At 42.4% G+C, this 72,089-nt stretch overlaps 1 protein-coding gene and 1 non-coding gene across 2 annotated transcripts; one reads left to right on the forward strand and one right to left on the reverse strand.

The window, feature by feature from the left end:
* Positions 1 to 10,888: 10,888 nt before the first annotated feature.
* Positions 10,889 to 27,945, reverse strand: LOC120024236 (grainyhead-like protein 1 homolog). Its single transcript, XM_038968430.1, has 15 exons — positions 27,893 to 27,945; positions 27,326 to 27,512; positions 25,407 to 25,480; positions 24,895 to 25,261; positions 23,813 to 23,895; positions 22,679 to 22,835; positions 22,140 to 22,251; positions 21,944 to 22,038; positions 20,845 to 21,082; positions 19,644 to 19,768; positions 17,430 to 17,458; positions 17,137 to 17,222; positions 11,863 to 11,948; positions 11,421 to 11,485; positions 10,889 to 11,200 (listed from the first exon to the last, which is right to left on the reverse strand). The coding sequence occupies exons 1-15, from the start codon at positions 27,943 to 27,945 to the stop codon at positions 11,086 to 11,088; spliced, it is 1,872 nt and encodes a 623-aa protein (XP_038824358.1). The 3' UTR covers positions 10,889 to 11,085.
* An 11,786-nt stretch (positions 27,946 to 39,731) lies between these two features.
* trnav-uac lies at positions 39,732 to 39,808 on the forward strand. Its single transcript has one exon. It is a non-coding gene; the product is annotated as a tRNA-Val (tRNA).
* The last annotated feature ends 32,281 nt before the right edge of the window (positions 39,809 to 72,089 follow it).

The raw sequence follows: 72,089 nt of genomic DNA on the forward strand, positions 1-72,089 counted from the left end.
TAATAGGGGCCTCAAGGAAAGAAATTGTCCAGTGTGTTAGAAATGCCAGGGCCGATTTCTGGTTCCAGTCCGCCCCTGCTTGCCAACGCTTGCTAGACTCTGCCTGACGTTTGATAGGATGGTTATTATGGTGAGAGAGAAAAACAGAATGGAAGGAGGCCAAAAAGAAAGCAAAAGTTAATTTGACCCAGGCTGAAAAGACTTGGCTTATTCACCAAACTTCTAGGCAAGGGTGTATATAATATATACTGAACAAAAATATAAATGCAGCATGTAAAGTGTTGGTCACTTGTTTCATGCACTGAAATAAAAGATCCCAGAAATGTTCCATATGCACAAAAAGCTTATTTCTCAAAAATATTGTGCATACATTTTTTTATATCCTTGTGAGCATTTCTCCTTTGCCAATATAATCCATCCACCTGACAGGTGTGGCATAAAAAGAAGCAGATTAAACAGCATGATTATTACACAGGTGCACCTTGTGCTGGGGACAATAAAAGGTCACTCTAAAATTTGCAGTTTTGTCACACAACACAATGCAACAAATGTTTCAAGTTTTGAGAGAGCGTGCAATTGGCATACTGACTGAAGGAATGTCCACCAGAGCTGTTGCCAGAGAATTAAATGTTCATTTCTCTACCATAAGCCACCTCCAACCTTGTTTTAGAGAATTTGGCGGTATGTCAAACCGGCTTCATAACCGCAGACCACGTGTATGGCGGCGTGTTCATGAGCAGTTTGCTGATGTCAACCTTGTGAACAGAGTGCCCCATGATGGTGGTGGGGTTATGGTATAGGCATGCATAATCTACAAACAATGAACACAATTGCATTTTATCAATGGAAATTTGAATGCACAGAGATACCGTGACGAGATCCTGAGGCCCATTGTGCCATTCATCCGCCTCCATCACCTCATGTTTCAGCATAATAATGCACGGCCCCATGTTTCAGCATGATAATGCATGGCCCCATGTTGCAAAGATCTGTACACAATTACTGGAAGATGAAAATGTCCCAGTTCTTCCAGGGCCTGCATACTCACCAGACATGTCACCCGTTGAGCATGTTTGGGATGCTCTGGATTGACTTGTACAACAGCGTGTTCCAGTTCCCACCATTATACAGAAACTTGGCACAGCCATTGAAGATGAGTGGGACAACATTCCACAGGCTCAAATCAACAGCCCAATTAACTCTATGAGAAGGAGATGCTGCTCTGCATGAGGCAAATGGTGGTCACACCAGATATTGACTGGTTTTCTGATCCATGCCCCTACCTTTTTTTAAGTGACATGTGACCAACAGATGCATATCTGTATTCCAAGTCATGTGAAATCCATAGATTAGGGCCTAATTTATTTCAATTGACTGATTTCTTTATATGAACTAATTGTTGCATGTTCCGTTTATATTTATTTTTCAGTATTCAGACCCCTTGACTTTTTCCACATTTTGTTACGTTACAGCCTTATTCTAAAATTGATTAAATACATTTTCCCTCATCAATCTACACACAATACCCCATAACGACAAAGCGAAACCAGGGTTTTAGACATTTTTGCAAATGTATTAGAAATAAAAAACAGATACCTTATTTACATAAGTATTCAGACCCTTTTCTATGAGACTCAAAATTGAGCTCAGGTGCATCCTCTTTCCATTGATCATCCTTGAGATGTTTCTACAACGTCTGTGGAGATGGGAGAACCTTCCAGAAGGACAACCATCTCTGCAGCACTCCACCAATCAGGCCTTTATGGTAGAGTGGCTAGACGGAAGCCACTCTTCAGTAAAAGGCACATGACAGCCCGCTTGGAGTTTGCCAAAAGGCACCCAAAGACTCCCAGACCATGAAAAACAAGATTCTCTGGTCTGATGAAACCAAGATTGATCTCTTTGGCCTGAATGCCAAGCATCACGTCTGGAGAAAACCTGACACCATCCCTACTAGAGGTCGACCGATTAATAGGTATGACCGATTAATTAGGGCCGATTTCAAGTTTTCATAACAATCGGAAATCGCTAATTTTGGGCGCCGATTTTGCCTATTATTATTATATATATTTTTTGTACACCTATATTTAACTAGGCAAGTCAGTTAAGAACACATTCTTATTTTCAATGACGGCCTAGGAACGGTGGGTTAACTGCCTTGTTCAGGGGCAGAACGACAGATTTTTACCTTGTCAGCTCAGGGATTCAATCTTGCAACCTTACGGTTAACTAGTCCAATGCTCTAACCACCTGCCTCACGAGGAGCCCGCCTGTTACGGGAATGCAGTAAGAAGCCAAGGTAAGTTGCTAGCTACTATTAAATTTATCTTATAAAAAAACAATCAATCAATCAATCATAATCACTAGTTATGGTTGATGATATTACTAGTTTATCTAGCGTGTCCTGCGTTGCATATAATCGATGCAGTGCGCATTCGCGAAAAAGGACTGTCGTTGCTCCAACGTGTACCTAACCATAAACATCAATGCCTTTCTTAAAATCAATACACAGAAGTATGTATTTTTAAACCTGCATATTTAGCTAAAAGAAATCCAGGTTAGCAGGCAATATTAACCAGGTGAAATTGTGTCACTTCTCTTGCGTTCATTGCACGCAGAGTCAGGGTATATGCAACAGTTTGGGCCGCCTGGCTCATTGCGAACTAATTTGCCAGAATTTTACGTAATTATGACATAACATTGAAGGTTGTGCAATGTAACAGGAATATTTAGACTGATGGATGCCATCCCTTAGATAAAATACGGAACGGTTCCGTATTTCACTGAAAGAATAAATGTTTTGTTTTCGAGATAGTTTCCGGATTCGACCATATTAATGACCTAAGGCTCGTATTTCTGTGTGTTATTATGTTATAATTAAGTCTATGATTTGATATTTGATAGAGCAGTCTGACTGAGCGATGGTAGGCAGCAGCAGGCTCGTACGTATTCATTCAAACAGAACTTTTGTGCGTTTTGCCAGCAGCTCTTCGCAATGCTTCAAGCATTGAGCTGTTTATGACTTCAAGCCTATCAACTCCCGAGATTAGGCTGGTGTAACCGATGTGAAATGGCTAGCTAGTTAGCGGGGTGCGTGCTAATAGCGTTTCAATCGGTGACGTCACTCGCTCTGAGACTTGGAGTAGTTTTGTGGAGCGATGGGTAAGGATGCTTCGAGGGTGGCTGTTGTCGATGTGTGTCGATGTGTGGGCGAGGAGAGGGACAGAAGCTATACTGTTACACTGGCAATACTAAAGTGCCTATGAAACAGTATAGCTTCCGTCCCTCTCCTCACCCCAACCTGGGGTTGAACCAGGGACCCTCTGCACACATCAACCACATTCACGAAGCATCGTTACCCATCGCGCCACAAACGCCGCGGCCCTTGCAGCGTAAGGGGAACAACTACTTCAGAGTTACGTCACCCGATTGAAACGCTATTAGCGCGCACCACCGCTAACTAGCTAGCCATTTCAGATCGGTTACACTCACCCCCCATTTGACCTCCTTCTTTTCCGCAGCAACCAGTGATCCGGGTCACGGCACCAAATGTAACAGTATAGCTTCCGTCCCTCTCCTCGCCCCAACCTGGGCTCGAACCAGGGACCCTCTGCACACATCAACTACAGTCACTCACGAAGCATCGTTACCCATCGCGCCACAAAAGCCACGGCCCTTGCAGAGCAAGGGGAACAACTACTTCAGGTCTCAGAGCGAGTTACGTCACCCGATTGAAACGCTATTAGCGCGCACCACCGCTAACTAGCTAGCCATTTCACATCGGTTACACCTATAAGAACATCCAACAGTCAAAGGTATATGAAATACAAATGGTATAGAGAGAAATAGTCCTATAATTCCTATAATAACTACAACCTAAAACTTCTTACCTGGGAATATTGAAGACTCATGTTAAAAGGAACCACCAGCTTTCATATGTTCTCATGTTCTGAGCAAGGAACTTAAACGTTAGCTTTCTTACATGGCACATATTGCACTTTTACTTTCTTCTCCAACACTTTGTTTTTGCATTATTTAAACCAAATTGAACATGTTTCATTATTTATTTGAGGCTAAATTGATTTGATTGATGTATTATATTAAGTTAAAATAAAAGTGTTCATTCAGTATTGTTGTAATTGACATTATTACTAATAAATAAAAACATGTTTTTATTTTTTTTAAATTTTATTTTATATCGGCCGATTAAATCGGTATCGGCTTTTTTGGTCCTTCAATAATCGGTATCGGTATCGGCATTGAAAAATCATAATCGGTCGACCTCTAATCCCTACAGTGAAGCATGGTGGTGGCAGCATCATGCTGTGGGAATGGTTTTCAGCGGCAGGGACTGGGAGACTAGTCAGGATCGAGGCAAAGATGAACGGAGCAAAGTACAGAGAGATCCTTGATGAAAACCTGCTCCATAGCGCTCAGGTCATCAGACTGGAGCGAAGGTTCACCTTCCAACAGGACAACAACCCTAAGCACACAGCCAAGACAATGGAGGAGTGGCTTCGGGACAAGTCTCTGAATGTCCTTGAGTGGCCCAGCCAGGACTTGAACCCGATCGAACATCTCCGGAGAGACCTGAAAATAGCTGTTCAGCAACGCTCCCCATCCAACCTGACAGAGCTTGAGAGGATCTGCAGAGAAGAATGGGAGAAACTCCCCAAATACAGGTGTGCCGAGCTTGTAGCGTCATACCCAAGAAGACTCAATGCTGTAATCGCTGCTAAAGGTGCTTCAACAAAGTACTGAGTAAAGGGTCTGAATACTTATGTAAATATAATATTTCAGTTTTTAATTTTTAATAAATTAGCAAACATGTCATTATGGGGTATTGTGTGTAGATTGATGAGGGGGAAAAACTATTTAATCAATTTTAGAAAAAGGCTGTAACGTAACAAAATGTGGAAAAAGTCAAGGGGTCTGAATACTTTCCAAAGGCATTGTGTGTGTGTGTGTACAGCATATCTCCCTATATAGTCCCTATGGGCCTTGCTCAAAAGTAGTACACTATATAGGGAATAGGGTTCCATTCAGGACAGAACATATATTTTTTATGTGTGGGATGCAGCCTACTGATACCCAAATGATTAAGAGACTCCAGAAAATAAACGTTTTAGGTTGTCAATAAATTGGTTAGCAGTAAGCACAGGGGCTATGCAGCGTGGGTGGGTGTGAGACGAGAGAGGATGCTAGGAGCTCTGGGCAACAGATGTGATGTCCCCCAGGGACACTGAACAAACAGTGGTGGGCTCACCGACCAAGGCAGAACTCTCTCTCTCTCACACACACACACACAGGGAAATGAGCGCCACTTCAGTGCACCTCACTAACAGAGGTGCACTAACACTAACAGTGTGTTGAGGTGGGTGGGATTCTGGAATGTTGGGAGGGCTTGACTCAAGCACTGAGATGTAACATGCTTGCTGTATTGCGTACTGTCCACACTCCCTCTCACCCTAAACTCCCTTAGTGGAAGTGTATGTAAGAGAGGAAGATGCTTCCAGTATCATCTCTGTTGAGTCCTGAGGCGAAATATCTCTGGTTAAAAATGTAACCACGGTAAACAATTACTCAGCACTCCGAGAATGTATCTAACACCCTCACATTTTTTCTTTGTCTGAACCCTGCAGGCAGGCAGCATTCTGACTGCCAGTTAGACCATGCAGCTAACAATCGACACCGTCAGGAGAGTTGGGCCCGAGCTAAGACCTACAAGGACTTGCTAAATCTCACCAGGGTGAATGTGGCCCACGCCCCTGGGGTGAAGAGAGGGCAAAGATTGGCTCAGACTGCAAAGGACAATTGATGCACCCAAAATGGCACCCTATTCTCTATAGGCCCTGGTATAAAGTAGTGCACTAAATAGGGATTAGGATACCATTTGAGACTGCACATGGACAAGTATTTAGTATTTTATTAGGATCCAATAAAGGCTGCCTCACTCTGCTGTACCGCACCACTCTCAGCACATAGGCTAGGCCTACAGTACATCCTGTTTGTCAGACTCATTTAACACAGAACAACTACAGTTGAAGTCCGGAAGTTTACATACACCTTAGCCAAATCCATTTAAACTCAGTTTCTCACAATTCCTGACATTTAATCCTAGTAAAAATTCTCTGTCTTAGGTCAGTTACGATCACCACTTTATTTTAAGAATGTGAAATAATAGTAGAGATTTATTTCAGCTTTTATTTTATTTATTTCATCACATTCCCAGTGGGCCAGAAGTTTACATACACTCAATTAGTATTTGGTAGCATTGCCTTTAAATTGTTTAACTTGGGTCAAATGTTTCAGGTAGCCTTCCACAAGCTTCCCACAATAAGTTGGGTGAATTTTGGCCCATTCCTCCTGACAGAGCTGGTGTAACTGAGTCAGGTTTGTAGGTCTCCTTGCTCGCACACTTTTTCAGTTCTGCCCACAAATTTTCTAGGGGATTGAGGTCAGGGCTTTGTGATGGCCACTCCAATACCTTGATTTTGTTGTCCTTAAGCCATTTTGCCACAACTTTGGAAGTATGCTTGGAGTCATTGTCCATTTGGAAGACCCATTTGCGACCAAGCTTTAACTTCCTGACTGATGTCTTGAGATGTTGCTTCAATATATCCACATAATTTTCCTTCCTCATGATAAAAATTCCCTGTCTTAGTTCAGTTAGGATCACCGCTTTATTTTAAGAATGTGAAATGTCAGAATAATAGTAGAGAGAACGATTTATTTCACATAATTTTCCTTCCTCACGATGCCATCTATTTTGTGAAGTGCACCAGTCCCTCCTGCAGCAAAGCACCCCCACAACATGATGCTGCCACCCCCGTGCTTCACGGTTGGGATGGTGTTCTTCGGGTTGCAAGCCTCCCCCTTTTCCTCCAAACATAACAATGGTTATTATGGCTAAACGGTTCTATTTTTGTTTCATCAGATGAGAGGACATTTCTCCAAAAAGTACGATCTTTGTCCCCATGTGCAGTTGCAAACCGTAATCTGTCTTTTTTTATGGCGGTTTTGAAGCAGTGGCTTCTTCCTTGCTGGAGCGGCCTTTTAGGTTATGTCGATATAGGACTCGTTTTACTGTGGATATAGATACTTTTGTACCGATTTTCTCCAGCATCTTCACAAGGTCCTTTGCTGTTGTTCTGGGATTGATTTGCACTTTTCGCACCAAAGTACGTTCATCTCTAGGAGACAGAACGCATCTCCTTCCTGAGCGGTATGACAGCTGTGTGGTCCCATGGTGTTTATACTTGCGTACCATTGTTTGTACAGATGAACGTGGTACCTTCAGGCGTTTGGAAATTGCTCCCAAGGATGACCCAGACTTGTGAAGGTCTACAATTTTTTTTCTGAGGTCTTGGCTGATTTCGTTTGATTTTCCCATGATGTCAAGCAAAGAGGCACTGAGTTTGAAGGTAGGCCTTGAACTACATCCACAGGTACACCTCCAATTGACTCAAATGATGTCACTTAGCCTATCAGAAGCTTCTAAAGCCATGACATCATTTTCTGGAATTTTTCAAGTTGTTTAAAGGCACAGTCAATTTAGTGTATGTAAACTTCTGACCCACTGGAATTGTGATACAGTGAATTCTAAGTGAAATAATCTCTGTAAACAATAGTTGTAAAAAATGACCTGTGTCATGCACAAAGTAGATGTCCTAACCGACTTGCCATAACTATAGTTTGTTAACAAGAAATTTGTGGAGTGGTTAAAAACGAGTTTTAATGACTCCAACCTAAGTGTATGTAAACTTCCGACTTCAACTGTAGCTGTACAACATATTTCACAATGGTTGTGAATGTGATATAATTTAACGGATATTTTTGTGACAATAGTTTTTAATCACAAAAATTATCACAAAACTATTTTACCGTCTCCAAAGCACTTATCATTATTTTTTAGAAAATCTCTGTTGTATCACAAACGTTGTGCCAAAAATTGTACATCAGTTGTACAACGTGTGTGTATGTGCCTAAGTGTCTTTAGAAGCCAGACTGCATGATGTTCAGGACTAAAAGAGCTGTGAGAAAGATAGTTCTCAGGCAGATTTTATTTTACTTTCTCAATCTAGAGGGCTATAAAACACTCTCTGATGTGGTTCTGTTCCTTTTATAGTGTACTACTTTTGATCAGAGCCCTAATCACCAAATCTGCACAATCTCTGCTTCATGCCTCGTTGATGCAACTCGGTTCTCCTACAAAACACACAATGTCCAAATAAATGCTTAGTCTGAAGAATGACTTTTAACAAATTTAATAACCACTGTGGGTAAGCTTCTGCTGACAGGACTGACTCCAAATTGAAACATTAACACACTTTCTAACCCCAACCCTCATTTCCTGTTGCAAAGAAATATTCACATTCGGTCATCTCAAAACATGGTGTTGCCACCTAAAAATCTACATTCAGACACACACAAAATGGCACAAAATGTTCAAAATGTAAATATAAATACATAGCTATATTATTTCATTCATATCCCTTTTTACATGATTTAAACTTACTAAAAATAAAATCATCACATAAAGAGTTAATAAATATAAAAAGTACTGACAGAAATAGCCAGTCACCGCATCATGTTTTACATATCTTTGAAATATACAGTATCAGTCAAAACTTTGGACACACCTACTCATTCAAGGGTTTTTCTTTATTTTTATTATTTTCTACATTGTAGAATAATAGTGAAGACAGAAAAACTATGAAATAACACATATGGAATCATGTAGTAACCAAAAAAGTGTTAAACAAGTCAAAATATGTTTTATATTTTAGATTCTCCAAAGTAGCTTTTCCAACAGTCTTGAAGGAGTTCCCACGTATGCTGAGCACTTGTTCGCTGCTTTTCCTTCATTATGCGGTCCAACTCATCCCAAACCATTTCAATTGGGTTGAGGTCGGGTGATTGCACAGGCCAGGTTATCTGATGCAGCACTCCATAACTCTCCTTCTTGGTCAAATTGGCCTTAAAGCCTGGAGGTGTGTTTTGGGGGATTGTCCTGTTGAAAAGCAAATGATAGTCCCACTAAGCGCAAACCAGAGGGGTTGCGAATCGCTGCAGAATGCTGTGGTAGACATGCTGGTTAAGGGTGCCTTGAATTCTAAATAAATCACAGACAGTGTCACCAGCAAAGCACCCCCACACCATCACACCTCCTCCTCCTTCACCGTGGGAACCACACATGCGGAGATCATCCGTTCACCTACTCTGCGTCTCACAAAGACACGGCAGATGGAACCAAAAATCTCAAATTTGAACTCATCAGACCAAAGGACAGATTTCCACCGGCCTAATGTCCATTGCTCGTGTTTCTTGGCCCATGCAAGTCTCTTCTTCTTATTGTTGTCCTGGTAGTGGTTTCTTTCTAGCAATTTGACCATGAAGGCCTGATTCACGCAGTCTTCTCTAAACAGTTGATGTTGAGATGTCTGTTACTTGAACTCTGTGAAACATTTGGGCTGCAATTTCTGAGGCTGTTAACTCTAATGAGCTTATCCTCTGCAGCAGAGGTAACTCTGTGTCTTCCTTTCCTGTGGCGGTCCTCATGAGAGCAAGTTTCATCATAGCGCTTGATAGTTTTTGCGACTGCACTTGAAGAAACTTCTTGACATTTTACTTCATGTCTTAAAGTAATGATGGACTGTCGTTTCTCTTTGCTTATTTGAACTGTTCTTGCCATAATATGGAGTTGGTCTTTTACCAAATAGGGCTATCTTCTGCAGTGGCAGTTCTAGACCATTTCAACTGGGGGGGCCAAGCTGGGGCCAGTTGTACTGTTAGAGGGGCCAGTTACATTAGATGTTATTGTTGTCATCATTTTCTTCACTGCATTGCAGGCATTTGCAGGCAAAAGACCATGTTCATAATCATCATCGTTGCCACTGTCTAATAACGGATGTAAAAAAAGAACAATAGCAAAAATTTGTTATGTAAAAATAATTTCATACTCCACATTTAGAGGGGCCACAAGGGGGTCCAAAATTGTTGTCACAGGGGCACTGCCCCCACCCCCCCAGAACCACCACTGACCTTCTGTATACCAGCCCTACCTTGCCACAACACAACTGATTGGCTCAAACGCATTAAGAAGGAAAGAAATTCCACAAATTAACTTTTAACAAGGCACACCTGTTAAATGAAATGCATTCCAGGTGACTACCTCATGAAGCTGGTTGAGAGAATGCCAAGAGTGTGCAAAGCTGTCATCAAGGCAAAGGGTGGCTACTTTGAAGAATCTCAAATATAAAATATATTTTTATTTGTTTAACACTTTTTGGTTACTACATGATTCCATATGTGTTATTTCATAGTTTTAATGTATTCACTACTATTCTACAATGTAGAAAATAGTAAAAATAAAGAAAAACCCTGGAATGAGTAGATGTGTCCAAACGTTTGACTGGTACTGTACTTCAAAATAATACATAATACGTTAACTGGCATTCTGAAGGCATCGCTGCCGTCTTGTCTGTATATATAGCAAAAAGTAGTTGATCAAAAACTACACATAAAAAAAACTTCTAAAAAGTAGGAAAATATCATTGGCCGTTACACAATATTGTTTCCAAATGGTCCTCATCATAGTTTCATCTTGTACCATAGCTACAGTGACTGCCAAAAAGCCCCAGTAGTAGTGTGTGACTTCCATCATCTGCTTGAGAAGCAATCAATCAGTCACATTTTATGTGAAAATACTTAAATGTATTTTTCTTGCCAGCGAGCAAGGTAGCCATTTTGTGCAACCAACCACACCAGAAATGGCCTCATAGACACTGGCGCAGCAGAAAGGCAGAACTCATGAAAATATCTTGTTTTCCTTGTAGAAGTCTGTTACAGTTGTGTAAACAGGTGACTAATCCTACGGTTGTGTCCCTCCTCAGCTGCCGGGGTCAACATGTGTTCCACCTCTAAGGGTCTCCCCCTGGAGGTCCATGACAACAGACTCCACTCCCCCTGACCAGGGTTGTGTTCATATTCACTAGGTAGAAAAAGTACCAAATAAGAAACGCTCATTTTCATTTTCCGTTGCAAAAAGTTTTGTGCCCTGATGAATACTTCCCTTGTCCAGGCTCAGATCTCAGTCAGTGTCAGCAGCATTTCCCCCCCCACCTCTTCCATGTTGATCTGGAAGGCATCCTCGTTGGAGTAATGCTTGATGATGTTATCGTCCATATGGACTAAGATTCTACAGAACAGGAGAGGTGATTTACTTATCTTCAGAGTGTTGTTAACTCTATAAACAAGTTACAGATTATTTACTTTGGTATGCGTCCCAAATGGCACCCTTTTCCATAGTGCACTACTTTTGACCAGGGCCATAGGGCTCTGGTCAAAAGTAGTGCACTACATAGGAATTAGGGTGCAATTTGAGATGAACACTTTAATCCCAGTGACACCAGTCTTACCCTTTTTTGCACCTCTTGTAGACTTTCCCCATTCTTTCAAGCGGCAGCTCGTATTTATCGGTTACCTAGAGATGTGATGGGAAAAAATGGGAAACCCCCTATGTGAACTGGGTGCAAACAGGCCTTAGACAATACAATACATTCCATTGAATGTCACTGTGGATGCCTGTGTGCATTCTCTGACAAGTGACTACTTCCTGACGGACACAAACAGGAAACAAATCCCTCTTCCTGTGACACTGGGTCTGTGTCCCAAATTACACCTTATTCCCTATAGTGCACTACTTTTGACCAGTGCCGAGGGTGCATTTTACACACACAGCTATATCTGCTAAGCTATTATTGAACTTTGCCTGTTGAAATGTTATCCTAAGTTATGTACACACACTTAGGCATCAAAAAATACATTTTGAGCAAAATAGAACACAACAAATGTACTCACAGCCTCCAGTAGTCCTGCCAGAGTGGGCGTCTTCAGCATCAGAGCATCAAACACCTCCTCTGTCTCCTTACGGACATAAAGCAGCACTAGAGGAATGTAGTGCGAGGAAACAAACTATCAGATACCACACCAAAAGATACCACACCAACCCCCACAGTTTAGAGGAGAGGTAGTCAGATACCACACCAACCCCCACAGTTTAGAGGAGAGGTAGTCAGATACCACACCAACCCCCACAGTTTAGAGGAGAGGTAGTCAGATACCACACCAACCCCCACAGTTTAGAGGAGAGGTAGTCAGATACCACACCAACCCCCACAGTTTAGAGGAGAGGTAGTCAGATACCACACCAACCCCCACAGTTTAGAGGAGAGGTAGTCAGATACCACACCAACCCCCACAGTTTAGGGGAGAGTTAAGATGTCCGCATGCATATCAAGAAGCTGATTAAACAGCATGATCATTACATAGGTGCATCTTGTGTTGTGGACAATAAAAGTTCACTAAAATGTGCAGTTGTGTCACACAACACAATGCCACAGATGTCTCAAGTTTTGAGAGCGCGTGCAACTGGCATACTGACTGACGGAATGTCCACCAGAGCTATTGCCAGAGAATTAAATGTTAATTTCTCTACCATAAGCCACCTCCAACCTTGTTTTAGAGAATTTGGCGCAACGTCAAACCGGCTTCATAACCGCAGACCACGTGTATGGCGGCGTGTTCACGAGCAGTTTGCTGATGTCAACCTTGTGAACAGAGTGCCCCATAGTGGCAGCGGGGTTATGGTATGGGCAGACATAAGCTACAAACAGACAACACAATTGCATTTTATCAATGGAAATTTGAATGCACAGCGATACCGTGACCAACCCCCACAGTTTAGGGGAGAGTTAAGATGTCTGCATGCATATCAAGAAGCTGATTAAACGGCATGATCATTACATACAGTTGAAGTCGGAAGTTTACATACACTTAGGTTGGTGTCATTAAAACTCGTTTTTCAACCACTCCACAAATTTCTTGTTAACAATCTATAGTTTTGGCAAGTCGGTTAGGACATCTACTTTGTACATGACACTAGTCATTTTTCCAACAATTGTTTACAGACAGATTATTTCACTGTATCACAATTCCAGTGGGTCAGAAGTTTACATACACTAAGTTGACTGTGCCTTTAAACAGCTTGGAAAATTCCAGAAAATGATGTCATGGCTTTAGAAGCTTCTGTTAGGCTAAGTGACATAATTTGAGTCAATTGGAGGTGTACCTGTGGATGTATTTCAAGGCCTACCTTCAAACTCAGTGCCTCTTTGCTTGACATCATGGGAAAATCAAAAGAAATCAGCCAAGACCTCCACAAATCTGGTTCATCCTTGGGAGCAATTTCCAAATGCCTGAAGGTACCACGTTCATCTTAACAAACAATAGTACGCAAGTATAAACACCATGGGACCACGCAGCCGTCATACTGCTCAGGAAGAAGACGCGTTCTGTCTCCTAGAGATGAATGTACTTTGGTGTGCGAAAAGTGCAAATCAATTCCAGAACAACAGCAAAGGACCTTGTGAAGATGCTGGAGGAAACAGGTACAAAAGTATCTATATCCACAGTAAAACGAGTCCTAAATCAACAAAACCTGAAAGGCCGCTCAGCAAGGAAGAAGCCACTGCTCCAAAACCGCCATACAGAAGCCAGACTACGTTTTGCAACTGCACATGGCGACAAAGATCGTACTTTGTGGAGAAATGTCCTCTGGTCTGATGAAACAAAATTAGAACTGTTTGGCCATAATGACCATCGTTATGTTTGAAGGAAAAAGGGGGAGGCTTGCAAGCCGAAGAACACCATCCCAACCGTGAAGCACGGGGGTGGCAGCATCATGTTGTGGGGGTGCTGCAGGAGGGACTGGTGCACTTCACAAAATAGATGGCATCATGAGGAAGGAACATTATGTGGATATATTGAAGCAACATCTCAAGACATCAGTCAGGAAGTTAACGCTTGGTCACAAATGGGTCTTCCAAATCGACAATGACCCCAAGCATATTTCCAAAGTTGTGGCAAAATGGCTTAAGGACAACAAAGTCAAGGTATTGGAGTGGCCAACACAAAGCCCTGACCTCAATCCTTTAGACAATTTTTGGGCAGAACTGAAAAAGTTTGCGAGCAAGGAGGCCTACAAACCTGACTCAGTTACACCAGCTCTGTCAGGTGGAATGGGACAAAATTTAGCCAACTTATTGTGGGAAGCTTGTGGAAGGCTACCCGAAACATTTGACCCAAGTTAAACAATTTAAAAAGGCAATGCTACCAAATACTAATTGAGTGTATGTAAACTTCTGACCCACTGGGAATGTGATGAAAGAAATAAAATCTGAAATAAATAATTCTCTCTACTATTATTCTGACATTTCACATTTTGAAAATAAAGTGGTGATCCTAACTGACCTAAAACAGGGATTTTTTACTTGGATTAAATGTAGGGAATTGTGAGAAACTGAGTTTAAATGGATTTGGCTAAGGTGTATGTAAACTTCCGATTTCAACTGTAGCTGCACCCTTTGCTGGGGACAATAAAAGGCCACTAAAATGTGCAGTTGTGTCACACAACACAATGCCACAAATGTCTCAAGTTAAGGGAGCGTGAAAATGGCAAGCTGAGTTTTTAGTAATGTCCACCAGAGCTGTTGCCAGATAATTTAATGATAATTTCTCTACCATAAGCTCTACCAATGTCGTTTTAGAGAATTTGGCAGTACATCCATCCGGCCTCACAACCGCAGACAACGTGTAACCACTCCAGCCCAGGACCTCCACATCTGGCTTCTTCACCTGCGGGATTGTCTGAGACCAGCCACCCGGACAGATGATGAAACTGTGGGTTTGCACAACCAAAGAATTTCTGCACAAACTGTCAGAAACCGTCTCAGGGAAGCTCATCTGCATACTTGTCGTCCTCATCAGGGTGTTGACCTGACTGCAGTTGGGTGTCGTAACCGACTTCAGTGGGCAAATGTTTACCTCCGATGGCCACTGGCATGCTGGAGAAGTGTGGATGGAAGACCTGTGGGCGTCGTGTGGGCGAGCGGTTTGCTGATGTCAACGTTGTGAACAGTGCCCCATGGTGGCAGTGGGGTTATGGTATGGGCAGGCATAAGCTACAGACAACAAACACAATATAATTTTTTCGATGGCAATTTGAATGCACAAAGATCCTGAGGCCCATTGTCATGCCATTCATCCGTCGCCATCACCTCATGTTTCAGCATGATAATCCATAACCCCATATCACAAGGATCTGTAAGCAATTCCTGGAAGCTGAAAATGTCCCAGTTCTTCCATGGCCTGCATACTCACCAAACATGTCAACCATTGAGCATGTTTGGGATGCTCTGGATCACGTGTACGACAGCGTTTTCCAGCTCCCGCCAATATCCAGCAACTTCGCACAGTCATTGAAGAGGACTGGGACAACATTCCACAGGCTCAAATAAACAGCCTGATCAACTATATGCAAAGGAGATGTCGCGCTGCATGAGGCAAATGGTGGTCACACCAGATACTGGCTGGTTTTCTGATCCACACACCTACTTTTTTGTTGTTGAGGTATCTGTATTCCCAGTCGTGTGAAACCCCTATATTAGGGCCTAATGACTGATGTAGTTATATGAACTGTAAATCAGTGAAATCTTAGAAATTGTTGCATGTTGCATTTTAGATTTTTGTTCATTGTAGTTAATGTAAAATTGGGCGATTTAAGATCTCCTCGGAAAAAACGTAAAAATGTACGACAGTTTTCTTGATTTATCTTAGATTAATTCAGACTATTTTGAGGAAGTGTATACTGAATACGGAGTCTCAAAATTGTTCAAGCGAAAGTCTTTAGAGGGTATATGTGAGGACAATCGTTCGGTTTGCCTACCAAAGCCTTTAGTCAGATACTACCACACCAACGCGGTCAGATACTACCACACCAACCCGGTCAGATACTACCACACCAACCCGGTCAGATACTACCACACCAACCCGGTCAGATACTACCACACCAACCCGGTCAGATACTACCACACCAACCCGGTCAGATACTACCACATCAACCCGGTCCGATACTACCACACCAACCCAGTCATATACTACCACACCAACCCAGTCATATACTACCACACCAACCCAGTCATATACTACCACATCAACCCGATCAGATACTACCACACCAACCCAGTCATATACTACCACACCAACCCAGTCATATACTACCACACCAACCCAGTCATATACTACCACACCAACCCAGTCATATACTACCACACCAACCCAGTCATATACTACCACACCAACCCCCACAGTGTGAGGGAGAGGTGCCATAGACGGTGGTACCTGAGAAACAAAAAGAGGGAGGAATCCACACAAAGGTGTTTTTTTAGACATGGGGTGTGAGACCGTTTCACACATTGACCTACTGTGTGAGTTTCTCTCTCAGTCAAGTCACTGAGTTATGATGTACTACAATATTGCCCATATATCCTGCTAGGTGACATTTCCATGGTTTTAGTGTGTATTCACGCTGAAACAACTGCCACCCTCATCCGATATCATAAACATAGTAAAACTCAGTTAAGATGGACTGTGTCTGAAATAGTGCCCTATTCCCTATACAGTACACTACTTTTGACCAGAATTCAGGACAGGAGGCCATTTCGGACACACCCCTGGACCCCTGTTAAAGGGCAATTCCACCACTTTACAACCTCATAAACTGAGAAAAGGCTGGGCCAGTGACTGACTGTAGTTGCTCTTTACTCTTTTCACGCTGGCGTCTTGGGAATTGGCAGTGAGCCTGGTCAGAAATAGACTAGTCTGAGACAGACCACGCAAAACGGCAAACAACCCCTAATCATTCTGAGAACAGCCACCACAAACACGTGAGTGGGAAAACCAATCCCGTTTGGACTACATGTCATGATCATATTCCACTTGGAAAACAAACCGTGTGTGTTGTGCTTTCTGCATCTAAGGGGGAGGGCAGGGCTTCGGAAGCCATGTGGCCTGTGTTTACATGCATTCAGTCAGCTGAACTGCGTGGGAGCAGCCTGAGCAACAGCAGCCAGAGCAACAACCACAACTACAGTGCAGCCAGCCAGAGAGCATTTCTCTCTCTCTTGCTCTATAATTCTCTTTATCTCTGTATTATGCCTTCTCTTTACTGTCTCTAAACTGTATTTATTTCCCTTGAATACACACTGTCGGCAAACGTATCTCAATATAATGTACCTTTCTCTGGTCCGTCCCGCCTTGCTTTCTTGTGAGGAGCCAACTCAAAGTCCTCATCATAGTGGAGTAGTCTCTTCTGCCCCAAGCTGCAACCAGACAAACAACACATATGACTATTTACATTTTAGTCATTAAGATTACTAGTTATTATAATGAGTATAGAAGACTATGAAAAATGCACATTGAGTGAATTAATCACTTATTATGGGTATCAAATTGTTTACATTTATAGGCACTTATAGCATCTTTCACTAAATATTACAGTAAGTATATAATATAAAAAATTTACTCACCTATCCTCACCGTCATCTGATAGGCTTGCCTGATAAAGGATGAAGAGAAAAATGAAATCACTTGAGTGGGCTATTTGTTCAGTTGCTATTGTCCCAAGCAAACTACAGTACACTGAAACTAGTGGTGATGTTTCTTTGTGTTCATGTCTCAACGTTTGTCTGAAATGTTTTTAAAAAATATGACATTCTCTTATGAATTTAAAATGTACCTCACACACGTTTAAAATCAAATACAATTTTATTTGTCAAATGCTTCGTAAACAACTAACAGATTAATAGGGAAATGCTTACTTATGGGTCCTTTTCCAACAATGCAGAGTTCAAGAAAAAAAAAAACTGAATAACAGCGCGAAAAAAGAACATAATATTTCAACTAAGTACTGTATGAAAATGAATCAGCAGTATTATGATGGGTTCCCATGCATGCAACCCAGTGGCAGTCAGTGCCGTTTCAGATGAGGGAGGACGATTTTGTTTTCATGAGCATGGCCTTATATCTATTACAGCATATTGGATGATTGTCGTTCATATTCCATTCGCCCAGTTAAATGTAACATCAATAGGTTTAGGCTACTACATGATACTCAAATTTTCCTTATACCCATCATGAGGTTGCAACAACCTAGCCTATGAATGAAAGTTTACAACGTAGGTGCACAGGTCGAGAGAAAAATTTGAGGTGACAGACAGTGAAACATGGACAGACAGTGACACATTCAATACCGCCTTGCACACTCTTGCCTGCATCTAGCTGATCTAAGGTGTAATCATTAGTCCAACAGTTGCAAACGAGAGTTTCAATTGGACAAATTCAGGTATGTTTATCCCCGTTTTGTTCCGTTTGCTTCTATTTAAAAAAACGTTTTTCAACAGAATCGGCGGAATGAATACACCCCTGATCACATTTAAACACAGTTCAGTTTCATAGCAGCCACGTTGTATTCCTTCTCACATCTATGTGCTCTCCTCCTTTCACCTCTTCCCTTCGCTTGTGGACTTCAATGCACAACACATCAGCTGTATGTGACCAGGTGAAAAAACATTTCCAAGCCAAACTGCTACACACAGCCTACATCGTTGTCACCATATTAGCTAAATTAACGTCATAGTCAGCATAGCTAATAGAACTAACACGTTAGTAAACCCGCTACAATCATGCAGTAACGTTACATTGTACAGTCATTAAGGAGTTACACCAATGGACCCGATGGCAATAAATTAGTAAAACCAAAAGCTTACCTTGACTTGGAAGAGTTCCAGTGATGTGTTGGATAGACATAGCTAGCTAGCTAACATAGCATCCCTTTGTTTGAGCCTATTGTTTGAGTAGGCTAAACTAGCTAGCTGCATTTGCTAGCTAAGTAAGTGAAACATCTCTCTATTTCTCTTGCTTCTCCTTAATTTAGGAAGAAATGAATTTGTTCAAAACTATTCAACAATTTTTTTTCTCTCTTTGAGTCAACTACTCACCACATGTTATGCACTGCTAGTTAGCTGTAGGTTATGATTTCAGTACTAGATTAATTCTCTGATCCTTTGAATGGGTGGACAACATGTCAGTTCATGCTGCAAGAGCTGATAGGTTGGAGGACATCCTCTGGAAGTTGTCATAATTACTGTGTAAGTCTATGGAAGGGGGTGAGAACCATGAGTCTCCTAGGTTTTGTATTGAAGTCAATGTACCCAGAGGAGGACGGAAGCTAGCTGTCCTTTGGCTACACTGGTGCTACCCAACAGAGTGCTGTTGAGGCTACTGTAGAACTTCATTGGAAAACAGTGTGTTTTAATCAATTATTTGGTGACGTGAATATATTTAGTATAGTTTTAGCTAGGATAACTTTTTAAATTATTTACTATTTTTATGAAATTCACTGAAGATGGTCCTCCCCTTCCTCCTCTGAGGAGCCTCCACTGATGCAACCAGGTGTCTATTTGTTATATCCTGGAAAATGTAGTTTAGTCCTTGCAATGGCCAAAACCAAATGGTACCTAGAGACTGTCAGTTTGGCAATATGCTGCAGTGAAACATGGTTGCAATCCAGTTTCTTTCCCAAAGTTCCCAAGTTTTTCCAGAAATCCCAGTCGGAGGATTCCGTCCCTGCTTATTCCCTCTTGATTCCAGGAACCGTCCAACTGGTATTTCTAAAAAACCTGGGAACTTTGGAAAAGTTACTAGAGTTCTGCAACTCTAAACATAGGTATCGCTGGACTTACATGGTGGTGCTGGGTGCTGGGGAAGTGGACCTCTGGGATGAAGAGAACTGGCTGGGAGTCCATGTCACTCATGGCTTTGAACGATGCTATGGCCACATGCTTCAGCTGCAGAGGGTCTTCCACATCTGTGGCATGACAGCAGGGGGAGGTAGAGGGTCGTCACTAGCTTCTATAGCCAAGTCATAGACCCCGCCCATTTCTCAAATGTATCTTCTTAAAATTCAATTTTAAACCTAACCCTAACCACACTGCCAACCTTATGCCTAACCTTAAATTAAGCTAATTTCTGTAGCCAATTTTGACTTTGTGGCTGTGGAATCTGACTTTGTGGCCGTGGTGGCATTATCAAGTGCTTGTCAAATAGTGAATGAGTGACTGACGTAGCAGGACTCAAATCATCATTAGAGTCATTAGAGTCGCATCATGCAGGGTTACAATGTACTAAAAATCAAAACATATAGCTCAACGTTTGTAGAACAACTAATAATTCTAAATGAAGCATATAGGAGTACCTATTTATTTGTTAACGCTCAACACAGAATAGCCGCATGTGCACACTCCCTCAAATCGTTTGGAGAAAATATCCTTTCTATTTTATTTAGGTTTGTTCAATTGTATTCTTCATACTATAAAATAATACCACAGAATTCTAAGCAAATCTTGTTTGCTAAATTAACTAGTGTAGCCTACAGCCATTTGGCATAGCCAGATCAGGACCTAAAATAAGGAAAACTCAGTATGTTATTCTGTTCTTCTGAAATAGACTACATTTTATTCATATCATGCTTCTTTAGACCTGTCTAAAATAAATACTGGATATATATTGCGAAGGTGTCGGCTCTATTACATGGATTTATTAGACTTTTTAAAATGTAGATGTTCCAAAGGTCTGCATCAGTGACTTGTTGGCTTTGTGTGGAAGCAAGGATATGCTAAATGTGTTTATGTTAATTAACGGTCAATTACTGTGAGACCGACAGTTATTTGCTTGACAATCACCAGCTGACGAAATGTAGTTCCTCTCAAGTTTATTTTTTTCTACCTATGGAGTTTTGCCTTGATACTGTTGCCCTGGCTTAATTTTTAGGGGTTAGTTGTGGAGAGGCTTTTGTGAAGCACACTGGCACGCTGATATTTTTTGGGGGCGGTGATTGATGAACTGATTGATTAATCGATTGGTTGTTTAAGGTGATGTACTCACAGGCTGCGGTTGTCTCCTGTCTCTTTCCCTTCCTGCAAGGCTGCTTCCTTTCCTCATCTCGGATCTTCCTCTCGGCACCTTTGTCACAGAACACCTTAATCATGCAGTAGGCTCTGTGTACTAGCTTGTGACCATGGCTCCCAAAGCTGTAGGTGTCAATCTGGAGGTTGAGAGGAAGGCCCCTCACTCCCTTCTGAGGGGAGAAGTCTGTACTTAGACAGTTAACAGACACAAACACCTGAGGGGGCAGCGATAAAGGCACATGAGAATTTAAATTCAAAAAGCTTTAATGTCCATCCAATTTACGTTAGACAGAAAATGTTCTATGGCATGAGGCTCATATGCAACACATGAAAAGCATTGCATAAAAGCACCAATAATGGCATAAAAATACACAACAAATAGAGTCATAATAGACAGAAAATGTTGAATTAATTAAATAAACATTTGAATAAACAGTTCTGATGCACATTTATGGGTTTAGGGTGCGTTCAAGACAACTCCGGAAATCTCCAAACTCTGTGCGTTCAAGTCAAATGAATTCGGGGGTCATCCAAATCAGAATCCAAATTGGAATTACAAGTTGGAAACTCGGACATCATGCTAGAGCTCCGACCTGAAGATCACTGACATCACCGATTTTCGCCAGACTGAGGTCGTTTTTTTTCTAGTTCCCAGTTGTCTTGAATGCACTATATTTCCATATGACATTTCTTTCATGCAGGTAGAAAAAAAATCAAGGTACAAAATTGGTCTCTACATACAGTGTGGGCCTGGGTAGTTTCAGACAAAGTATTGTGTATGATTGATTTAGTTGTGTATGTTTCCCCCAGCTGGTGACTGTTTGTAACTACATTTGTTTTGTCTTACAAAACATTGTCAGAAATTTGTCTCAAATCTGGTATGGTAAAGTTGCCCCTAGACGCTGATCTTGGGTCAGTTCAGCATTTCCCCCACTATTGGTTAAGGTTAAGATGGGGGAGGGGAGAGGAAGCTGATCCTAGATCTGTACCTAGGGGAAACTTCACTCCCAGAGCCCAAAATCTTCACTCAAAGATTTCTGCTGCCACTATAAAGACATGATATTGGCATTTCTTACCCGTGGCTCGTCCTTCGTGTCCCATGTGAAAGAGATGGCATTGTAGGCGATCTCCTCAATATTGGCGATCGTATTGAATCGCTCTTTATAGTCAGCTGGGATGAACAAACAGGGAAGACAACAGTACTGTTTACACACTAACAAGTCATGTTTACATACTGATTTTGAGGACATGCGTGTGTGTGTGACCCCTCACCAATATCAATGCAACGCTGCTTGGCTGTGTGCTGTCTGCTGTGCCAGTACTTCCAGTATTTGAGCTGGTCCTCTGTGAGCTTCTCCTCTCCAAACACAAGCATCACCACACTCTGAAATATACAGTCAGTTCTACATTACAAACACACACCACCAACACCTAAAACACAAACACACCACCAACACCTAAAACACAAACAACATTTACAGCGAAATACTTATACTCTATTCCCAAAACTGTACCCAGAGGACAAGAAAGAGGGGTCGACCCAGAAACACTTGGTAGTCCAGTCAGAGACGACTGAGAGCAGACTCAACTGGTGAAACCTGGACAAACTTGACCCGAACCGAGTGAGGACATTCGTCAATGGCCTTAAGTCAAGTAAGGCCTTCCCAAAACACATGTGGCAAACCTAGAGACACAGTAGATAGAATAGGGGACACAGAGAGACGGGGACACAGAGAGGGACAGAGAGAGGGACAGAGAGAGACTAGAAGATAAGAAAACAAATAAAAGAGATAGATTAGAGAAGCTCATACCCGGACTTCTCCACTGAGATGAGATTGGAGCGGGGTGCCCCCTAGTGCTCTCAAGGTGATGGGGTAGAACTGGGCCTTGTTCAGGTAGCTCATCTGGCCACTGCTGCTCTTGGTCCAGAGGGACTGGGGAGCCTCCAGCATGTACTCAAAGTGTTGACTGAGAGAGAGAGAGAGAGAGAGAGAGAGAATATTCGTTGGGACAGTAACGAAAGGTCGCTGGTTCGAATCCCCAAGCCGGCAAGGTGGAAAAATCTGCCATTCTGCCCTTGACGTCGATTAAGGCAGCCCCCCCTGATTCAGAAGGGCTGGGTTAGATGCAGAAGACACATTTTGGTTTAATGCATTCAGTTGCGCAACTGACTAAGTATCCCCTTTACCCTATATCCTAATATCTCAGCTGGTGACTATGGAAGCATTTTTGAAAGTGATAGGCAGAATGAAAACTTATGCAGAAATCGCACTACCATTTTCTGGTTGCTATAATTTAAATAGTTCGCCTAATTTCAGTTTTGTACACCAGCTTCAAACAGCTGAAAATACAATATTTTGGGTTTTTGAAAAGATGGAGTGCTACCATCCTGTAGGTTTTCGCTCCAACCCTAATCTAGCACAACTTATTCTAATAATTAGCTGGTTGATAAACTGAATCAGGTTAGTTACAACTGGGATTGGATAGAAAACCAACAGGAGGGTAATTCTCCAGTAACAGGGTTAGAGAGCCCTGGTGTAGAGAATCATTGTACCATCTAAACCGCTGTGAAATGTATTTTCAAAACCCCCAAATATTGTATTTTCAGCTGTTTGAAGCTGGTGCACAAAACCGAACACAAAATATGCAAAAACGAAACTTACGGGGAAGCATAGAAATAGCACATATAGAACAGATCTACCGCTTCTTAGACTTGCTTTCAATTAGTGACAGGTCTATAAATCACATGTCTATGTGAATTTGGTCGGGTCACCCAAAAAGTGACATTGCAGCTTTGTATTAAGGTAAGACTTAAGATAAGGTTTGATTAGAGATAATTTCAGTGAGGTTAAGGTATTTTCTGCTGGTTCAATATACCCTGACTGTTTAAAAAAAACACACTGAGTGAGTGACTGTCCCTATCCCATTTTGACTGAGAACGTTACCTTGCTGTGGAGCTGTAGTAAGGGTATCCACCGGGAGGGATGGAGGTCATACGTAGCTGGACCTCCTCAGAGGGAGGGAAGACCTGTGGGTCACAACAACACAATCCAGAGGAACATCAGTACCATGAAAATAGGTAGCATCCCAAATGGCACCCTATTCCCTTTATAGTGCACTAATCCCCCCTATAGGGCTCTGGTCAAAAGTAGTGCACATTAAAGGGAATAGGGTGCCATTTGGGACGCAGAATAATAATTTGTGTAAGTGACCATTACATATTACCAGTTGTGGAAAAAGTACACAATTGTCATACTTGAGTAAAAGTTAAGATACCTTAATAGAAAATTACTCATGTAAAAGTCACCCAGTAAAATACTACTTGAGTAAAGGTCTAAAAGTATTTGGTTTTAAATATATTTCAGTATCAAAAGTATATATAATTGCTAAAATATACTTAAGTATCAAAAGTAAAAGTATAAATCATTTCAAATTCCTTATATTAAGCAAAACAGCCTGCCACATTTTCTAGTTTTTTAAATTTACAGATAGCCAGGGGCACACTACAACACTCAGACATCATTTACAAACAAAGCATGTGTTCAGTGAGTCCGCCAGATTAGAGGCAGTAGGGATGACCAGGGATGTTCTCTTGATAAGTATGTGAATTAGACTATTTCCCTGTACTGCTAAGCATTCAAAATGTAACGAGTACGTTTGGGTGTCAGGGAAAATATATGGAGTAAAAAGTACATAACTTTCTTTAGGAATGTAGTGAAGTAAAATTAAAAGTAGTAAATATATGAATAGTAAAGTACAGATACCCCAAAAAAACAACTTAAGTAGTACTTCAAAGTATTTTTTACACCACTGCATATTACACTACAACCCGTAGATCAATGAAAATATGGATGATGCCTCATTGGCTCCATATAGCTAAGTGAATAGGCTGTCTCACAGGCCTGTTACTTTTACTTTCAATGAAGCCTGGGTGTAAGTAGCACAGCTCCATGAGGGGTTTGTGCTGCTCAGTGTAAAATTGTGCCCTCGTTCTATCTGGTTCTGTAGTAAAAGTATGAGAACCTACCTCATTGGAGCTGTCCTTGTAAGACTTTGTGTAGGTGGAGTCAGGGGTGAGGCTTTGGGCTCTGGAGCTGTACTGGCTGAGGTTGAGGTGGCGACTGAAGGCCATGCCATCTGACTGGGAACTGTGGGGACCAGAGGGGGTGCAACCGGGGAAGGAGTGCAGGGCCTGGGTCCCCTCTGGGCTGAGGGAGTAGGGGGGAGGGCTGGAGGTGGTGGAGATGCAGACTATGGAGTTTGAGGCTGGGTAGAGAGCCTGGGTTTTGTCCCCCCGGCTGGGTTGGCTGCTGCCCTGGGCCGCGCTGTTGCGATGGACGGTCCTCAGAGTTGTCATGGCCAGGGGGGAATCTTGGAGTGGCACCACGAAGTTCCTGAAAAGGAGATGATCAGAGTAAAGGTCATCTCAGAACACAGCTTTCTTTACTTCAACACACTTTTTCTCAATTTACAGTAAATAAAAAGTAAACTATGCCAAGTCATAACTGAATAAAAACAATAACTCAGGAGATTCATTACATTTTGTTTGGATCAGCATCGCCCACAATAACTTCTGTTTTGGGATGTCCAGTCGTTCTCTTGTCTTGTGGCACCTAGAAAAGTAGTATAATACATTATCACACCTATATACATCTATGGCGGTACTTAAAATACCTTTATAGTATAGTAGCTATGTAGTAGTAGTATAGTAGCTATGTAGTAGTAGTATAGTAGTAGCTATGTAGTAGTAGTAGATATGTAGTAGTAGTAGTAGAGTAGTAGCAGTAGTATAGTAGCTATGTAGTAGTATAGTATGTACAGTTGAAGTTGGAAGTTTACATACACCTTACCCAAATACATTTAAACTCAGTTTTTCACAATTCCTGACATTTAATCCGAGTAAAAATTCCCTGTCTTAGGTCAGTTAGGATCACCACTTTATTTTAAGAATTTGAAATGTCAGAATAATAGTAGAGAATTATTTATTTCAGCTTTTATTTCTTTCATCACATTCCCAGTGGGTCAGAAGTTTACATACACTCAATTAGTATTTGGTAGCATTGCCTTTACATGGTTTAACTTGGGTCAAACGTTTCAGGTAGCCTTCCACAAGCTTCCCACAATAAGTTGGGTGAATTTTGGCCCATTCCTTCTGACAGAGCTGGTGTAACTGAGTCCTTGCTCGCACACACTTTCAGTTCTGCCAACAAATTGTCTATATGATTGAGGTCAGGGTTTTGTGATGGCCACTCCAATACCTTGACTTTGTTGTCCTTAAGCCATTTTGCCACAACTTTGGAAGTATGCTTGGGGTCATTGTCCATTTGGAAGACCCATTTGCGACCAAGCTTTAACTTCCTGACTGATGTCTTGAGATGTTGCTTCAATATATCCACATAATTTTCCTTCCACATAATGCCATCTATTTTGTGAAGTGCACCAGTCCCTCCTGCAGCAAAGCACCCCCACAACATGATGCTGCAACCCCCGTGCTACACGGTTGAGATGGTGACCTTCGGCTTGCAAGCCTCCCCCTTTTTCCTCCAAACATAACGATGGTCATTATGGCCAAACAGTCCTATTTTTGTTTCATCAGACCAGAGGACATTTCTCCAAAAAGTACGATCTTTGTCCCCATGTGCAGTTGCAAACCGTAGTCTGGCTTTTTTATGGCGGTTTTGGAGCAGTGGCTTCTTACTTTCTGAGCGGCCTTTCAGGTTATGTCGATATAGGACTCCTTTTACTGTGGATATAGATACTTTTGTACCCATTTCTTCCAGCATCTTCACAAGGTCCTTTGCTGTTGTTCTGGGATTGGTTTGCACTTTTCGCACCAAAGTACGTTCATCTCTATGAAACAGAACGCATCTCCTTCCTGAGCGGTATGATGGCTGCGTGGTCCCATGGTGTTTATACTTGCGTACTATTGTTTGTACAGATGAATGTAGTACCTTCAGGCGTTTGGAAATTGCTCCCATGGATGAATCAGACTTGTGGAGATCTACATTTTTTTTCTGAGATCTTGGCTGATTTCTTTTGATTTTCCCATGATGTCAAGCAAAGAGGCACTGAGTTTGAAGGTAGGCCTTGAAATACATCCACAGGTACACCTCCAATTGACTCAAATTATGTCAATTAGCCTATCAGAAGCTTCTAAAGCCATGACATCATTTCTGGAATTTTCCAAGCTGTTTAAAGGCACAGTCAACTTTGTGTATGTAAACTTCTGACCCACTGGAATTGTGATACAGTGAATTATAAGGGAAATAATCTGTCTGTAAACAATTGTTAGAAAAATTACTTGTGTCATGCACAAAGTAGATGTCCTAACCAACTTGCCAAAACTATAGTTTGTTAACAAGAAATTGAAATTGAAAAACGAGTTTTAATGACTCCAACCTAAGTGTATGTAAACTTCCGACGTCAACTGTATGTAGTAATAAGTATATATGAGGTACCTTATAGTAGTTGTAGAGGAGAGCATTGGCACTGTCCTCATCTCCGTTGATGTGCATCATGGCCTTGGAGGCGGCGGTCAGGGGGTTCCCTAGGAAGGCCCTCCAGTCCTCGTCATCCTCCGTGAGTGCCTGCCGCCGACCACCGCTGTATGACGCCTCATTCTGGAACACCAGAACACCTCTCTTTCTGCACAGTGAAACAGTCCAACATTAAGTTCAGATTCAGAACTCCCCTCTTTCTGCACAGTGGGGCATCCAACATTAAGTTCGAACCCTGCTAATTGTAATAATGTAAACTGGTAGCTAAGGAGATAAGTGAACAAATATTGACTCCCAGTCTATTCAAACGAAATATATGTGTAAGTGGTGTGGGTTATAGTAGTTGTTGTGAGTAAAACATGTTTGACAGATCTTGAAGATCATTCTATCTATACCAGAGGGTATAACACGGAGGACCACTCTGCATCGCTGTTATTATGCCCAATAATAGTCCTAACCTCTTCAATGTACACAGATAGAAGAAGTCCCATAGAGTGAACAGGAGGAAATGTAAGCGTTAATGCCAACCGCAGCATGAAAAATGCCGACCGCGCCGCAATGATCTCTGTCGGGACCCGCATGTCCCGCGGGCATCCCGTGGGAATGCAGCCATCTAACGTCAGGCCATCTAAGTAGCCAGATCGCTGATCCCGCTCTACCAGCAAGACCGGTCTTCATCGCGCTGACTGTGTCATTACAAATTACTTCCATTGTTTTGTTTATATACAAGACGACATTACTTTTGTACAAAAATTGCACACTTTAATTGTGTGCCAGCGTGTCTGTGTGTGTAGCACACATAGTCTGCCTGAGAAGTTCAATGCACAATCATATAGTGACAGTAATTAATTGAATAGGTTTCCTTAGACAGTTTGTCAACTAAAACTACCATTCTTAAAACTAAGCGACATGGGAAGTCAAGGAAGCTCAGCAATCCCCTAATAACTGTGATAATGAAATATACAATTTGTCATCTAAAAGCTGCTGCGCGTTATTGCGGACCTGGTTATGCCTACAAGTGTGCATATAGCCTACACCAAAGACAACTGGACCGTGTACTTACTTTGCAAGCTCCTGTGTCATTTCCCGCTGTCGGACTGGACTTTCAAGTTGTAACGGTAAATTCCGATCCGTCCAATATAAAAAAAAAAACACGAGATGCTGGTAGGTAAACTTATGTCAACCTTGTCCTTCAGAACTAGTTTAGTCGGCTTTTCTCGATCTATGAGCTGGAGCCGGAGTTTTGACTGCTATAGGCCACGAGATTGGCTTGCTGTGACACATAATGGGCGGGGTTACATTATCACAGGCCTTGGGAAAATAGTGCCTTCAGAAAGGATTCATATTTATTCTACATTTAGTTGTTACAGCCTAAATTCAAAATGGATTAAATATGTTTTTTTAATCTCACTTGTCTTCACACAATACTCCATAATGACAACGTGAAAACATGTTTTAGAAAATATTTGCAAATTAATCGAAAATGAAATGTCGAAATATCTTATTTACATAACTATTCCAAACCTTTGCTATGTCACTCCACATTGAGCTCAGGTGCACCCAATTTCCTTTGATCATCCTTGAGATGTCACTACAAAAATGATTAGAGTCCACCTGTGGCCAATTCAATAGTTTTGGACATGATTTAGAAAGAAACACCTGTCTATATAAGGTCCTACAGTAAAAAGTGTATGTCAGAGCTGAAACTACTGTATACCATGAAGTCCAAGGAACTGTCTGTAGATTTCCGTAATGGAATTGTGATTAGACATATTTGGGGAAGGGTATAAAACTATTTCTAGAGTGTTGAAAGTTTCCAAGAGCAGTGGTCTCCATCATTGGGAAATTGAACAAATATATGGAGCTACCCAGACTCTGCCTAGAGCTGGTCGTCCGACTAAACTGAGCAACCAGATAAGAAGCACCTTGGTCAGGGAGGTGACCAAGAACCCAATGACCACTTGGACAAAACTACAGAGTTCCTTGGCTGAGATAGAAGAACATGCCAGAAGGACAACAGTCTCTGCAGCACTTCCACAATCTGGGCTTTATGGGAGAATGGCCATTTGGAACCCACTCCTTTGAAAAATGTACATGACAGCACGTATGGAGTTTGCAAAAAGGCACATGAAAGACACGGAGCATAAGGCAAAATATTCTGTGTCTGATGAGACAAAACTGTAACTCTTTGGCCTGAATTCAAAGCGCTATGTCTGGAGAAAACCAGGCACAGCTCATCACCCGTCTAACACCATCCCTACCAAATTCTACATGAATCTTCAACACAGGAACGATACCAAAAATAATTTGCAGAAACTCGTTACTAAAGACGAAGTCACCTATGACTCTCCAAATTATATTTTAAAAAGCAAGCTAAATACTTTAAGCAGATGTTCTATTTTCAGTCTCCTCCTCACTCTATGAATGATGATTACTGTAAGGAATTCTTTCCAAATAATACAAAATTGAAAATTAACAAATTCACAAAAATATCAATGCGAAGGCCAATGAAAGGAATAACTTTGAGGCTGTTAAATCATTTCAATCTGGAAAAACCCCAGGTCTTGATTGCATACCTGTAGAGGTATATCAAGCCTTTTTTTATGTATTCAAAGCTCCATTAGTAGCTTGTTTTAACTACTCAGATAAAAAATGGTCTGTCAGGTACGCAGCAGGAAGGTCTGTTTTCACTATAACTAAAACAATACCCAGATGACAAATATAAAGATCCAGCCCATCTAAATAACTGAAGGCCTCTTGCACTTCAATGTTGTGAATGCAAAAATACGGCCAAAATGCATCGTACACAGAATTAAAAAGGTTTTACCAGGTATTGTTCATCCTGATCAGACAGGTTTTATTGAGTGTATGAACAATACTCCATCACCTATTCTGCCTTCCTCGTGATGATTTAGTTGATCAATTTAATAGCAAATTAAGGGCAACCATTGATGCCATAGCTCCAGTAAAGTTGAAAAGGGCCACATCCAAACGGAGAGGCCCTTGGATGAGTGAGGAAACTAGTAAATTCAAGAAAAAAAGCAGAAAGGCGGAGCAGAAGTGGAGAAAGTCAAAGTTGCAGGTCCATTATGATAATCTGAGAGAGCAACTTGGCATATTTAACAAGGCAATTAGAAATGCCAGACGGGCTCATTTCTCTAACTCGATCACTAATAATCAGAATAATTTCAGAGTGCTCTTCTCGACCATTGATGGCCTAATAAATCCTACCCACGCAGACCTATGTGAACTTTCCTCCACATCTAAATGTGATGAGTTTGCAGCATATTTCAGGGATAAGATAACAAACATTAGGCTGGGTATCAGTCAAGCAAAACCTGATGAGAGGTTTGATATGTGCCCTAGCCTACCACGCAAAGGCACTATGGATTTTCCCTGGTTGATACAGACATGCTCAGGAAAGTGATATCACATCTTAAGCCTTCTACCTGCCTTCTCGACCCTATCCCCACCACCTTCTTCAAAACAGTTTTTAATTGCATATCTGAAGAAGTGCAAGCTATTGTTAAATCATTCCCTGTTCACAGGCACTTTCCCCACTGCACTAAAAACTGCTATGGTGAAACCCCTTGTAAAGTAATATAGATTCTTCAGCTTTTAGCAATTTACGGTCAATCTCCAACCTTCCATTCTTAAGCAAAATTCTGGAGAAATTGGTTTTCAAACAGCAAAATAATTTTGGGGGAAAAAATCCAATCAGCCTTAGTTAAAGTGGTAAATGATCTTAGAGCCAACACAGATGCCAAACAGCTCTCTGTCCTTGTACGCTTTGATTTAAGTGCTGCATTCAACATTTTTGACCATGATGGCCTTTCCAGTCCAGTTCTAAATTGGTTTAGGACCTATTTAACCGGTCTAGAGTTTTTTGTCACTTAAGTTAGAGAAAATACACATCACATGTGGCGTTCCACAAGGTTCGATTTTGGGTCCGGTACTGTTCAGTTTATATATGTTACCCCTTGGCAGCGTTATCAGAAAGCACAGCAATGATTTTCACTGCTACGCAGACGATACACTACTTTGCATTTCTGTGTCACTTGGATGGTGTGCTTGAATGGCTAACAACTTCCTCCAGCTAAATCAAAACAAGACCGAGGTGCTTATTGTTGGAGCCAAAGCACAGAGAGTGAAACTGGCTGCACATTTTAATTCAAGGGCAATAAAGATAAAACACCAGGTAAAAAACCTAGGTGTTATTTTAGATTCTGAACTCGAATCACACATTAGTGACCAAAATACCTTTTTACCACCTGAGGAACATTACCAAGGTGCGGTCATTTCTCTCTCAGGCTGATACAGAGAGACTCATCCATGCTTTTATTACAAGCAGGCTTGACTACTGTAATGCTCTCCTGTCTGGTCTACCCAAGAAAGCCATTGGTCAACTGCAAAACATACAGAATGTTTCAGCACGGGTACTGACCAAGACCAGACGGAGAGCACACATTACACCGGTTTTAAGATCTCTGCACTGGCTGCCTGTGAGTATTATAATTAATTTCAAGATTCTTCTATTGGTTTTTAAATAAATCCACGATTTTGAACCCCAAAACATGTCTGACATGTTTTTTAGTTATGTACTTAGTAGGTCCTCTGCCACTGGCCTTTTAACTATCCCAAAGCTAGGACCAAGATGAATGGAGAGGCAGCTGTTAATTACTATGCCCCCAGCCTCTGGAATAGCCTGCCAGAGAACCTGAGGGGGGCCAAAACTGTGGACATACAGTATTTCAAAGAGATCTTTAAACACACATTTTTAGCTTTGCTTTTCAGTCATTCAGTTTTTATTGTTATTCTTTTGTTTGTTGTGTAGTAAATGTTTCCCTTTCTGTGAGCTTCTGTGGCCTATCATGTCGCGGCTGAGCCTTTGTTGCTCCTAGACGTTTCCACTTCACAATAACTGCACTTAGAGTTGACCGGGGCAGCTCTAGCAGGGCAGAAATTTGACGAACTGACTTTTTGGAAAGGTGGCATCATATGACGGTGCCATGTTGAAAGTCACTGAGCTCTTCAGTAAGGCCAATCTACTGCCAATGTTTGTCTATGGAGATTGCATGGCTGTGTACTCGATTTGATACACCTGTCAGCAACGGGTGTGGCTGAAATAGCCAAATCCACACATTTGAATGGGTGTCCACATACTTTTGTATATATAGTGCATGTCTTACATAGAACTATCGGAAATACATGGGAAGGTCTGCTCAACCAAAGATTATAACCAATTGATTACAGCACTACCCCAAAAACGGAGGCGGCAGGTGGCAGCGGGTTGAGGTAGGGAACTGTTCTGTCTGCCCTATATAAAGGATTAAAACTGTCAGAGGAATAAAAACAGCATAAATAGGAAACTATACCAGTTTAATTTGAGGACCAGGATGTTGACAGCTGCACCACATAAGATTGCAAAATAGCTGGGAAGAGATTTTTGATGTATCGATTCCATGGCATAGGGTGTATGAGTTGATATGTAAAACAACGCAAGATTCAACACTTTGTGCTTTTCAGCTAAAATGATTGTACAAAATTCTTGTCACCAACAAAACGTTGAATATTTGAGGCATACAACCATCACAGCTCTGCAGATTTTGTTGTGGGGATACAGAATCAATAGACTATTTGTTTTGGTATTCCCCTCAGGTAGCCTGCTTCTGGTCTCAGGTTCAGGAATGGCTGAAAAAACATAACATTTATCTAAAATTTACCCTAGAAATGGCATTGTTGGGAGATTTGGAGAGACCTGGTCAGTCAATTGCTTATATACTAATACTCTTAGTAAAATGATTTATCTTCAACTCGCAATTGTTGGATTCTATTTGATTTAGATTCAAATTGTATGTGAAACATCACGACATAGTTGAAAGATATATGGCGCATAGAAATATGAAGAGGGTGGCCAGCAGAGATAGGTGGGAGGAGAGGATGGAAACCGAGGGTTGGGATGTGGAACTGGAGATGAGTGAGTGAAGTTGCTGGGGGAGGGGTAAAATGGTAAAAAAATATATTTCAAAAATACATTACCAGTCAAAAGTTTGGACACACCTACTCATTCAAGGGTTTTCCTTTATTTTTACTATTTTCTACAATGTAGAATAGTAGTGAAGACATCAAAACCAGGAAGTCATGTAGTAACCATAAAAGTATTAAACAAATAAAGATATATTTTATATTCTTCAAAGTAGCCACCCTTTGCCTTGATGACAGCTTTGCACACTCTTGGCATTCTCTCAACCAGCTTCATGAGGAATGCTTTTCTAACAGTCTTGAATGAGTTCCCACATGCAGCTCTGGAAAAAATTAAGAGACCATTGCAACAGACTATTTATAGGTATGTGTTTGGGTGAAATTAACATTTTTGTTTTATTCTATAAACTACTGACAACATTTCTCCCAAATTCCAAGTAAAAATATTGTCATTTAGAGCATTTTATTTGCAGAAAATTACAAAAAATATGCAGTGTTGTCAGACCTCGAATAATGCAAAGAAAATAAGTTCATATTCATTTTTAACAACACAATACTAATGTTTTAACTTAGGAAGATATTTCAGAAATCAATATTTGGTAGAATAACCCTGATTTCATGCGTCTTGGCATGCTCTCCATCAGTTTTTCACATTGATGTTGGGTGACTTTATTTTATGAACCTTTATTTAAACAGGGGAAACAAGCTGAGACAGAGTCTCTTTTACAGTTGTGCCCTGTGATACAACAATACAAACACAGCAATTAATAAGAATTTAAAACCAAACAAAATGAAAACATATAAAAAGGTACAAGACGGAGATTAAAAATATTAAAATAAATACACTTCTATAAGAAAAACACATTACAAAAAGCAATTACAGTTTATAACAAAAAGCAATTACAGTTTATAATAAAAAGTTAATGTAATGTGCATTTAAACTGTCTTACAGGCACCAAAACATCTAACTGGAGTTCTCACTGCAATTCATTCCATGAGTGTGGAGCATGATATTCAAATGCCGTTTAGCCTAACTCAGAGTGAATCCGGGTTATCTCTAGCACTAGCATGTCCTGTGACCGAGTCTGATAAATTCTGTTTGACCACTGGATTTTTGAGTTAAAATAATTAGGAAGTTTCTGCAAGACAGCTTTATAGACAAATATCAACCAGTGTCTGGCCCTTCTAAAAGCCAACCAAAGTGTATAAAATGCAATGATGTGTGCAAAAGTTTGCACCAGTAACAAAGCGCAACGCTGCATGATACACTGCATCCAATTTCTTCAGTACTGATGCTGATCCATGCATATATAAAACATCACCATAATCAAGCACTGACATAAGTGGCCTGTACAATTTCCTTTCTGTGCTCTGATGACAGACAAGATATATTTCTATAAAAAAATCTAATTCTCAATTTCAGCTTCTTTGCCATCTCAGTTATGAGTTTTAAAAGAGATGATCATCTAACCAAACTCCAAGGTATTTATAGGTGGGAACACATTCCCGAAAGACAGCCATCATGGGGAGCGATGTTCAGAATTTCCAATTGTATGCCACTCCTGGAGCAAAAATGTAAGTAGCTTGGCTTTGTTTGATGGCTTGTGACCATCCATCTTCCTCTTGATCACATTCCAGAGGTTTTCAATGGGGTCAGGTCTGGAGGTTGGGCTGGCCATGACAAGGTCTTGATCTGGTGGTCCTCCATCCACACCTTGATTGACCTGGCTGTGTGGCATGGAGCATTGTCCTGCTGGAAAAACCAATCCTCAGAGTTGGGGAACATTGTCAGAGCAGAAGGAAGCAGGTTTTCTTCCAGGACAACCTTGTACGTGGCTTGATTCATGCATCCTTCACAAAGACAAATCTGCCTGATTCCAGCCTCGCTGAAGAACCCCCAGATCATCACAGATCCTCCACCAAATTCCACAGTGGGTGCGAGACACTGTGGCTTGTAGGCCTCTCCAGGTCTCTCACCCACTGTAATATTTGGTGGAGGATTGGTGATGATCTGGAGTGACTTGAAGATTGCTGTCCACTCTCCCCATCTAATTTAACAGAGTTTGAGAAAATCTGCAAGGAAGAATGAGAGAAAATCCCCAAATCCAGATGTGCAAAGCTGATACAGACATACCCAAGATGACTCAAAGCTGATACAGACATACCCAAGATGACTTAAAGCTGTAATCACTGCCATAGGTGCTTCTACAAAGTTTCCTAGAAGTGCCTGAGCATTGGGACAAAGCAGTCCAAAACCCCTAATGGCAGGTAACACCCATTACCTGTCCATCACACTCAAAACTAAAGTAACACGCAAATTGGCAGCCTGTAGTCTTAGCCTAAAATGTCAGGTATTCCCTAATTAACAGAGTTGCAAAGCCGTATGTGCATAAATGTCAGATTTTTATGAACCTCAGATTCATAGCTGGGACAAAGGTTCACGTATAACATTGTAATAACAGAAAATATAGTTTAATATAACTGAAAGTACAGCATGTTCATAAACATCATATCGCATCGTAATTGCATTATAATCCACAGGAGCATTGCCATTCATTCTTGGCAATGCGGTGAGGCAATTTGTACAAAAAGGCATAAACACTCAATCATGTTGCATCGAGACAAAAACGAAAGTAATCCGTCAGCATGCCATTATGGCACAGTAACAATCCATAGTAGTTGGTCCCGATGAAGTCACTCTCTTTAGCTGCCTAGAGAACAAAGTTGTTTTTCTGGTTTGTTTGCCGTTGGCCTGTTTTCTGGGCTGTGTCTTTGTGGGCGTAGTTAAAGCTCTAGCCCAGGGCTTGCTGCTCCTGAGGAAATGCCTCTCCACCTTCAGTACTTTTTCTATACACAAAGTCAGGTTTCACCCCCAGCAAGAAGGAGAACCGGTCCAGTAGCCAGTCGTACATCCTGGGGAGAGTGGCCTCCATCTCCGCATAGTGGTTCTTACAAAACCTGAGGGGGAAACAAAACATTGCAGAAAAACTCAATGACGTTGGCTAGGTTTCCATCCAATTGGCGACCAGATTTTCAAGCGATTATAAGAAAATATGCACATTTTCGCACCAGTGGTGTGTTTCCACCAAACAGACTTGCTGTGGATAATAATCAGTGTTTGACGATGTACTACACACAATTTCCTTCGCTTAAGTTTTCAAGCATCGATCATCATGCCACCAGAATAAGACCCTGGATATTTATTGGAAAGGAGCATCAAGCTCCATCACTGTGCACTTTCACTAGCGTGTGAAGTTCATCAATTTATTTAATCTGTAGCCTACAGTTCCTTCAGAAAGTATTCATGCCCCATGATTTATTCCACATTGATGTTACAGGCTGAATTCAAAATGGATTAAAACAATTATTCTCACCAATCTACACACAATACTCCATAAGGACAAAGTGAAAACGTTTTTAGAAATGTTAGCACATTTTTTGAAAATGAAATACAGATCTCATTTACATTAGTATTCACACCCGAGTCAATACTTTGTAGAAGCACCTTTGGCAGCGATTAAAGCTGTGAGTCATTCTGGGTAAGTCACTCAGAGTTTTACACACCTGGATTGTGCAACATTTGCCATTATTCTTTTAGAAAATCTTCAAGCTTTGTCAAATTGGTTGTTGATCACTGCTGGACAGAAATTTTCAGGTCTTGACCTAGATTTTCAAGTAGATTTAAGTCAAAACTAACTCGACCACATTCACCGTCTTCTTGGTTAGCAACTTCAGTCTAGATTTGGCCTTGTGTTTTAGGTTTTTGTCCTGCTGAAGGTAAATTCATCTCCCAGTGTCTGGTGGAAAGCAGACTGAACCAGGTTTTCCCCTAGGATTTTGCCAGTGCTTAGCTCCATTCCGTTTATTTTTTATTCTGAAAAACTCCCTAGTCCTTAAGCATTATAAGCATACCCATAACATGATGCAGGAACCACTATGCTTGAAAATATGAAGAGTGGTACTCAGTAATGTGTTGTATTGGATTTGGCCCAAACATAGCATTTTGTATTCAGGACAAAAAGTGAATTGATGTGTCACATTTTTTTGCAGTATTACTATAGTGCCTTGTTGCAAACAGGATGCATGTTTTGGAATATTTGTATTCTGTACAGGCTTCCTTCTTTTCACTCCGTCAATTAGGTTAGTATTGTGGAGTAACTACAATGTTGTTGATCCATCCTCAGTTTTGTCCTATCACAGCCATTAAACTATAACTCTTTTGAAGTCACCATTGGGGTCATGGTGAAATCCTTGAGCGGTTTCCAGATAATTTTACAGTATCAGTCAAAAGTTTTGACACACCTACTCATTCAAGGGTTTTTCTTTATTTTTACTATTTTCTACATTGTACAAAAAGTGTGAAGATATCAAAACGATGAAATAACATATGGAATCATGTAGAAACCAAAAAAAAGTGTTAAAAAAATCAAAATATTTATTTTAGATTCTTCAAAGTAGCCACCCTTTGCCTTGTTGACAGCTTTGCACACTCTTGGCATTCTCTCAACCAGCTTCACCTGGAATGCTTTTCCAACAGTTTTGAAGGAGTTCCCACATATGCTGAGCACTTGTTGGCTGCTTTTCCTTCACTCTGCGGTCAAACTCATCCCAAACCATCTCAATTGGGTTAAGGTCGGGTGATTGTGGAGGCCAGGTCATCTGATGCAGAACTCAATCACTCTCCTTCTTGGTCAAATAGCCCTTACACAGCCTGGAGGTGTGTTGGGTCATTATCCTGTTGAAAAACAAATGATAGTCCCACTAAGCGCAAACCAGATGGGGTGGCATATCGCTGTAGAATGCTGTGGTTGCCATGCTGGTTAAGTGTGCCTTGAATTCTAAATCAATCAATCACTGACAGTGTTACCAGCAAAGCACCATCACACCTCCTCCTCCATGCTTCACGGTGGGAACCACACATGCGGAGATCATGCTCACTTACTCTGCGTCTCACAAAGACACAGAGTTTGGAACCAAAAATCTAAAATTTGGACTCAGACCAAAGGACAGATAATGTCCATTGCTCGTGTTTCTTGGCCTAAGCAAGTCTATTCTTATTGGTGTCCTTTAGTAGTGGTTCCTTTGCTGCAATTCAACCATGAAAGCCTGATTCACGCAGTCTCCTCTGAACAGTTGATGTGGAGATGTCTGTTACTTGAACACTGTGAAGCATTTATTTGGGCTGCAGTTTCTGAGGCTGGTAACTCTTATGAACTTATCTTCTGCAGCAGAGGTAAGTCTGGGTCTTCCTTTCCTGTGGCGGTCCTTATGAGAGCCAGTTTCATCATAGCGCTTGATGGTTTTTATGACTGCACTTGAAGAAACTTCCAAAGTTCTTGAAGTTTTCTGGATTGACTGACTTTCATTTCTTAAAGTAATGATGAACTGTTGTTTCTCTTTGCTTATTTGAGTGGTTCTTGCCATAATATGGACTTGGTCTTTTACCAAATAGGGCTATCTTCTGTTTACCAACCCTACCTTGTCACGACACAACTGATTTGCTCAAATGTATTAAGAAGGAAAGAAATTCCACAAATTAACTTTTAGCAAGGCACACCTGTTAATTGAAATGCATTCCAGGTGACTACCTCATGAAACTGGTTGAGAGAATGCAAAGAGTGTGCAAAGCTGTCAAAGGGTGTCTACTTTAAAGAATCTCAAATATAAAATATATTTTGATTTAACACTTTGGTCACTACATGATTTCATATTTGTTATGTCAAAGTTTTGATGTGTTCACTATTATTCTACAATTTAGAAAATAGCAAAAAGAAAAACCCTGGAATGAGTAGGTATGTCCAAACTTTTGACTGGTACTGTATGGGTGGGGTATAGAGTTGAGGTAGTCATTTAAAAATCATGTTATACACTACTATTGCACACAGTGAATCACAGAGTGAGTTGTTAAGCAAATTTTTCCTCATGAACTTATCTAGGCTTGCCATAGCAAAGGGGTTGAATACTAATTGACTCAAGACATTTCAGCTTTTCATTTTTAATTAATTTGTAAACATTTCAAAAAGCGTAATTCCACTTTGACATTATGGGGTATTGAGTGTAGGCCAGTGACACAATCTCAATGTAATCCATTTTAATGTGGAAAAAGTCCCGGGGTGTGAATACTTTCTGAAAGCTCTGTAATAAACTGCATATGGTTTCCAGAGGCGTAGTGGGAGGACCACACACCATATCATTGTGACTCCAAGTTTACTTTCCACCGCCATTTCTCACAGAATTAATTTTACAGACACAAAAAGATCCCACCATGTCGAACGAACAAATTAACTGTATGTTTCAGCATTCATAAAATTGTACCAAAACTTCCTGTTTCCCTCACAGCTGTCGTGATTTAGTTTTTTAATACGGTTTGACTTTACTCAATGTAGTCTTCCTGTGTTGCTCAGTTGGTACAGCATGGCGCTTACAACGCCAGGGTTGTGGGTTCGATTCCCACGGGAGACAAGTACAAAATGTATGCACTCATTACTGTAAGTCACTCTGGATAAGAGAGTCTGCTAAATGAGTAAAAAGTACATTACTCTAGCCCTGTGCTAAGTGGAGCACAATACCGGTGAGTTGTGCCTACAGACCAATCTGAAAGAGTTGAATGTAACTTTCATGAAGCAAAGGAGATTGAACAGTGGACTCCTAAAAGCAGAGTGCCTCTTTGCCAATGGTTTGTCTCACTTGCCTGTTTGCTCCTTTCCTTGTGCATGTGACAAATAACCAGTGTGTAAACAGCATACGACAGACATCCTGGTCCTCTCATCCAGACCATATTTAAACAGAGCACGTGTCTTGGCCGTTTTGTTTATACATGTATATTTATAAATCTCTACATGGCCGCAACAATTAACTTTTATTCTAAAGCGTCATCATTCCTACTACCTATATGTGGGGGGGAACTATTTATTTAGCTGAAACTAGATTTAAACGAGATGGTGAAGATGGGCCCTATACAGTGAAAGTGAAAGAGCCCCTGTGACACGACAGGTTAGAAGGGAGTCACTCTCCACAACTCCAAGAAATAGAATGAGTAAGGTGGAATAGAAAGCGAAGGGGAAAGGGTAGCTTGGTAGATTTGAACAGTGCTGACAGTGAAAACATCCCCCATCAGAGGAGAGAACACACAGGCCTGCATTACCCCTCTCCTTCACCCAGCACATACAACCGCCACAAGCTCTCAGCAGTCTGGGAACTGGGCACCGTGTCTGTCTGAAGGCTATCGCTGTTGTATACAACATCAGTTAGGATGACACCATCACCTCTGTTTTGGTTTAGGCGAAGTGTTTCAGGGTAAGGGAGGTCTACTTTGTTCATCACTGACTCTACCTAAGGCGTTTCATGCAACCATGTATTTCATGTGGGTTGCTCTCCACGGTCTGGTGGTGCAGGCTGGGCCCGGAGGATGTAGCGGCCGCAGGGGAACCAGACAGCTTCTGGAAACTCATCTGTAGCTGCTCCGCAACACCTGGAGAAGGTGAGGATGGGGGAGAGGGAGGGTGAGGGAAAATAGTGTGGTTAGTGGGAGAGGGTGAGGGATGATGGTGAAAAGGAAGAAGGCGGGTGAGGGAAGAGAGTGTGGTTAGTTGGAGAAGGTGAGGGAAGATGGGGAGAGGGAGGGTGAGGGAAAAGAGTGGTTAGTTGGAGAGGGAGGGTGAGGGAAAAGAGTGTGGTTAGCATGAGAGGGTGAGGGATGATGGTGAAAAGGGAGAAGGAGGGTGAGGGAAAATAGTGTGGTTAGTGGGAGAGGGAAACGGGGGGTGAGGGAAATTGGGGTGGAGAAGAGCGAGATTAGCAAAAGCAGGACACTGATAACAGTGCCTGAACCAGGTTGCGCCTGTGTTTAGCTCCATTCTGTTTATTTTTTATTCTGAAAAACTCCCCAGTCCTTAGCGATTACAAATACACCCATAACATGATGCAGCCACCGCTATCGTTGAAAATTTGGAGAGTGGTACTGTAATGTGTTGTATTGGATTTGCCCCACGTTTTATTTTTGCAGTATTTGTATTCTGTACATGCTTCCTTCTTTTCACTCTGTCAATTAGGTTAGTATTGTGGAGTAACTACAATGTTGTTGATACATCCTCAGTTCTTCTATCACAGCCATTAAATGGTAACTGTTTTGAAGTCACCATGAAATCCCTGAGCGGTTTCCAGATAATTGTATGTTATACACTACTAGTGAGTCCATGCAACTTGTGACTTGTTAAGCACATTTTTACTCCTGAACTTATTTAGGCTTGCCATAACAAAGGGTTTGAATTCGTATTGACGCAAGACATTTCAGCTTTTCATTTTTTATTAATTTGTAACATTTTCAAAAACATAATTCCACTTTGACATTATGGGGTATTGTGTAACACTTTACTTGACACACATAACACGTTATAATATGGTCATAACCCTCATGACACATTTAGACCTGTTGTAGGTGTCATAACCAGCCATAAAATAAATGCAATATACACTACATGACTAAAAGTATGTGGACTACTGCTCATCAAACATCTCATTCCAAAATCATGGGCATTAATATGGAGTTGGTCCCCTGTTTGCTGCTATAACAGCCTCCACTCTTCTGGGAAGGCTTTCCACTAGATGTTGTAACATTGCTGTGGGGACTTGCTTCTATTCAGCCACAACTGCATTAGTGAGGTCGGGCACTGATGTTGGGCGATTAGTGCCCGACCTGGCTCGCAGTCGGCGTTCCAAATCATCCCAAAGGTGTTCGATGGGGTTGAGGGCAGGGCTCTGTGCAGGGCCGTCAAGTTCTTCCATACCAATCTCGACAAATAATTTCTGTATGAACCTCGCTTTGTGCACGGGGGCATTGTCATGCTGAAACAGGAAAGGGCTTTCCCCAAACTGTTGCCACAAAGTTGGAAGCACAGAATCGTTTAGAATGTCATTGTATGCTGTACCATTAAGATTTCCCTTCACTGGAACTAAGGGGCCTAGCCCAAACCATGAAAAACAGTCCAATACCATTATTCCTCCTCCACCAAACTTTACAGTTGTCACTATGCATTCGGGCAGGTAGTGTTCTCCTGGCATCCGCCAAACCCAGATATGTCTGGCAGATGGTGAAGCGTGATTCATCACTCCAGAGAACGCATTTCCACTGCTCCAGAGTCCAATGGCAGCGAGTTTTACACCACTCTAGCCGACGCTTGGCATTGCACATGGTGATCTTAGGCTGCCATGGCTGCTCGGCCATGGAAACCCATTTCATGAAGCTGCCAATGAACAGCTAATGTGCCAGAGACAGTTTGGAACTCTGTAGTGAGTGTTGCAACCGAGGACAGATGCGCTTCAACACTCGTCGGTCCTGTTCTGTGAGCTTGTGTGGCCTACCACTTCGAGGCTAAGCCGTTGTTGCTCCTAGATGTTTCCCCTTCACAATAACAGTTCTTACAGTTGACCGGGGCAGCTCTAGCAGGGCAGAAATTTGACGAACTGACTTGGTGGAAAGGTGGCATCATATGACGGTGCCACATTGAAAGTCACTGAGCTCTTCAGTAAGGCCATTCTACTGCCAATGTTTGTCTATGGAGATTGCATGGCTGTGTGCTCGATTTGATACACTCTTCAGCAATGGGTGTGGCTGAAATAGCCAAATCCACTAACTTGAAGGGGTGTTCACATGCACTATATATACAAAAGTACGTCACAACAGGTGTAAATATGGGTCATGACAGTGTTATGACCCTATTATATCAGGTCATGATAAGTTATGTCAGCTGTTATGACACTATGACATGATTATGACCGCATCATAATGTGTTCTGTCAAGTAAAGTGTTACCGAGTATTGTGTGTAGGCCAGTGACAAAAAAATCTCAATTTAATCAATTTGAAATGCAGGCTGTAACACAACAAAATGTGGAAAAAGTCAAGGGGTGTGAATAGTTTCTGAAGGAACTGTATAGGCCAGTAAGTGTAGATACAAAACATTAGCATGTTGTTTGTACCAGCCCATTTGCCATACACCGTAAATAGTGGACACGAGGCAGCTCTTTTTGTTTTGGGTCTGAACAGACTGATATGAGTGGCACATATGTCTCCTTTTGAGGACAATCAACTTGTCTTTCTTCAAAGGCTAGTGAGGTTTCTGGGGACAATTTTTCTTTTTACAGGCGACTTATTTGAACATGTATTTTATTCCACTTTATACAAAAAGTTGTGAAATAGAGAAGATGGATGAAGGGGGAAACACAGTAGAAAGGGTAGACAGGAATTGAACCCTAGTTTCCTGTGGGGAGAAGTATATGTGACGATATGTTATGCTTTACCACTAGACCACAGGCTCTGCACAGCCAACTTTTGAGAGAGAACATTGAAAGAACCAGTTAAAAATGAGAGGTGACTCACCTGGCTATGTTGTCCTGCTGTCTCTGTCTGTGGTCAGGGAAGACTGCATGATCCTGTACCACCACCTCAGGTTAAAATTGTTTCCATCTGGCACACAGACAGGGAGGAGGACCAGACAGAATTTAGGACACTTGACCCTTGCAATGTCCCACAGAGAAGACTTCCCCAAATAAGAGGCCATTTACTAACTATTCACATAACGGGCTACTGCTAGGAACTCATAGACTTCATTCAAGTCTGTCATTATGGGCCCTTCTTAGGAGGTTGGAATTCTCTCAGATGTTTTTATTACCACAGAAAAGAGCAAGTGGAAACTCTAGCACCTCTGTAATCACATGCATTTCAGCCCAGCCATGTAACCTACTCTCACAAATATTCAATATAAAATGGAACATTGCAAGTGATGTCCCGGTAGTCAGAGACCAAAGGATTGCAGACCAACAGCAACATTCCTCCGTTCCACAGATAAGACCGCACCACAATGTTCACTCTTAATTACACAATGTACAATGAGTACAAATTACAATAATCTAGGCTAACAATGATAAGAGAACCTGTCGCTAATGTGTGAAATACATACAGTTGAAGTCGGAAGGTTACATACACCTTAGCCAAATACATTTCAACTCAGTTTTTCACAATTCCTGACATTTAATCCTAGTAAAAATACACTCAATTAGTATTTAGTTGCATTGCCTTTAAATTGTTTAACTTAGGTAAAACGTTTCGGGTAGCCTTCCACAAGCTTCCCACAATAAGTTGGGTGAATTTTGGCCCATTCATCCTGACAGAGCTGGTGTAACTGAATCAGGTTTGTATGCCTCCTTGCTCGCACACGCTTTTTCAGTTCTGCCCAAAAATGTTCTATGGGATTGAGGTCAGGGCTTTGTGATGGCCACTCCAATACCTTGACTTTTTTTGACCTTAAGCCATTTTGCCACAACTTTGGAAGTATGCTTGGGGTCATTGTCCATTTAGAAGACCCATTTGCGACCAAGCTTTAACTTCCTGACTGATGTCTTGAGATGTTGCCTTAACATATCCACATAATTTTCCTACCTCATGATGCCATCTATTTTGTGAAGTGCACCAGTCCCTCCTGCAGCAAAGCACCCCCACAACATGATGCTGCCACCTCCGTGCGTCACGGTTGGGATGGTGTTCTTCGGCTTGCAAGCCTCTCCCTTTTACCTCCAAACATAACGATGGTCATTATGGCCAAACAGTTCTATTTTTGTTTCATCAGACGAGAGGACATTTCTCAGAGGATCTTTGTCCCCATGTGCAGTTGCAAAACGTAGTCTGTTTTTTTTATGCCGGTTTTGGAGCAGTGGCTTCTTCCTTGCTGAGCGGCCTTTCAGGTTTTGTCAATGTAAGACTCGTTTTACTGTGGATATAGATACTTTTGTACCCGTTTCCTCCAGCATCTTCACAAGGTCCTTTGCTGTTGTTCTGGGATTGATTTGCACTTTTCGCACACCAAAGTACGTTCATCTCTAGGAGACAGAACGCGTCTCCTTCCTGAGCAGTATGACGGCTGCGTGGTCCCATGGTGTTTATACTTGCGTACTACTGTTTGTACAGATAAACGTGGTACCTTCAGGATTTTGGAAATTGCTCCCAAGGATGAACCAGACTTGTGAAGGTCCACAGTTTTTTTTCTGAGGTCTTGGCTGATTTATTTTTATTTTCCCATGATGTCAAGCAAAGAAGCACTGAGTTTGAAGGTAGGCCTTGAATACATCCACAGGTACACCTCCAATTGACTCAAATTATCTAAATTAGCCTATCAGAAGCTTTTAAAGCCATGACAATTTCTGAAATTTTCCAAGCTGTTTAAAAAGCACAGTCAACTTAGTGTATGTAAACTTCTGACTCACTGGAATTGTGATACAGTGAATTATTAGTGAAATAATCTGTCTGTAAACAATAGTTGTAAAAATGACTTGTGTCATGCACAAAGTAGATGTCCTAACCGACCTGACAAAACGATAGTTTGAAATGTGTGGAGTGATTGTAAAACGAGTTTTAATGACTCCAACCTAAGTGTATGTAAACTTCCGACTTCAAATGTATTTAACAAACAGATGAAACCAACGAAGCAACTAGATTATATAAACAGTTAAAAGCATGCACCTTCAGAGGCCTTCCAGACATATGTAAATAAAGGTTGTTTCATCCTCATTCATGTGAATATCCAATTCGTTATAGCAAAATAAATAATCCTACCTAGCAATTAAGAAATCAAATACACTGTAGCTCAATTATTTTGAGAATTTTCTGAACAAATATTATAGGAGAAAAGACAGCTTGCACTTCTTTAGCAAAATGTAAAATACAGCATAGAACAAATTGCATTGAACGTTTAAAAGGAGAAAAAGCGCAGTGCGAGGGTGTGATCCCATTGGCTGGTGATGAATCGATACATTGTTGCACTGATGTATTGCGGACGCACGTGACAGGCAGAGAGATTAGCACAATACCATCCTAACATATTTACCAGTCTTTTCCCCAGCCCTGCCCCCCTTTTTTTGCGTGCCATTGGGACCGCCATTTGGACTGGTCTAAATTGCTAGTTGGGCCATTGGGTGGGGGCTTTCCCATTAGTTGGTTCAGGGGGGTGTTGGAACAGAATCGGATGGTTGCTGTCTGTATATAATTTGTCATTTTGGAAGCCACATTGTCTGCTGTCCAGTACGCTGTGCTATGAATTGAATCCCGGCCTTAAGTATTTTTACATTATATAACATGCTTCAACAGGTGCCCCATACTCAGCTACCTATGTCCCTACCCTGAGCAGGTCTGCCAGGGCCAGGTGGCACATTGCCATGGTCTTAGGCATGCTCATCAGCCCCTGCTCCTCCTCTGGTGCGGGGTCAGGTAGGAAACAGCATCCACAGAGCCAGAACACACTGAGGAGACCCTGTCATCACTGAAACACTCACGTGAGCACATGAAAACATGCACAAACGCACCACACAGATGCAATGCACACTCAGAGATAATGACTAGTGTGCTGGGATTGGCTGTTCAGTGTGTGTGCGTTTGGTTTACTGTACCTGAGACAGAGCCTGCTCCACTGGCCCAGTTCCATCCCCGTCTGTCTTACTGGCAGTCATAGTCACTCATCACTGACGATTATTGGATGTTTATAAACGCGTCGGAATTGTAGTTCACAAGAAGACTGACATTTGAAATTACGCTTCTTGTATATATTTGCTACATATGAAAATTACCTTGCAAAGAGTTGCCTCAGAATACAACTGCGTGTCCTGAACGAGTACATACGGCCATGGATTAAGATGGGACCGTTGTATCGGGAACTGCAGGCCTATAGACAAGACTGCTGCTCAACCTAGCCATGCAGGGACGCTAAAGTGACATTTTCCAAGCAAACGATAAAATTGCCGATTTCAAGAAAAAGCTGGGTGTCTGGAGAGACCGAGTGGATAGAGGCATTGTTCGATATGTTCCCTCTATTCTAAACTCTGACTGACGTGGGTTATGTAGACATGGATCACATACATAAATTGTTTGGGTCACATCTGAGCAAAACTGCTCAAATTCGAAGATTACTTCCCCTCGCAATCTGATCCACGCCTGGGAAAGCAGTGGATACGTAATCCGCTCACCAGCACTGAAGAGACACACAGTTTGTCACCGGTTCTTGATGATAAACTATTGGAGCTGTCCTGTGACCAAGGCCCGCGCGCTCGTTTTAATGAGATGCGCCTGTTCACATTCTGGCTGTTCAGCAGCAGACGCGATATGGCAGAGTTGAAGTGAATCCCCTTTCATTCTACCTACTTATGTGAGACCAGCTTCTCTCTTGCTGCAACAAAATAAAAATATGCCAACAGACTGGCTGTTGAAAACCCCTCTGGGGTGTCCCTGGCACAAAATAGTTTGAGAAAGGCTGGTCTATACTATAGGCCTAGGCTACACGAAGAGCACAGGGCAAAGCTATGTTCCTAAAATAATGTACTTCCATCTCAAGTTTTTGCGCTGCTGAGATGGTGTATATAAAACTAGGCTACACTGCATTACACACTGCAATGGATAGGCATTACCAACCACGAGGCCCGTCCTGCAATGCTCTTGCTGAAGTAAACCCCTTTGTGCTGCGGCTGCCTAACCAATGACTGTGCTGTGTACGGTGGCACTTCAGGAGGCCAGTCAATTTATATATATATATATTAAAAAAAATGCAATATCTGTTCACGCGGACTAGACCTACTGATGTCCTGCTCCGTTTGAAAGGGAGAGCGTGAAGAGGATGACATCGTTATAATTAATTTTAATAAAAACATTTGTTTAGTTGCCCATAATGAAGCTATTTATCAGTTATTGACCTCACAAAAAGCCCTGAGTAATTTACATACATTACTATGCAGCCGCGGAGATGGACAGCGCATGGGTAGTAGGTAAATATAAGAAGACCTAATTAATTTAAAGTCTTCATTGTAATTTGACTTTAGGCTACTAACAAGAGTGCTTTGTTTAAGCACCTATTCATATTCAAGAAATAACAGGTAGGCCTACCTGTTTGACAGATGAATTTATAGTCTACCATCCATAGATTTAGTCAGCCAATCACTTCAGTGACCATGCACTCCTTAAATATGTGTCAGTGAAGAGCTTGCTTGCTGTGTTAAGGTAAAAACAGGTCTTGAATCGAGGAGTTATGTGAGGGTGTTGTGGCTTTTGTTGAAGAAAATGACTAAAACCATAGGCCTACATCTTGATAATTTAAGATTTCAAAATATATTAAAATGGACCTGATTATATAAAGCGATCTATAATGACATACGCAATGTTTTATGCTACACTGAACAAAAATAAAACACTGGTCCCATGTTTCTTAAGCTGAAATAAAAGATCCCAGAAATGTTCCATACCTACAAAAAAGTGTATTTCTCTCAAATTTTGTGCACAATTTGTTTACATCCCTGTTAGTGAGCATTTCTCCTTAGCCAAGATAATCCGTCCATCTGACAGGTGTGGCATATCAAGATGTTGATTAACAGCACGATCATTACACAGGTGCACCTTGTAACCACGCCAGCCCAGGACCTCCAAATCCGGTGAGGGGGGAGGGTATTTCTGTCTGTAAGAAGGCCCTTTTGTGGGGAACAACTCATTCTGATCGGAATGAACCGAAAAACACCTTATTGAATTCACTTTCAGAAGCATGAGTTTGGTCTTTGGTTTGAGAATCATGTGGTGCGCTGTGCATGCCTAGTTTAATTTAGCCTAGCAGATGCTCTTATATTCCCATACCCTAATCAGTCAACACATCTATTTTGTAACAATATCATGGACTAAAATAGAACACGTTTGAAAATTATAGTTCCCCAAATGAAAAGTTACAATCAATCAAATGTATTTATATAGCCCTTCTTACATCAGCTGATGTCACAAAGTGCTGTATAGAAACCCAGCCTAAAACCCCAAACAGCAAGCAATGCAGGTGTAGAAGCGCGGTGGCTAGGAAAAACTCCCTAAAAAGGCCAGAACCTAGGAAGAAACCTAGAGAGGAACCAAGCTGAGGGGTGGCCAGTCCTCTTCTGGCTGTGCTGAGTGGAGATTATAACAGAACATGGCCAAGATGTTCAAATGTTCATAGATGACCAGAGAAATACTCTAGATATAACAGACTGACCCTAGCCTCCCGACACAAACTACTGCAGCACAAATACTGGAGGCTGAGACAGGAGGGATCGGGAGACACTGTGGCCACGTCCGATGATACCCCCGGACAGGGCCAAACAGTGCATTACAAGTGCATACAGAAAGTATTCAGACCCCTTGACTTTCCCCCCCAAAAATGTATGTTACAGCCTTATTCTAAAATTGATTAAATCACACCCCCCCCCCCCCCCCTACACACAATACCCCATAATGACAAAGCAAAAACAGGTTTAGACATTTTTGCAAAGTAAAAAATAAATAAAAATGAAATATGACATTTACATAAGTATTCAGACCCCCTGTACTCAGTACTTTGTTGAAGCACCTTTGGCAGCGATTAGAGCCTCGAGTATTCTTGGGTATGACACTACAAGCTTGGCACGCCTGTATTTGGGGAGTTTCTCCCATTCTTCCCTGTAGATCCGCGCTCAAGCTCATTCAGGTGGGATGGGGAGCGTCGCTGCACAGCTATTTTTCAGGTCTCTCCAGAGATGTTAGATCGGGTTCAAGTCCAGGCTCTGGCTGGCCCACTCAAGGACATTCAGAGACTTGTCCCGAAGCCACTCCTGCGTTGTCTTGGCTGTGTGCCTTGGGTCGTTGTCCAGTTGGAAGGGGAACCGTCACCCAATCTGAGGTCCTGAGCACTCTGGAGCAGGGTTTCATCAAGGATCTCTCTGTACTCTGCTCCACTCATCTCCCCCTCAATCCTCCCAGTCCCTGCGTCTGAAAAACATCCCCACAGCATGATGCTGCCACCACCTTGCTTCACCGTGGGGATCGTGCCAAGTTTCCTCCAGACGTGACGCTTGGCATTCAGGCCAAAGAGTTCAATCTTGTAGAGATCAACCGATTATGATTTTTCAACGCCAATACCGATTATTGGAGGACCAAAAAAAGCCGATACCGATTTATCGTCCGATTTCTTTTATTTATTTGTAATAATGACAATTACAACAATACTGAATGAACACTTATTTTAACTTAATACAATACATAAATAAAAATCAATTTAGCCTCAAATAAATCATGAAACATGTTCAATTTGGTTTAAAAAATGCAAAAACAAAGTGTTGGAGATGAACGTAAAAGTGAAATATGTGCCATGTAAAAAAGCTAATGTTTCAGTACCTTGCTCAGAACATGAGAACATATGAAAGCTGGTGGTTCCTTTTAACATGAGACTTCAATATTCCAAGGTAAGAGGTTTTAGGTTGTAGTTAATATAGTATTTATAGGACTATTTCTCTCTATACCATTTGTATTCCATATACCTTTGACTATTGGATGTTCTTATAGGCACTTTAGTATTGCCAGTGTAACAGTATAGCTTCCGTTCCTCTCCTCGCTCCTACCTGGGCTCGAACGAGGAACACATCGACAACAGCCACCCTCGAAGCAGCGTTACCCATGCAGAGCAAGGGGAACAACTACTCCAAGTCTCAGAGCGAGTGACGTTTGAAACGCTATTAGCGCGCACCCCGCTAACTAGCTAGCCATTTCACATCGGTTACACCAGCCTAATCTCGGGAGTTGATAGGCTTGAAGTCATAAACAGCGCAATGATTGAAGCACAGTGAAGAGCTGCTGGCATAACACATGAAAGTGCTGTTTGAATGAATGCTTACGAGCCTGCTGCTGCCTACCATCGCTCAGTCAGACTGCTCTATCAAATAATAGACTTAATTATAACATAACACACAGAAATACAAGCCTTTGGTCATTAATATGGTCGAATCCGGAAACTATCATTTCTAAAACAAAACTTTTATTATTATCGCATATACCCTCTGCGTGCAATGAACGCAAGAGAAGTGACACAATTTCACCTGGTTAATATTGCCTGCTAACCTGGATTTATTTTAGCTAAATATGCAGGTTTAAAAATATATACTTCTGTGTATTGATTTTAAGAAAGGCATTGATGTTTATGGTTAGGTATACGTTGAAGCAACAACAGTCCTTTTCCCGCGAATGCGCACCGCATCGATTATATGCAACGCAGGACACGCTAGATAAACTAGTAATATCATCAACCATGTGTAGTTAACTAGTGATTATGATTGATTGATTGTTTTTTATAAGATAAGTTTAATGCTAGCTAGCAACTTACCTTGGCTTCTTACTGCATTCGCGTAACAGGCAGGCTCCTCGTGGAGTGCAATGTAATCAGGTGGTTAGAGCGTTGGACTAGTTAACTGTAAGGTTGCAAGATTGAATCCCCGAGCTGACAAGGTAAAAATCTGTCGTTCTTACCCTGAACAAGGCAGTTAACCAACTGTTACCCGTCATTGAAAATAAGAATGTGTTCTTAACTGACTTGCCTAGTTAAATAAAGGTGTAAAAAAATAAATAAATAAAAAATCGGTCGAACTCTACAATCTTGGTTTCATCTGACCAGAGAATCTTGTTTTTCACGGTCTGAGAGTCCTTTAGGTGCCTTTTGCGGGCTGTCATGTGCATTTTACTGAGGAGTGGCTTCTGTCTTGCCACTCTACCATAAAGGCTTGATTGGCGGTGTGCTGCAGAGATGGTTGTCCTTCTGGAAGGTTCTCCCATCTCCACAGAGGAACTCTGGAGCTCTGTCAGACTGACCATCGGGTTCTTGGTCACTTCCCTGACCATGGTCCTTCTACCCCAATTGCTCAGTTTGTTGGTTCCAAACTTCTTCCATTTAAGAATGATGGAGGCTACTGTGTTCTTGGGGACCTTCAATGCCGCAGACATTTTTTGGTACCGTTCCCCAGATCTGTGCCTCGACACAATCCTGAGCTCTATGGACAGTCCTTCGACCTCGTGGCTTGGTTTTTGCTCTGACATGCACTGTCAAGTGTGGGACCTTATATAGACAGGTGTGTGCCTTTCCAAATCATGTCCAATCAATTGAATTTACCACAGGTTGACTCCAATCAAGTTATAGAAACAGCTCAAGGATGATCAATGGAAACAGGATGTACCTGAGCTCAATTTTGAGTCTCACAGCAAAGAGTCTGAATACTTATGTAAATAATAAGGTATCCAAATTTCTAAAAACCTGTTTTTCGCTTTGTCATTATGTGGTGTTGTGTAGATTGATGAGATTTTTAAAATACATTTTAGAATAAGGCTGTAATGTAACAAAATGTGGAAAAGGTCAAGGGGTCTGAATTCTTTCAGAATGCACTGTACCTGATGATATGTGGCTGCTATGTTAAACAATGAATGGCTTTTTCTCTCATTCATTGATGATGATACTTAAGTTGTAACTGGTTCTGTTGTGCTCAACTTTTACATTTGATAGACAACTTTAGCACAGTTCCAAACATAGACTATCCTCTTTTTTAACAATAGCCTGAAAAATAAATAAAAACGTCTCCGGTGCTGCAGCATGTGCTCATTCGGTGTCATGCTTTGTTGTGGTATTGTAAAAGATTCTGCTTGTCTCCAGTCATGTAAATGGACCTAGAATGGCATGACATGCATTTATAAAAGGCAATTTTTTCAAGGACCGGCAAAAATAAGATGATTGATTCAGGCAGTGCTAACCTTCTGGCTACTTCCTTTTGTAAGCATTACATGGTAAAGAACAGTTTCTAAAACTGTTTTATTGGTCCTAGGAGTGAGTGTAAACGGTAGATATGTTTTGTGCAATCCACTTTGTTTTAATTATTATTTTGGGTATGGGAGAGGGTCGAGTACAAATATCTTACATTTGGGAGGGACATTCATTTCAGAGATCCGATTGTCTGCAGGTATCCCTCATTATAAATAATATACAGTTCCTATGCGACATATGGTCAAATCTGCCATTGAATTCTTATGTTTCGTTTTAGCCCAAAGGCCGGCAGATGGAGATAGAGTTGTCTCATCTTACCGTCCAAAGGGAATCCATGTAGTCGGCTATACACACCTATTCCCCGTTGTCCGGTTCGTACATAAAACATTCATGGTGGTGGAAAATGTTGTTTCATAAAGAATGTATGCATATGTTTCCTGTTTCTTTTTCGCCCTTGCAGTCTGAATGGAATGTTTAATGTACAAACCGGTCCATACATTTGGATGGTAAAATGAAATGACTCAAAATCGCCATCTGTCGGCCTATGGGTTAGTTTCATATTCGCTGCTAATAAATGGGCAAGACCACAGTGAAAAATCTGCGTTTGAAAAGCGTTGTTTTGCATGCAATTATTAAAACGTTCAATCACACCTGTGGCAGAGCGGCTTAAAAAACATGCGGCCGGTTGGGCAATAATGGCTAGGTTAGACACAAGACAATATATATTTTCTGGCGAATCTAAAAGTAGTGAAAATTCTATAAGAAGTTATACTGTATAACCTACCGTTTGTTCCTCGTCCATTTTCACACACTTTAGTTTGTTTCACATCAGAAATTAACTCACACACATCGGTTTGTTGTGGTAGAATAGGAACTTCCTGTGTGTGTTACCAATAAATCCATCCGTCAGGAAACAACATTATTTTACTGTGCAACACAAGCACACAATTTATTGCCAAAAGGTTTAAACATAAAGGTTTTTATGAAGAAATTGTTCAATGCTATGTCTGAACTACAGAGGAATAAAGCTACAGATATTCAATATCAGAAATGTGTTTTAGCAAGTACTCATTGAGGTGGATTGCACTTGCAGTCCAATGTCTGATGTCTCCCTATAGAGGGCAACATTGACTGACGCAGAATGAGAGCCGAGTGTACTGTTGTAGCTTGTAGGAATTTACTTTTTAGTCATTTAGCAGACTGTTTTATACAGAGCGACATACAGGAGCAATTAGGGTTAAGTGCCTTGCTGAATGGCACATAAACAGATTTTTCACCTATCACCTGAGTCATCCATTACAGTAATTGCTATCCTTGTCCATACCCCACGCCTCAGCTCTGTAATCTACCCTGCTTTACTTGATTTTTGTCATAAACTATTTCTGGTGGTGGTGTGTGTGATAGGATTGGAGCTAGCACCATGTAAACCACAAGAAAGATGAAGAGAGGGTGTGTGGGTGGATTCATTGTTTGGTAAATCCATTTGTAAGTATGAGTTTAGCTTGAGTCAAACATTCATTCATTGAAGCGTTATCTTTTCAGGATAATTAGAATTCTTCTTACTCCATTTAATCATGCCAAGGTCTATACATAGGACCCACATGCCCCTGAATACTTAATACTGTATCTATGACATTCTAGAAAGTTGAAAAAACAACAGTTGGAGGGTGTTTATATGTGCTTTGTTCTGTTTCTACAGAGACAGAGGCTGCATCCCAAATGGCACCCTATTCCCTATATAGCCAGCAGCATACCACCCTGCATCCCACTGCTGGCTTGCCTCTGAGGCTAAGCAGGGTTGGTCTTGGTTGGTCCCTGGATGGGAGACCAGATTCTGCTGGAAGTGGTGTTGGAGGGCCAATACACACACTTTCATTTATTTTTTATTTCACCTTTATTTAACCAGGTAGGCCAGTTGAGAACAAGTTCTCATTTACAACTGCAACCTGGCCAAGATAAAGCAAAGCAGTGAGGCAAAAACAACAACACAGTTACACATAAACAAACGTACAGTCAACAACAACACAGAGTTACACATAAACAAACGTACAGTCAATAGTACAATAGAAAAAATCTATGTACAGTGTGTGCAAATGTAGAAGAGTAGGGAGGTAAGGCAATAAATAGGCAATAGAGGCAAAATAATTACAATTTAGCATTAACACTGGAGTGATAGATGTGCAGATGATGATGTGCAAGTATAGATACTGGGGTGCAAAAGAGCAAGAAGATAAATAACAATATGGGGATGAGGTAGTTGTGTGTGCTATTTACAGATTAGCTGTGTACAGGTACAGTGATCGGTAAGCTTCTCTGACAGCTGATGCTTAAAGTTAGAGAGGGAGATATGTGTCCAGCTTCAGTGATTTTTGCAATTCGTTCCAGTCATTGGCAGTAGAGAACTGGAAGGAAAGGCGGCCAAAGGAAGTGTTGGCTTTGGGGATGACCAGTGAACTATACCCGCTGGAGCTCGTGCTACAGGTGGGTGTTGCTATGGTGACCAGTGAGCTGAGATAAGGCGGGGCTTTACCTAGCAGAGACTGGTAGATGACCTGGAGCCAGTGGGTTTTGGCGACGAATATGTAGCGAGGTCCAACCAACGAGAGCATACAGGTCGCAGTGGTGGGTAGTATATGGAGCTTTGGTGACAAAACGGATGGCACTGTGATAGACTACATCCAGTTGCTGAGTAGAGTGTTGGAAGCTATTTTGTAAATGACATCGCCAAAGTCAACTATCGGTAGGATAGTCAGTTTTACGAGGGTATGTTTGGCAGCATGAGTGAAGGAGGCTTTGTTGCGAAATAGGAAGCAGATTCTAGATTTAATTTTGGATTGGAGATGCGTAATGTGAGTCTGGAAGGATAATTTACAGTCTAACCAGACACCTAGGTATTTGTAGTTGTCCACATATTCTAAGTCAGAACCGTCCAGAGTAGTGATGCTAGTCGGGCGGGCGGGTGCGGACAGCAATCGGTTGAAGAGCATGCATTTAGTTTTACTAGCATTTAGACCTCCCGGGTGGCGCAGTGGTCTAGGGCACTGCATCGCAGTGCTAGCTGCGCCACCAGAGTCTCTGGGTTCACGCCCAGGCTCTGTCGCAGCCGGCCGCAACCGGGAGGTCCGTGGGGCGACGCACAATTGGCATAGCGTCGTCCGGGTTAGGGAGGGTTTGGCCGGTAGGGATATCCTTGTCTCAGTATGTAAAATGTAATAAAATGTATGCACTCTACTGTAAGTCGCTCTGGATAAGAGCGTCTGCTAAATGACTAAAATGTAAATGTAAATTTAAAAGCAGTTGGAGGCCACAGAAGGAGTGTTGTATGGCATTGAAGCTCACACGCACTCTTTCCTCTGGTCTTACGATCAAATCCCAATACCCCAGGGAAGTGATGGGGACATTTCCCTGCGTAGGGTGCTGTCTTTCGAATGGGACGTTAAACGGGTGTCCTGACTCTCTATGGGCACTTAAGATCCCACAGCCCTTATCGTAAGAGTAGGGGTGTTAACCCCTGTGTCCTAGAAAAATTCCCAACCTGGTCTCCTAATTGGTGTATCTCACCTCTCTAGCTGATGTGGGGTGAGTGTTCTGCTGCAATTTGGTTGCTGTGAGCTTCCACCTTACTATGTAAAGCACTTTGGGTGTCTATAAAAGTTCTATGTAAATCCAATCAATATAATTGTTATTATTATATAATCCCTATGGGTCCTGGTCAAAAGAAGTGCACTAAATAAGGAATAGGGTGCCATTTGAGAATGCAGACCGAGTGGGCTATGTTCTCCTTCCACAGGCTAATTTCTTATCAGGTTTGAGTCAAAGCTCGCTGTTACCGGCTGGCTCAATTCAATCTTCCATCCCTAAGAGCAACATTGAACATTAACACTGCTTTGCCTTGTCATGACTCAGGATATCATCACAGCTGCTAGAGCACGGAATGTGGTTGCGTCCAGAGTGCACTACTTTCGACCAGCTCCCAAAAGGCACCCTATTCCCAAATGGAACCCAGACTTCCCAAATGGCATCCTATTACCTATATGCAGTAGTGCCTGTTGTTGCAGAAGAAGTGGGTGGGTGGCTGGTGTTGGTGTGTTTTGGGTTTTAAGTTAAAACAAGCTTAAATGTTGTGAGCTCCCATAGTATCTCCTGTCAATCCCCAGAGCAGAGCTGCCTGAACGTGGGACACCTGCCTGCCTTAGCTTCCAAAGAACCAATTTCATGGTTTGCTGCACCTCAGACTGACTCCAGCATTATTTATGCAAAGCAAAACCCTGTTGTCTATGGAAATCAGTAACAGTCAGTAACTGCCTGCCTGTCTCCCTGCCTGCCTGCCTGCCTGCCTGTCTCCCTGCCTGCCTGCCTGTGTCCGCCTGCCTGTCTGCCTCCCTGCCTGCCTGCCTGTCTCCCTGCCTGCCTGCCTGCCTGTGTCCGCCTGCCTGTCTGCCTCCCTGCTTGCCTGCTTCCCTGTCTCCCTGCACGACACAGCACAGTTTGAAATGCACTGCTGCTGTTCTCACTGTGGTCCAGCAGATTTTGTATTCCTTTTGTGTTTCACAGATGGTGGAGGAGGAGGAGGAGGAGGAGGAGAAGGGCGTAGGTTGGCTGGTGATGTAGGCTTTGTGATAAGTCTGTTGTAAAAACCCACAGAAAAGGGGCATGCAGAGTCTGCTAGCCTAGCGTTGCATTGCACAGTAATAAATATTTCAGTCTATTTCATTCCCTCTCTCTCACACTCTCTTCTCCTCTAAACAATGATAATGGCTCCAAAGCTGCAGCACCGGGCAAAAACGGTGCTTTTATTTTTTTCTCTTCACCTTGAGCTGTATGAATGTGTCCTAGTCCTCTCTCAACATTTAATTTAAAAAAATCAACTGCAACATTCTTTGAATCGTTTGCATATTTACACATTTGTTCTCTCTCTCTCTCTCTCTCTCTTTCGCTTTCTCTCTCTCATATGCATGCGCGCGCACACACACACAAACACAGTTGTGGTGGGGTGATTGGAGTCACACATTCCAGGGCCCGAGGTTGAGGCCTGTGTGGCATGTTTTAGGGGGTGAGGTAATGTGGGAACGCAACGTGGACGTCTCTGGCTGCGTCTGAAATGGCATCCTAGTCTCTGTATAGTGCACTACTTTTGACCAGGGCCCATAGGGCTCTGATCCAAAGTTGTGCCCTATATTGGGAATAGGGTGCCATTTGGGGCATAGCCTCTCTCTGCAGGAGCAGGAAGGGAACCATCTCCAGAGAGTCTGTTCTGTCTGTGAGAAGAACTCTACCGGCGACTAAAATAGACTCAACAGCAGTTCCATTGCTCCATTTCTTTCTTTCCAGTAAATCACCTTGGAGCAGCTCCAAAACCCACAACTTGTCTTGTTACTGTTAGAATAGTGTTCAAATGAAAACCACACAAAATGAATCTTATTAGTCTTCTCATGTAAAGGCCTTGACTTGGGGTCATGTCATATATTCATTGACAAGCACCCACAAATGTGGTGATGGGAAAAGAAAGATCCGCTGGCTGAGAAAAGAGGACGAGGTATTTTCATGTGTCCGTTTTCTCTGTCGGTGTGTGTGTGTGTGTGTGTTTTCTCACTCACTGCAAATCCACACGGGGTAGCTCCAGCCTGCAGCCCACCACTCTGCTGCTGCGATGGGCTGGTCTCCATAGCAACTAGAGATGGGGAGCTCAGCCTCGGCTGCAGAGGGTCTCCATCACTCTCATGCATAATCAAAACTGAGACCTGTTGTGCTGTCTCTTTTCAAGTGACCAAAGCTTAATCAGAAGGATAAAAACATATGTAGTGACTTTTAGCTTTTACCATCCAATTACAACCAAATATGTTATACTGTATGTATGTACGTCTGTATGTATGTCATGAGTAAGAATTGTTTATGATTTATTTATTGCAGTAATTATATTTAAAACATCAGTGGTTGTAACAGCAGTGAGAAGTGAACAACATGAACAAAAAGAGCCGATAGTGTCCAACCATGCAGATTACGTATGGGAGATTTTATAGTTATGGAAACCTATCTGTTATACAGTGGGATTGCAGGATCACTGCAATAGTTTCAGGTAATACTTTGTGTGGTTGTTCTTCATGGCACTGTCCTCCATTCTACTGCATAGAAAAGCTTATGAGATTCCACCATATTTAGAATTCAACCATTTCAGACATTTCAGAGGTTCTTCAGGTAGTAATGGCAGTTACTGTCTGGAGAGAGAGTTGTCCCTCAGGTTAACACTCTCAGAATCCTTCTCTTCTCTCTCCACCCCCCCCCCCCCCACCCTTCTCTCTCTCTTTTTCTCTCGCTCTCTCAATTCATTTTAAAGGGTTTTATTGGCATGGTAAACATATGTTTACATTGCCAAAGCAAGTGATATAAATAATAAACAAAAGTGTTTATTTTTTAATTTTTTGCCAGTAAACATTACACTCACAAAAATTCCAAAAGAATATAGACATTTCAAATGTCATATTATGTCTATATACAGTGTTGTAATTATGTGCAAATAGTTAAGTACAAAAGGGAAAATAAATAAACATAAATATAGGTTGTAAACTCAGCAAAAAAAGAAACGTCCCTTTTTCAGGACCCTGTCTTTCAAAGATAATTCGTCAAATCCAAATAACTTCACAGATCTTCACTGTAAAGGGTTTAAACACAGTTTCCCATGCTTGTTCAATGAACCATAAACAATTAATGAACATGCACCTGTGGAACGGTCGTTAAGACACTAACAGCTTACAGACGGTAAGCAATTAAGGTCACAGTTATGAAAACTTAGGACACTAAAGAGGCCTTTACTGACTCTGAAAAACACAAAAAGAAAGATGCCCAGGGTCCCTGCTCATCTGTATGAACGTGCCTTAGCCATGCTGCAAGGAGGCATGAGGACTGCAGATGTGGCCAGGGCAATGAATTGCAATGTCCGTACTGTGAGACGCCTAAGACAGGGCTACAGGGAGACAGGACGGACAGCTGATCGTCCTCGTAGTGGCAGACCACGTGTAACAACATCTGCACAGGATCGGTACATCCGAACATCACACCTGCGGGACAGGTACAGGATGGCAACAACAGCTGCCCGAGTTACACCAGGAACGCACAATCCCTCCATCAGTGCTCAGACTGTCCGCAATAGGCTGAGAGAGGCTGGACTGAGGGCTTGTAGGCCTGTTGTAAGGCAGGTCCTCACCAGACATCACCGACAACAACGTCACCTATGGGCACAAACCCACCGTCACTGGACCAGACAGGACTGGCAAAAACTGCTCTTCACTGACGAGTCACGGTTTTGTCTCACCAGGGGTGATGGTTGGATTCGCGTTTATTGTTGAAGGAATGAGCGTTACACCGAGGCCTGTACTCTGGAGTGGGATCGATTTGGAGGTGGAGAGTCCGTCATGGTCTGGGGCGGTGTGTCACAGCATCATCGGACTGAGCTTGTTGTCATTGCAGGCAATCTCAACGCTGTGCGTTACAGGGACGACATCCTCCTCCCTCATGTGGTACCCTTCCTGCAGACTCATCCTGACATGACCCTCCAGCATGACAATGCCACCACGCACAGGACGAGCAGTATGGCTGATTTCCTGCAAGGCAGGAATGTCAGTGTTCTGCCATGGCCAGCGAAGAGCCCGGATCTCAATCCCATTGAGCACGTCTGGGACCTGTTGGATCAGAGGGTGAGGGCTTGGGCCATTCCCCCCAGAAATGTCCGGGAACTTGCAGGTGCCTTGGTGGAAGAGTGGGGTAACATCTCACAGCAAAAACTTGCAAATGTGGTGCAGTTCATGAGGAGGAGACGCACTGCAGTACTTAATGCAGCTGGTGGCCACACCAGATACTGACTGTTTCTTTTGATTTTGACCCCCCCTTTATTCAGGGACACATTATTCCATTTCTGTTAGTCACATGTCTGTCGAACTTGTTCAGTTTATATCTGTTGTTGAATCTTGTTATGTTCATATAAATATTTACACATGTTAAGTTTGCTGAAAATAAATGCAGTTGACAGTGAAAGGACGTTTATTTTTTTGCTGAGTTAATTTACAATGGTGTTTGTTCTTCACTGGTTGCCCTTTTCTTGTGGCAACATGTCACAAATCTTGCTGCTGTGATTGCACACTGTGATATTTCACCCAATAGATATTGGAGTTTATCGAAATATTTGTGGATCTGTGTAATCTCAGGGTGTCTTTAATTATTCTCTTTAGTGTCTTTAATATGGTCATACATGTCACGTTCCTGACCTATTTCTGTTAGTTTGTTGTATGTGTTAGTTGGTCAGGACGTGAGTTTGGGTGGGCATTCTATGTTTTCTGTTTCTATGTTGGTTTAAGGGTTGCCTGGTATGGCTCTTAATTAGAGGCAGGTGTTTGGCGTTCCTCTAATTGAGAGTCATATTTAGGTAGGTTGTTTCACAGTGTTCGTTGTGGGTGGTTGTCTCCTGTGTCAGTGTTTGTCGCACCATACGGGACTGTTCGGTTTGTTTTTGTACATCGTCATTTTGTGTAGTCTATTTTCCCTGTTCGTGCGTTCTTCGTGTTTATGTAAGTTCGTCGTCCAGGTCTGTCTACTCCGTTTGTTGTTTTGTTAGTTATAGTGAAGTTCGTGTTTTTCGTCTTGTCTTTAAATAAATTATGTGTTCACAACCCGCTGCGCCTTGGTTCCATCACTACTCCTCCTTTTCGGATGAAAAGGAGGAGAACAACCGTTACAATACATTTGGCAGGAGGTTAGGAAGTGCAGCTCAGTTTCCACCTCATTTTGTGGGCAGTGTGCACATAGCCTGTTTTCTCTTGAGAGCCAGGTCTGCCTCTCTCAATAGCAAGGCTATGCTCACTCATTCTGTACATAGTCAAAGCTTTCCTTAATTTTGGGTCAGTCACAGTGGTCAGGCATTCTGCAATTGGGTACTCTCTGTTTAGGGCCAAATAGAATTCTGGTTTGCTCAGTTTCTTTTGTCAATTCTTTCCAATGTGTCAAGTAATTATCTTTGTTTTCTAATGATTTGGTTGGGCCTAATTGTGTTGCTGTCTTGGGGCACTGTGATGTCTGTTTGTGAACAGAGCCCCAGGACCAGCTTGCTTCAGGGGCTCTTCTCCGGGTTCATTTCTCTGTAAGTGATGGCTTTGTTATGGAAGGTTTGGGAATCGCTTCCTTATATATATATATATATATATGTTGAAGAGGGTGGGGCTTAAGCTGCATCCCTGTCTCACCCCCCGGCCCTGTGGAAGGAAATGTGTCTTTTTTTGGACCATTTTAACCACACACTTTTTGTTTGTGTACATGGATTATATAATGTTGTATGTTTTTCCCCCAACACCAGTTTCTATCAATTTGTATAGCAGACTCTCATGCCAAATTGAGTCAAAAGCTTTTTTTAAATCAACAATGCATGAGAACACTTTGCCTTTGTTTTGGTTTGTTTGTTTGTCAATTAGGGTGTGCAGGGTGAATGTGGTCTCTCTCGCTCTCTCTCTCTCTCTCTCACTTGCTCTCTCTCTCTCACACACTCTCACTCTCTCTTCCTCTCTCGCTCTCTTGCTCTCTCTCCATTTCTCTTTCTTTCTTCCTTTATTTTCCCCTGCCAGACCTGCTCCTCAAGACAAGACAGGCACATTCCCGTTCTGGAGTTCTGGAACAAGACAGGAGAAGAAAATTCCAGAACATTCCCGGAGTCAGGTCTGGACAGGATTCTGTCCCCCTTTAGCGAAAATATTAGCACTGTGCTAGTGTCATCACCCGTAAGTAACACCTCCTCCTGTAACTCCTCAGATGGCCTACAGAAACCTGGATTTATGGTACAGTAACTGAATATATAGAAACTCAAACACTCACAGCTATTGAAATTGGATACAGAAAGCCAAGTAGTCATGTTGACACCATATCATCCTCCCCCCTAAAGGAATCTCTCTGTCCTCCCCTCTTTTTCTGCCCCCCCTTGCTCTCTCTCCATGGTCAGGAAATTCTTTGTGTTCCCGACACTGTGAATCATGCAAAGTTCTGAAATTCTCCGTCCCTGCTCCGCCTCCCATTGCCATAGTCTACATTACATGTCAACTGGAGGAGGGGTTATGGGAGTTTCCCTGCATGGCTGTTGATTGCTGTATCCAGCTGCATTCCCACTCAACAGCTCTACAGCTCCTCCACACGTCTGGCCCCTGGGCTGAGGGCTCTCCTCAGGAAGCACAGCTGGATGGACTGGTAGAGTAGAACTGAACCCTTCCCTATGGATTAGACCGAAACCCCATAGGGCTCTGGACAAAGTAGTGGACTATATAGGCAATAGGTTGCCATTTGACACAACCATGGAGGCAGGCTGTGATAGTAGAGAACCCCTCATAGCCCTGCTCACCTCACCCCATCTATCATGTACATTTCACTGTACTTGAAAAGGAGGGATATGTCTGAGTGGAGGTGTAGTGGCATAGTGCAATGGCCTCACCCCTGTCACTCTGGAACAAATGACCTCACTTCAGCGTGGCCATTAGTCACAGGCAGACAGGCTGTTCGACCTCTCTACCGCCACCACAAAGAGAGACAGATCTTATTCTGAACAGGATCAGGCTGCACTCAGACTGACTGCAGGTATTTTCCAATCTCTCTCTCTCTATAAGGGCACAAGGCGAGACCCAGATGCAGACATGGGAGGCAGATGGTTTGAGTCTTTGATATTTATTATAATCCAAAGGTCAAAAGCAGTTCAGAGTCCAGGATGTACAGAGTGGCAGGCAGGCTCGAGGTCAAGGCAGGCAGAATGGTCAGGCAGGCGGGTACAGAGTCCAGGAGGTACAGAGTGGCAGACAGGCTCGAGGTCAGGGCAGGCAGAATGGTCAGGCAGGCGGGTAAAAAGTCCAGAAACAGGCAAGGGTCAAAACCAGGAGGACCTGCAAAAAGAGAATAGAAAAAGCAGGCGCACAGGAAAAACATGCTGGTTGACTTGACAAGACGAACTGGCACAGAGAGACAGGAAATACAGGGATAAATACACCGGGGAAAATAAGCGACACCTGGAGGGGGTGGACACAATCACAAGGACAGGTGAAACAGATCAGGGCGTGACACTCTCTCTCTCCCTTTTGTTTCCTCCCCCTTCTCTCTCTCTCTCCTTCTCTCTCTCTCTTCCTCTCTCTCTATATATCTCTCTCTCTCTCTCGCTCTCTCATTCATACACCGGGGAAGACCATAATTATGGTCAATATCAGTCATTTATATATTGAGCTAGGTATTTTATGGGCTTTATTCATCAATTGCACAACAATGAGCACAGTCACCAAACAGTCGATTGTGTTTTATGAAAAGCCATACATTATGAAAAGTGCAATACTCAGTCCAAACATCCCCCTAGTCTGACCTCTGAGGCAGGGCTATGGTAAGGTTAGAGCCGGGGTGTGGACATGAAGCTTGGGTTAGGGTTAAGGTTATGGCTAGGGTTAGGGTTGAGCCGGGGAAAGGGAAAGGGGGATACCTAGTCAGTTGTACAACTGAATGCATTCAACTGAAATGTGTCTTCCGCATTTAACCCAACCCCTCTGAATCAGAGAGGTGCGGGGGGCTGCCTTAATCGACATCCACGCCTTCGGCGCCCAGGGAACAGTGGGTTAACTGCCTTGCTCAGGGGCAGAAGGACTGATTTTTACCTGGTGTGGACATGAAGCTAGGTTTAGGGTTATGGCTAGGGTTAGGGTTGAGCCGGGATTCTCATCTTCTTGTTCTATGCCAAGCAACTAACAATGCATATTCTCAGCACAATTATCTTTAAAACACAAAGTCATTCACTTGAATTGAAAACGAAAAGAGGTGTTATAACATTTAACATGTAGCTACTGCACCCACCCACATACTTTTAACTTCCTATCTGATCTGCATTCAGCCCTACACCTGACTACGGTTGAGGTCGTGGTGGTGCAACAAAGGGAGGCGTGGGCAAACTGATGGCGATGGGTCTCCATGGTAACCAAACACTACCACAGCACAGTGGAGTGAAGTGGCCAGTCAACTGCATGCTGCCTTACAGACAGAGAAGGAACAGGCTGCAGCAGAGAGAGGGCTGTCACGACTAGCAGTGGGGTGGCCAGGCCGTTCCCGGTGGACTCACCACAACGCCGTGACTGAGAGGAGGCAGAGGATTATCTTCAGAGGAGGCTGGTGAGAGGAGGAATGGAGTGAATGGAATGGCATCAAACACATGGAAACAACATGTTTAATGTGTTTGACACCATTCCATTTATTCCGTTCCAGCCATTGCAATTAGCCTCCCTCCAATTTAAAGTGACACCAGTCACCACTGCGGCAGATGGCCATCGCTCTAGTACCTCAATCCACAGAGTGGGATCATTGGCTGAGGACCAAACCCTGAGATATGCTGCTTGTCAGATGGCAGGATGACATACAATGGGTTCTGCTTGGCTGAATGTGTGAATCCCTTTTTTTCTGTTCATCCTGATCAACCACACACATATCCACTTTTCATTTAAAAAAAACTATATTTTCAGTAATGTCTTTGTTGCTGATTGTTATAAACAGAATGAGAAGAATGGTGTGTGGGTGGAAGGAATGCATTGTAGCTACCAGCTCTTTGTGCCCATTCAACAGCCATAATACTGGCTAGGATCATTTGAATAGAATTCAAATGGGTAAGATCCAAAATGGTTTCCCTGTAGCAGTGTGCCTTCAGACGTTCATGCAAAAAGCTTGTTCATTCTGAAGGCAGACTGATACTCTAAGAGTGCATGTTGGTGCTCTGTTGGACAGCAGGGATGTATCCCAAATGACACCGTATCCCCTTTTCATAGGACACGTACATACACATACAAGAGTAGTGCACTATAAAAGGAATAGGGTTCTATTTGGGATGCAGATCAGAAGTGAGGTCCTCCGGTGGCTCCTGCAGTGCTTCCTACCCCTGACCATCTGTCACATCTAACATGTAATCACAGAAGGTTTTTGTCATCGAGCATGGCCCCTTACCTTTCTTTATCTCCATATAAAATGGTCACTATGTCAAAAATCTATTGTTGTGCAATATCAATGTAACATTCCCTGATACGGGTCATTGATGATAGATCAGAGGAAGCACATGCTTTCAATACATATGCACGCACCACTTTTCCATTTTCCATTTTTTTGAATTTTATTAAACAAGTTTTTTTTTTCATTTCACTTCACCAATTTTGACTATTTTGTGTATGTTCATTACATGAAATCCAAATAAAAATCAATTTAAACTACAGGTTGTAATGCAACAAAACAGGAAAAACACCAAGGGGGTTGAATACAATTGCAAGGCACTGTATCTGCCTGTTCTGCCCCCTCTGTGGTCTGTAAAACATCTGATTACTGTATAATCACTGTGTGTGTGTGTGTGTGTGTGTGTATGCGTGTGTGTGTGTGTGTATGTCACTCCCTCTTTCTAGATCTTTCTAGCTGACTGGGAGCACATTCTGGGAGAGAGAGGGGGGGGGGACAGGGAGAGAGAGAGAGAGAGCATTTATGAGGTTGTGTATGTGGAGAGATACATAGTCACGACGTGTGACATTTTGATGGATTTTCCTCTCGCTAAAAGAGGACTCCTTGAAAAAGAACTCGAATGGCATACATTATCGATGCTCTCCTTTCATTCTCTTTCTGTAGGAGCCAATCACTGTATCCCAAATGGCACCCTATTCGCTATTTAGTGCACGACTTTTGACCAGGACGCAGTCAATGTCACCTCCATCTATTTCTTGTGAGAGTGGTTCCTCTTTGCTGCTGAATGCTGCTAGTCTACAGTACAGAGCCTGACATGTGACACACACATGATGGAAGAACATCCATCCATCTGTGGCCTCTTTCATACTCTCATAGAAGAAAACAACGACCCACACAAGCACGCAGTATTAGGCCAGATTTGAAAGCTCCTTTGGGTGGTGGACCATTCTTGATACACACGAGAAACTGTCGAGTGTGAAAAACCCAGCAGCGTTGCAGTTCTTGACACACTCGAAACGGTGCACCTGGCACTTACAGTATAAGTCAGAAGTTTACATACACCTTAGCCAAATACATTTAAACTCAGTTTTTCACAATTCCTGACATTTAATCCTAATAAAAATTGATGCCATCTATTTTGTGAAGTGCACCCGTCCCTCCTGCAGCAAAGCAACCCCACAACATGATGCTGCCACCCCCGTGCTTCACGGTTGGGATGGTGTAGTTCGGCTTGCAAGCCTCCCCCTTTTCCTCCAAACATAACAATGGTCATTATGGCCAAACAGTTCTATTTTTGTTTCATCAGACCAGAGGACATTTCTCCAAAAAGTACGATCTTTGTCCCCATGTGCAGTTGCAAACCGTAGTCTGGCTTTTTTTATGGCGGTTTTGGAGCAGTGGCTTCTTCCTTGCTGAGCGGCCTTTCAGGTTATGTCGATATAGGACTCCTTTTACTGTGGATATAGATACTTTTGTACCTGTTTCCTCCAGCATCTTCACAAGGTCCTTTGTTGTTGTTCTGGGATTGATTTGCACTTTTCGCACCAAAGTACGTTCATCTCTAGGAGACAGAATGCGTCTCCTTCCTGAGTGGTATGACAGCTGCGTGGTCCCATGGTGTTTATACTTGCATACTATTGTTTGTACAGATGAACGTGGTACCTTCAGGCGTTTGGAAATTGCTCCCATTGAGGAATCAGACTTGTGGAGGTCTACAATTTATTTTCTGAGATCTTGGCTGATTTCTTTTGATTTTCCCATGATGTCAAGCAAAGAGGCACTGCGTTTGAAGGTAGGCCTTGAAATACATCCACAGGTACACCTCCAATTGACTCAAATTATGTTGATTAGCCTATCAGAAGCTTCAGACCATAATTTTCTCGAATTTTCCAAGCTGTTTAAAGGCACAGTCAACTTAGTGTATGTAAACTTCTGACTCACTGGAATTGTGATAGAGTGAATTATAAGTGAAATAATCTATCTGTAAACAATTGTTGGAAAAATGACTTGTGTCATGCACAATGTAGATGTCCTGACCGACTTGCCAAAACTATAGTTTGTTAACAAGAAATTTGTGGAGTGGTTGAAAAATGAGTTTTAATGACTCCAACCTAAGTGTATGTAAACTTCCGACTTCAACTGTGTTACCATACCCCATTCAAATGCATTTAAGTCTTTCGTCTTGCCCATTCACCCTCTGAATGGCACACACACAAACCATGTCTCAATTGTCTCAAGGCTTAAAAATCCTTCTTTAACCTGTCTTCTCCCCTTCATCTACACTGATTGAAGTGGATTTAGCAAGTGACATCAATAATGGATCATAGCTTTTATCTGGATTCACCTGGTCAGGCTATGTCATGGAAATGTTTTGTAGACTGAGTTTATTTTTGCTTACCAGATTTCACTATGAAGGACATCATTTGGGCCCCTCTATTCATGCGTCCAGCGTTCACCCTATTGTCTATGTAGTGCACTATGTTTGACCAGGTCTATAGGGCTCAGGGGTGTTATTTGGGACGTAGGCTATGTTCAGTCAGAGGGGTATTGTGTACAATCCCGTCACGGCTAAATCTTGACGCCACACTAAATACCCCATACCATATTATCCACCATTTAATTAGACGATTCTATCAGAGAGCATCGCCTTTTCCTAATGCCCTATCAATCAGCCAGAGCAAATGTGCAGGCTGCAGCAAAACCAATTACTAGACAGACTGGTAGAAATAACAGCCTATTCTCTCAATCACTGCAAGACAATGTCTGCATGACAGAAACAGGTTTGGACATTTTGTGGTTGGAATACTCAATACTGAAGAATACTAATCATAATCACTGTATGATGACAAGGACGACAATGACAGAAATATACAGCACATAGTTTGATGGATTCTCTGTCTGTATTAATCCTTGGTGCTGTTTCACTGTGTTTTCTGTTGTAAACTGTGAATACAGGGGGTGAAAACATGTCAGCATTTGACATGAGAACAAAACACTACTTGCTTTCTCAGATCTGTCATGTAGTTAGAATGGAATCAGGATGTAAGTCTAACAGGGATGATGAGGTCAAGGGGGCTTCCATATCTTCTCTCTGCTCAGAATAGATTATTAACTTTTAAAGATGAACCCTTTCAAGATTATTATAAACTGGGTGGGTCGAACCCTGAATGCTGATTGGCTGACAGCCGTGGTATATCAAATCGTATACCACGGGTATGACAAAGTGTTTATTTTTACTGCCCTAATTACATTGGTAACCAGTTTATAATAGCAATAAGGCACCTCAGGGGTTTGTGGTATATGGCCAATATACCATGGCTAAGGGCTGTATCCAAGCACTCCATGTTGCGTCATGCATAAGAACAGCCCTTAGCCGTGGTATATTGGCCATATACCACACCCTCTTTGGCCTTATTGCTTAATTGATGTTGAACACAGGACTTCTGTGCCTGACTTCTTCTGTGACTTCTCACCGTACTCTCCATGACTTCTTCTGTGACTTCTCACCGTACTCTTCCATGACTTCTTCTGTGACTTCTCACCGTACTCTTCCATGACTTCCTCTATGACTTCTCACTGTTTGTTGTATTCATAACAGTGGCCTTGAACCCCATGTATTCTATTCCGGGGTGTGCCATTGCTAAAATTACATTTGTATCTTCTCTCCAACTCTAAATGTTAAAACTCTATACCTGGTTGCATCTCCATTCTCCTAAAACAGAGGAAGAAGACAGTGGATGCTTGAGAGAGATGTTGTTACATTCTTTTCCAGTCTAGCTGCAGACAAAACTTTTATTTTTACTGTCCTATTTACATTGGTAACCAGTTTATAATAGCAATAAGGCACAAATGAGCAAAATAACGAGTCAGCATAGACATAAAGGAATTTGCGTTGCAAATGGCTCCCTATTCCCTTTTTAGTGCACTTCTACCATAGGGCTCTGGTTAAAGGGGAACTATGTAGATAATTGGGTGCCATTTAGGACAGAACTGACATAATATTAACACTGATGAACTCCAAGCCACCATTTTGGGGGTTAGGCTCACTGTTACCCTGAGAGATGGTAAAAATGGGGTAAACGGACACTTGGTCTTGAGGCGTTTTTACTGTAATTCACCCAGAACGCTGCAGCCCACCTGGTGTTCAACCTTCCCAACCTCTCCCGTGCCACCCTACTCCTCGACACACTCCACTGGCTTCCAGTCGAAGCTCTTATCCACTACAAGACCATGATGCTTGTCTACGGCGCAGCAAGGGAAACTGACCCTCCCTACCTTCAGGCTATGCTCAAACTCTACACCCCAACCCAAGCTCTCCGTTCTGCCACCTCTGGTTCTTGGCCCTCCTACCCCTACGGGGGTCAGCTCAAAATCAACACAGTCAAAGCTCTTCCCTGTCCTGACATGCCAATAGTGGAAGAAGCGTCCCCCATCTTCCAAAAATGTCTCAAACCCTACCTCTTGAAAATTGTATCTTAGGGTGTTTTCACACATTTCACAACTATTTGAACTACACTGCTCAAAAAAATAAAGGGAACACTTAAACAACACAATGTAACTCCAAGTCAATCACACTTCTGTGAAATCAAACTGTCCACTTAGGAAGCAACACTGATTGACAATAAATTTCACATGCTGTTGTGCAAATGGAATAGACAAAAGGTGGAAATTATAGGCAATTAGCAAGACACCCCCAAAAAAGGAGTGATTCTGCAGGTGGTGACCACAGACCACTTCTCAGTTCCTATGCTTCCTGGCTGATGTTTTGGTCACTTTTGAATGCTGGCGGTGCTCTCACTCTAGTGGTAGCATGAGACGGAGTCTACAACCCACACAAGTGGCTCAGGTAGTGCAGTTCATCCAGGATGGCACATCAATGCGAGCTGTGGCAAAAAGGTTTGCTGTGTCTGTCAGCGTAGTGTCCAGAGCATGGAGGCGCTACCAGGAGACAGGCCAGTACATCAGGAGACGTGGAGGAGGCCGTAGGAGGGCAACAACCCAGCAGCAGGACCGCTACCTCCGCCTTTGTGCAAGGAGGTGCACTGCCAGCGCCCTGCAAAATGACCTCCAGCAGGCCACAAATGTGCATGTGTCTGCTCAAACGGTCAGAAACAGACTCCATGAGGGTGGTATGAGGGCCCGACGTCCACAGGTGGGGGTTGTGCTTACAGCCCAACACCGTGCAGGACGTTTGGCATTTGCCAGAGAACACCAAGATTGGCAAATTCGCCACTGGCGCCCTGTGCTCTTCACAGATGAAAGCAGGTTCACACTGAGCACATGAGCACATGTGACAGACGTGACAGAGTCTGGAGACGCCGTGGAGAACGTTCTGCTGCCTGCAACATCCTCCAGCATGACCGGTTTGGCGATGGGTCAGTCATGGTGTGGGGTGGCATTTCTTTGTGGGGCCGCACAGCCCTCCATGTGCTCGCCAGAGGTAACCTGACTGCCATTAGGTACCGAGATGAGATCCTCAGACCCCTTGTGAGACCATATGCTGACACATGCACATTTGTGGCCTGCTGGAGGTCATTTTGCAGGGCTCTGGCAGTGCACCTCCTTGCACAAAGGCGGAGGTAGCGGTCCTGCTGCTGGGTTGTTGCCCTCCTACGGCCTCCTCCACGTCTCCTGATGTACTGGCCTGTCTCCTGGTAGCGCCTCCATGCTCTGGACACTACGCTGACAGACACAGCAAACCTTTTTGCCACAGCTCGCATTGATGTGCCATCCTGGATGAACTGCACTACCTGAGCCACTTGTGTGGGTTGTAGACTCCGTCTCATGCTACCACTAGAGTGAGAGCACCGCCAGCATTCAAAAGTGACCAAAACATCAGCCAGGAAGCATAGGAACTGAGAAGTGGTCTGTGGTCACCACCTGCAGAATCACTCCTTTTTTGGGGGTGTCTTGCTAATTGCCTATAATTTCCACCTTTTGTCTATTCCATTTGCACAACAGCATGTGAAATTTATTGTCAATCAGTGTTGCTTCCTAAGTGGACAGTTTGATTTCACAGAAGTGTGATTGACTTGGAGTTACATTGTGTTGTTTAAGTGTTCCCTTTATTTTTTTGAGCAGTGTATTTCAGTCCTCTTTAAAGTGAACTCTGGGGTAAAAAAAATAGCAAAATAACTCAGTTCTCTTTGTATTCACACTG

The sequence above is a fragment of the Salvelinus namaycush genome, chromosome 29, assembly GCF_016432855.1.
Source record: "Salvelinus namaycush isolate Seneca chromosome 29, SaNama_1.0, whole genome shotgun sequence".
NCBI lineage: Eukaryota > Metazoa > Chordata > Actinopteri > Salmoniformes > Salmonidae > Salvelinus > Salvelinus namaycush.

What these genes read in the sequence shown, in the direction of transcription:
- LOC120024236 (XM_038968430.1), bottom strand. Translation starts at nt 27,945, where the DNA reads ATGCGGGTCCCGACAGAGATCATTGCGGCGCGGTCGGCATTTTTCATG. An exon ending in ACACGAAGGACGAGCCACGG is followed by an intron (nt 21,083 to 21,943) that starts GTAAGAAATGCC and finishes CTGCCCCCTCAG; the next exon opens with GTGTTTGTGTCTGTTAACTG. An exon ending in TGGCAGGACTACTGGAGGCT is followed by an intron (nt 11,486 to 11,862) that starts GTGAGTACATTT and finishes TCACATCTCTAG; the next exon opens with GTAACCGATAAATACGAGCT.